Source organism: Castanea sativa, chromosome 3, assembly GCF_040712315.1.
Source record: "Castanea sativa cultivar Marrone di Chiusa Pesio chromosome 3, ASM4071231v1".
Classification (NCBI taxonomy): Eukaryota; Viridiplantae; Streptophyta; class Magnoliopsida; order Fagales; family Fagaceae; genus Castanea; species Castanea sativa.
The window spans coordinates 4,045,372-4,117,460 of NC_134015.1; the positions used below are offsets into that span (position 1 = coordinate 4,045,372).

Genomic DNA, 72,089 nt, shown 5'->3' on the forward strand with positions numbered 1-72,089 from the left:
TCCTGCGTTGTTTGTCTCCCGCAATGATCACGTTGTCAATTTCTTGGAAGTCCACTGATATAGGGTCGTATCCTAGTATCAGGTGGGCAACTCTCACTTGTAGGTCTTCACTGACGAAGACTTCGGAGTGAAGGACACGGTTTAAGTCAGCAACGTTGCAAAGGCTAAGACGTGGGTGTACGTGTTGTTTATCTGTAAAAAGAAACATCCGAGAAGATAAGCATGGTCAGACTAGTGATAAACATCAAGGCAAAAAGCAATAATGTGCAATAAAATTAAAAGCGGTAAAGGCAATGGAATTGAATCATGGGTTAGGAAATCTAACTCCTAAGGAGTCACACCTGGCTCTCCCCATTCGACTAGGCAGTGAGGACTGTCAAACCAGTTTCCTGAGGCGATGAGATAGTCGTCTTTCATGCCTTTATTGGATTTGGGAAGGCAAGAAATCAGCCTAACGATGCTAGGCTTGGACTTGAAGTAATATCCTACATTTTTGAGTTTATGGCACTCGTACATATAGGCAACGTCGTGCCATGTGAGGTTCAGACCCATTTGCTCGTTCAGAGCATCGACACAACCTAAGACTCTAAACACGTTTGGTGTGCATTGGTCTGGGCATAACCTATGGTTGCCAAGGTATTCACTGGTCACGTTTTTCATGGGGAGGGTCATCCCACCTTCTGTGAAGGCGATAATAGGAATGATGACTTCTCCCTCTCTCCTAGCGTCACCTACGGCTTCTAATGGGCAATATCTTAAGCCTACGTCATGAGGAATTTGATATTTGGCCCTGAAACCCTCCATACCAGCGTTAGTATCCACTAAACACTTAAATCTACCCATTTGGTGGGAGCGAAAATGAAAGTTTAAAGAAGGAAAGGGGTTTAAATGGTGGCCGAGGACAGAAGCCGAGAAGGATTGAGTAAAGAAAAGTGAGAACTTACGGGAGTTGGTTATGCGATTCTTCACGAGCTTCTGGAGAGAAAAGATAATGATTGGCACTTAGATGTGATTGATTTCTGAAAGAATGAATGAAGGTACGGGTTCCCAGGCGTTTTGACGTGCGGGAGGTGGCCTCAAAATTAAAATTCTCCCGCTCAAATTTTTAGAGCCAATCTAGGCCGTCGGATGCGTATCCCACTGTTGAACGTGGGGAACAGGATGTAAGTTGCAGTCATAAATGTGCGCGTTCCGGGTTTCGAAGCGTCAGAGATGGTTTAAGGGAACGAAAAGGCCCCTACACGTGCGGCGGTTTGCAAAGCGTGTGGAGGGTGCGCTGTTGGGTTCAAAACTCTATTTCTCTCCTCGGATGGGAGGGAAAAATAAAGTTTTGAGGGGCTATTATGGGGGGTAAAAATGTTCGAACAAACGTTTGGGCTTTGGGCCTGATTGGTCAATACAAGTCGGTTTGGTCAGAGCCCATAGGCCCACAAGTCAGTCCGCACTACAGTGGTCCGAGGAGAAGTATGTCCTCAGACAGGCCCAGTAATGGCCCTGGGACTTGCTAAACGTGTTGGAGGCAGAGTTCTGGAAGAACTGGTGGGTAAAAGTGTGATGCCCTTTAGAAGTAGGAACGTGTGAGAAATATCTGAGGAAAAAGCTGCTACCACCACATTAAAGGCCCTACATCTACCTCCTTGGCCGCATTAATGGGAAAATGACCTCTAAACAGTAGAATTCAGCATTCCTGCTATTATTCGAAGACTTCAAGAAGGTGGTGGATGGGACAAGTATCTAAGGGGACGATTTGTGTGATATGTGGAAAAAACGGGGAATAGGAAGAAGTATATGAGAAGACAAGAGAGGAAAGAAAGGGGGACCGGCTGGTTAGCGGAAAAAGAACTAAGAAATGTAATCTTTGACATAGAAAGAGAAGTATTATACAAATTGTCCTCGGTTTACGTCCAAAGAGGTTCCTTTGTCATATTCATTTGTCATTTGCATAGATTGCGGCATTCTAGTTAGTTAATCAACTTCCAACATCCCAGACCTAGGTTTCAAACCCATACTCTACAAATTTCATTGTATAAGACTCATTGGGCCTAAGCTCATCACTTGTTTTTGGGTCCAAGTACAAATTGTGCACTTACATGTATATAATAGACTAACTGATGTAGGTGTTTTGTAAAAATGAGAGTGTAAAATAGTAAAAATAGGTTTTAAATATGCAAATTTACAAAATTTTTGCATTCACTGATGCGGATGCTCTAACAGCCACAAAAATGCCTATTCACCACACATGGTTCATCCAAATTTTTGTAATAGCTTTTTGCTTATTTGTTGTGGACAAAAATGCTTTTGTACTCATTAAAATTGAGACTTTAATATGAAAACTGTAGGAAGGCAGCCCCTAATTTTATAGTTTAAGATATTAAGCAAAACACGTGTTACAATTAATTTGTGTTATGGGTCGATATTGATCTACAATGAGAAATGTGGACAAGAACACGTAAAATTACCAAAATCTTGTTTATTAATTTAAGGGTAATATGTTACATAAATTTCTCTCCAATATTTTTCTTGTTATTTTCTCTTTTACCATCCGTTTTTCTCTTTCTTCTCCTCCTTTTATATGAGCCATTTTTGTATTTTGTCATAGTCCATCTGGAAAGCTTCTAGCCTTATCAGTAGGGATGGAAATTTAGATCCAACCTGCGGATACCCAGCTCGGCCCAACCCTAATGGGCCAGATTTTACCCGGCCCGATAAAGAATAGGGTCGGGTATGGATTTTTTTTAAAAACCCGAAACAGGTCTAGGTTTTATCAAAAAAATTTGAAACCCAACCCGAAACCCAGCCCGGAACCCAGCCCGGAAATTACCTAGTTATATGAGATTACTAAAACACCCCTTTTATATATATATATATATATCATTGTAAACCCTAACTCACTAACCCAATACCCAGCCGCCTCTCTTCCCATTTCAATTCACTTAATCTCTCTGTCACGCCTCACCCTAACGCACAAGAGCACGCAGCCATGCCTCACTCGCTCACTCTCAAGCCACGCCTCGGCCTCACTCTCAAGCACGCAGCCATTGTTTGGGTTTTCTTCTTCCAATTGCTTGTGGGTATAGTTTGTTTTTGTCAAATGGATTGATGTTTGTTTGTCAAATTAAAATGTTGAGATGTTCATCAATGGATGTTAGGCTTTGAAATTTTTTTATTTATTGAACCAATGGAATGATATGTCTAAATTATTATATTTTAGGTTCATATGGGTCAATATCTGTGTGTGTGTTTCCCAGTTGTTATCAATTAGCTTTGGATACCACAAAATGGAAATGCCTATATTGGGCCCTTCTTTCTTGATTTTTCATCATAAAAAGAAAATTTCTAAGGTCTTTCTTACTGTTCTAGCGTTCACCTGGATAACTTTTGGTCTTATCGGGCTCTTCTATTGTAGGTTTTTCATCATGAATGGAGACTTCTAGGGCTTTTCTTACTTTTCAAGCTTGTCTTTCTACAGTAAATGCAATGATGACAGGTAGGGCTGTCCAACACACCCGGTGACCCGCCAAACCCACCCAACCCGCCCGTACTCGACCCACATTCACCCGATCCGACTGCTCCGGTGGTCGAACTTGTGTCCCCAGCTCCAAAACTCGACGTCAGACTGGTCGGTTTTGAGTCCCCTCCTTCAAAACCCGTGAAACCCGACCCGCCCGACAACATCAATTTCTGGCATATTCTCCAGCGATTCCGATTAGTTTTTAACTTGATTTGGTAGATTTCGGTGACCAAAACAATTAGATCCGGCATAGATACACCAGATCTGGCGATTCTCGGCATGATTTGGGGGAAAAATTGTCGGATTTAACGAAATCTTCACCGGATCTTGGAAATGTTTTCCGTCGATTTTGGCGATTCTTGGTGTTTTTGGTCGATTTCTTTCCTTAGATTTAACGATTTGGGCGATTCTTGATGTTTTCCGCCGATTTCTCTCCGTCGATGTAACGATTTGGGCGATTCTCGGTGTTTTCTAGCAGGTTTCGGCCTCACCCAAAACCGCCACTCACCCAACGGGAAACCGACCCGTAAAACCCGACCCTGACATGGGTTGGTTGCGGGTCCGGCGCGTCCCCACCCAATCTCCGGCGGGTCGGTTGCGGGTTGGGCACAAACTCGACCCGCTCGACCCGTGGACAACCCTAATGACAGGCATGTGACCTTCATTTAATGCAGGGATTGTTGTGGAATTATCTGGAACTCTTAGACAGCTTCCTTGGTGCAGTTGATCTTCTCGAGTACTTACCTTGGTAGTTCGGACATTACCTTGGAACTAGCTAGGTTAGGACTTACCCCAGTAGCTCGGACACTATCTTTGAACTATACTAGGACTTACCTCGGTAGCTCGAACACTACCGTTGAACTAGGCTAGGACTTACCTCGGTAGTTCGGACGCTACCTTGAGGGTTGGCCAAGAAGGGGACTGGACCTTATTAATTGTTCGAGATTTTGTATATATCACCAGGATGGTTCGGTTCATGTTGGATTCGTTTCCTATATTTGGGCTATCGCTTGAAATGGACCCAATATTTATCTTATTAGAGTAAAGCTTAATGTTTACCCCACTACGGAAACAAATAAGCTAAATAAACTCCCAACAAAAACCGAACCAAACACACGTGCACATGATGATTATTGATTAGTGATTATGCACAAGCACAACAACCATGCACAAAGCAATGAAAAATAGGCTTGGTGGCACTGGCAAGGTATTTATGTTTAACTGCCTCAATTAATTGGGGGGGGGGGGGACCAATATGGCTCATTGTGCTTTTCATGAGATGGGTTTTAAAGTTACACGCTGTGGTGAAATTATTTAGTATAAAGGGAGAATCAAGAATCCCCATGTGATCCTCTTGACTAATAATAATAATAATAATAAGACAATTATTGTCAACTTATAATTTAAGGCATGATGTTTATTACAGAGCCTCTTGGTTAAATATTGTAAAAAATAAAGTTTATTTATAATATGGGTACTATTTAAATTTATTTGACAAAATGAGAAGAGAAGTGAATTTTGGCAACACCAATACCAAAATTCTGAGAAAAATTAGGAGAAATGAGAGAGAAATGATGTGACATATGAGGAGAGAGAAAAATAAATTTCGGCAATGATATTGCCAAAAACAAAAAATTGAATTGTGGCAATATCATTGCCGAAATTTTTTGTTTTTAATAATATCATTGCTGAAATTCATTTTTCTCTCTCCCCATCAATCACATCATTCCTCTCTCCTCTCTCCTACTTTTTTTTTTTTTTTTTTTCAAAATTTTGGCATTAGTGTTGCCAGAATTCACTTCTCTCCTCATTTTACCAAATAAATTTAAACAATACCCATATCATAAATAAACTTCATTTTTTACAATATTTAGTCAAAAAACTCGTTTATTATACTCACTCTATTATAGACATTTTGGATCAAACTGTTTCAAGAGATTCACACATTTACTTAAATCCTCAATGTTTACCTATATTGGTTAGGAGAAGCATGTGAATGGTTTAACAAAAGGACTGGACAATTTTTTTCATATTATTCTCACTATTGTTTAATTAAATAAATTTTCACAACATGAGACTGAGAGTCATCCAAGCATTTGTGTTGACTTTCCTAGAGAATGTCTAGTTTTTACTAGAGAATGTCTATTTTATAGTAAAGGTTTAATTTTTCAATAAATATAAAATATATATGATGTAGCACATATAAAATAATTTATTATTTTCTATTTTATGAAATGAGATTTTAAATATTGTGACACTATATATCCATTTAAATTCATAAAAAAAGGAAAGAAAATTAAACATTAAGGTCCCGTTAGGTACATAAGTTTAAAAATTAAAAATTATTGTTTAAAAATATTTATAAAAATACATACAGATAAAAAAATGTGTAAAAATATATTATTTAAAAACTAAAAATTATTTTTTAAAAACACAAACTTAAACCTAACACCGCTAAGTACTCCTTTTCCATTTCAACATCATGGCATTGAGATGGTAAAACTGGATTTAGATGTGAAAGCACAAAAATAGTGCTACAGCATATTTTTTGATGAATGTGCTACAGGCCTACAGCATATTAATAAGCATGGTCTGAGGGAGCCATTAATTGAAGGGGCATGACTTTTGGTAAAATTATTTTGGAACTCGTACATGGTAGATACAACTCCTCACTACCCTACTTTTGATGGAAAAGTAGGGTACAGAGTAGTGCATCATTAATTCATTATGCAGAGGACTGTTGAGCAGGTAGGCCCTACTTTTTTGTACGATATGTAAAGAAACGAGAACAACATTAAAGATAGACCAGACTTTTTATTTTGAAATGCATGTGCTGATTACATAGTTTTATTAACAGTACCTGATTATGCCACAAAATAATTGAGTTAGTCACATTATCGATTGGAAAATGAGGTGTTAGCGTGTTAGCTAAACCTAGATACAGAAACCTAATGAGAAAATTTGCACCTTAAAAAGCAATAAAAATTTAAAATATAGAAAGTTGAATAAATGCTGCTTAATTAATATTTAAGTATAAAAAACACCCCATATAAAATTATGGCCTTAGGTCTCAAACTCTATCCAGCTAGCCCTTGTTCGGAGCTGAACTGAAGGCCCTGACCAAGAATTTCAGTGCTCACTGATTAGGTACACTGTGGTATAGACATATTTACTCAGTACCCGTCTGGATACAGCTGCCGACTGCCTCTTTTTTTCTTTTTCTTTTCTGGTGAAGATTGTTTCACGTGATTATGCACGGTTTAATATGGTCGATGTATTGTTTATAGGATCCACAAATATTTTATTTAGAAAAAAAAAAATTTAAAATTGAGTTTTATTATTTTATTTATATATTTAAAAATTATTTTACTACAATATTTTTAATTTTTAGTAAAATAAATCGTATTTAAATATATCTTAGTCCAACTTTTAAAAGTAGCTCCTCAAATATAGATAAGGTACAGGTAGTGTCTCCCATATTTTTGCATATCAACCGTACAATAGTTTTTCGAATCTTTGACCTCTTAAGATTAATTTTCAACACTGTAACACTGACGGTGTTTTTGATCTTCAGGGAAGAAATAACTTGTGTTGGCCAATAAAAGAGTTATCAGCAGCCTAATACAGGCATTTTGTTTGAAATATTGAAACCAATGACACAAATGAAATGCAAACATTTTGTTTCTATACCAACCTCCAAAATACCCTAATACTTGATGAACAAAAAGGTGATACTCACTTTTAAATAAATCAGCCCCTAGGGAAAAAAAGAAAAAAGGACACTACTACATGTTATCATCAGAAATGGTAATTAGTCATTACTTGTAAAAACAAATAATTGAAATTGTTTCCAAGTGTTAGAAACCTAGAGGTTCCTAATGGGGATGTGTATGAATTGTAGGGGGATTGTTGAGAATTGTAGGGAAATTAACTTAATTCGAGGTAGTCACCCTCCATAGAGAAATAGAGAGATTAAGAGATTAAGATGCACTAATGCACTAAGAAATTGATTTATTCTTCATTTGATATCTAATGTTGAATTACAATTATGTATTTATAGGAGACTAGCTCTAATATCATTGGCCCACATGGCTCAAGATAATTGGCTAGTTAATTCAACATGTGTTATATGAATTAAGTCATGTGTTAAATGAGCTACATATGCTCAAATCCTAACTAACTCATCCTCATCCTAATCCTAATCTCAACCAACTACCTAACTAAAAGGATTACAACAATTATTTCATATTTCTAACACCAAGCCTTACCATTCACGTTCAAGGCATTTTCATATATAGTAGAGTTTGTTACATATTCAAATTTTAAAATACAATACGGCCTTACCTACATCTATACACAATTAGATACACTTCTCCATGCAATTCGGCCTTAACTCTTCTATACAAATCAAATATGCTTCTCCCTTATCACTTGGATACAAAATTGAATAATATTCTATCTTATCCTAATCCTATCTCAGCATAATCCAAGATTTGTGTTTTGAATGCAACAGCTGTGATACTAGCTGCATATGACTTAGCTGCTCTCTTTGAGGACGACAGTTGTATCCTTAACACACCCTTGCAAGCTCAACGATATTGGAGATACATTGAGCTTGGTCCGAAGAAGAGAAAATCTGGAGGAAGACAAAGACTTTGTAAAAATATCAGCAAGCTGATCTCGGGTAGACAGAAACCGAATGAGAAGAGGGCCATCAGCTACTATATCCCGAACAAAGTGAAAATTAATCTCAACATGTTTAGTGCAAGCATGGAAAACAAGATTGGAGGATAAATAGGTTGCACCTATGTTGTCACAGCACAAAATGGGAGAACTAGAGATAGGAATTCCAAGTTCAAATAAAAGGGTACGCAACCATTTAACCTTAACTGAAGCATTGGCAAGGGCCTTGTATTCATCCTCTGTACTAGATCGAGCCACTGTCTGTTGCTTTTTACAACCCCAGGAAATGAGATTATGGCCCAGAAAGACACAGAAACCTCCAGTAGACCGCCGATCATCACGACAACCAGCCCAATCAACATCAAAGAAGGCTTGAAGAGTGTTGAACTTTGAGCAATGCAACTGCAAACCAAAATGAATAGTTTGCTTAAGATAACATAGGAGGCGTTTGACAGACTGCCAATGGATGTTAGTAGGGCGATGCATAAATTGAGAGAGTTTGTTAACTGTGAAAGAGATGTCAGGACGGGTGATGGAGAGATATTGCAAAGCCCCAACAGTGTTTCAATACATAGTGACATCAGAAAAAAGGTCCCCTTCAAAAGCAAATAAACTAGTGGATTGAGCCATAGGAGAGCAGACTGGCTTTGCCTCAAGCATATTAGTCTTCCTTAAAAGATCAATGATGTAACGATTCTGAGACAAGACAAGACCCGACAAGTTTGGCAGAACCTCAATGCCAAGGAAAAAAATTAAGATTACCCATATCCTTAATAGCAAAATTAGTCTTTTGATTACACAGAAGATCATCAATTGCAGAAGGTTTGGAGGCGGTAACAATCAGATCATCCACATACATGAGAAAATATATAGTAACGGTAGCACTATGATGAATAAATAGTGAAGAATCAGACCTCGAACCTCTGAAGCCAAAAGCAAGTAAGTGAGAAGAGAGCTTGGAGAACCAAGCTCGAGGGGACTGCTTCAACCCATAAAGTGCTTTCTTTAACTTGCGCACCTGAGTAGGAAATTGAGGGTGAACAAACCCAATGGGTTGAGACATATAAACATCCTCAAATATATGGCCATGTAAGAAGGCATTTTGAACATCAAATGGGCGAAGAACCCAGCCTCTTGAAACAGCAATAGAGAGAACTGTTCTGACAGTGGTGGGTTTGATGACAGGACTGAAGGTTTTGCCGAAGTCAATTCCAAGCAGTTGATGGAATCCTTTGGCCACCAAGCGAGCTTTATAGCATTCAATGGAACCATCAGCATGACACTTAACCCAAAACACCCATTTGCAGCCAATGACATAGCGAGCAGTATGAAAAGGAACAAGAACCCACGTTTGATTCTTGAGCAAGGCATCGAACTCAGCATTCATGGCAGCATGCCAACTGGAGTCTTTCACAGCATTGATGAAGCATGTAGGTTCAACAATGGAAGTATTACGATCGGCGAGGAGTGCAATGGGAACTGGATATCGCACGATACCGTTGGTGAAGGTTTTGGGTTTGGTGATTGAGTTTTTGGAGCAGGTGATCATGGGATGAGTGGGTTGAGGATCGGTGGTTGGAGGTAAGGATCGGTGGATTGGAGTTGAGTGTCGGTGTGTGTGGGTAGTGGGTTGGTGTGTGTAGGTAGTGAGTCGATGTGTGTGGGTTAAGAGGCAGAGGGTGTGGGTAGAGGTCTGGTGTGTGGAGGTGGAAGGTTTATGGTGTTTGCGGCATGAAGGGAAGGTTGATGGAGAGTTGAGGGAGGCGGAGAGATATCTGAGGGAATGAGGTTAGAAGGAGGTATAGAAGAAGGAGTACGGGTTAGCATGTGTGGGCGGGGAAGAAGTTTAGAATGGGCTTGGTGAGGAACAATTTGGGCTGAAGAAGTTATAGTGGTAGAATTCGGTCCAACTGAGAAAGGAATTGCTGCGTGAAGCCCAGTGGAGGACTGTACCTGAACAAAGTGTAATACAGACTCGGAATTTAGGGAACACGACCTAGCAAAAGGAAAAATATCTTCATTGAAGAGCACATCTCTGGAAAGATAGACATGACCTGAAGAAATATGTAAACATTTATATCCCTTATGAAGTAAGCTGTACCCAAGGAAGACACATTGAGTGGAGTGTGGTTGAAGTTTGTGGGAATTATAAGGACGTAAATTAGGCCAACATGCACAACCAAAAACACGCAAGAAATTATAATCAGGTGTTTGAGCAAACAATTTTTCATAAGGAGATAGATTTTGTAGTGTGGAACAATGGAGTCTATTAATCAGATATCAAGTTGTTTGAAAAGTATCTTCCCAATATTGAAGAGGAATGTGAGCATGATTTAATAAAGCTAAGCCAGTTTCCACAAGATGATGGTGTTTACGCTCAATAACACCATTTTTTTTGAGGCGTGTGAAGACAGGAAACATGATGAGTAATGCCGCTATTTTGGATAAATTTGTTAAGTGAGCGATATTCACCACCCCTAGGAGTGTCCAAATAGAATCGAAACCTGACCCACCCGCCCAAATCGTCCGTTACGACTTGAGAACCGGCTGACCTGACGCTGGTGATGGGTCTGCGGCGGGTTTCTGCCCCTTGAACCCGAAAACGGCGGGCCGGTTGGTAGATTTGAGGCTAAGAAACCGATTTTCAACCGGCCCGACCATATACTGACTAGAAAACGTTGATTTTCTGTTCGATTTGAGGAGATCCGGCCCGAACTCGAAGAGAGCAGGCGAGATAGCGCTGATTTCTGTCCAATCTAAGGAGATTCGACCTGAACTTGAAGAGAGCAGGCGAGATAGTGCTAATTTTCTGTCTGAATCTGAGGAGATCTGGCTTGAACTCGAAGAGATTAGGCAAGATCTCGTCGAGATTCGGCTTGATCTCTTTGAGATATGCCGTGATCTCATCGAGATCCGGCCAGACTCGCCGAGTTCGGCCTGTTCTCTTCGAGTCCACCGAGATCTCGCCCAAAATCCAGTCAGGTCTCGCCAACTTCGACGGCTTTTGGCAAAATCCGACAAAATTTCTCACAACTCGAAACCGATCGAGGACCGATCCGTACCAGATGAAAATCCGACCACCCGAACCGACTCCATTCACCAGTCGGTGGCAGGTCTAGGCATAGAAAACCCAAAGTGATTAGGTCGGTTTTGAGTTGGGCACAAACTCGACCCAGACCGACCCGTGAACCGCCCTAATCACCCCAATAAGATTGAACAACTTTTACTTTGCGATTAAAATAATGCTTAACATATTTTTGTCATTTAATAAAAGTTGGTAGCACATCACTTTTCTTTGTCATGGGATAAAGCCAAGTATTGCGACTGAACGCATCAACAAAAGAGACATAATATTTGAAGACAAATTTTGAGTAAATAGGAGATAGACCCCATACATCAGTGTGTAATAAATCTAAAGGAAAATTTATTTGTGTACAAGATAAAGAAAAAGAAAGTTATTTACTCTTAGAACTGAGACAAGCAGAACAAGGGTGAACAACCTTGCTAGAAATAACAGACAGACTAAGAGAGGGTTTGGATACACGTCTGCGTCTGCGTCCAAACCCTTTCCGCATTTTTTTTTTTTTTTAATAGACCAGCGCTTAGTGCACTGTTCATGGGACATGAACAGTGCACTAAGGCATATGAACAGTAAAAAAGAGTAAACAGTAATTTTTTACACACTTAAAAATTATTTTGCTACAATATTTTCAGTTTTCAGCAATAAATTTTATCTAAACATATCCTAAATTTTGAAAGAACATGATTAACAGTTCGAAAAGCAGGATATCCGAAGGCTTGCCACACATCCCTTGATGTGTTGAATTTGACCACATGAGCCAGAATACGCTCAGAGAGGGAAGATATTATGGCACTAAGGATCATTTGGTCTTGTAAATACTAGTGACCAAAGTCCGGATTTTGGATGACTTGTACGTCTCCATTGACTTCAAAAGTGAGAGATTGAGGTGGAGCAGGAGTGCTTCCTACGAGATATCCATAGAGATGTTGCCGACAATTTGAGCTTTCCAAATTAGGTAGTTGTAACGGGTAAGTTTTATATGGTGATGAGATGGTTATAGCAGTAAGTGAAGAGGGAGAAAGAGAAGTAGTAGAGGTGACAGCAGAAGCTAATGAAGATGAGGAAGCCATTGAAAAAGAAAAGACGTATGTCACAATAGATCTGATACCATGTAAAAACAAATAATTGAAATTGTTTCCAAACCTTACCATTCACGTTCAAGGCATTTTCATATATAGTAGAGTTTGTTACATATTCAAATTTTAAAATACAATTCGGCCTAACCTACATCTATACACAACCAGATACACTTCACCATGCAATTCGGCCTTAACTCTTCTATACAAATCAGATATGCTTCTCCCTTATCACTTAGATACAAAATTGAATAATATTCTATCTTATCCTAAATCCTATCTCAGCACAATCCAAGATTTGTATTTTGAATGCAACACCTGTGATACTAGCTGCATATGTCTTAGCTGCTATCTTTGAGGACCACAGCTGTATCCTTAACATCACTCACTTAAGCTTCATTGGAGACATTAAAGATTCAAAGGGAATTAACTCCCACTGTAAAAATGGCTACCTATTCCAAGACATTGTGAATCATATCAGAGAGAGAGTGAGTAGATGCAATCAAGTGTATAAAAAAAAAAAAAAGCAAGTTTCTCATGGACTATAGGATACTGATGTAGAAGAATTCTCAATATCACAATGTTCTTATCATATCATTTTACAGAAATTACAAAACGATTGTTTAGTTTCATAGAAAGCCTAAATCAAAATTATTTGTAAACAGTTCTTCTTTTAGAATATTCAGGAAATAAAAATAAGAAATAAACATATACCAAACTACGCTTTCCCCTCGTTGCCTGCCAACATCAAGTACTTGTCTTTCCTTGTTAAGTTGGTGCACTCAAATCCTAAGGCTTCAGCTATCTTTGCCTGCACATAGTTGGCTACTTCAAACTTGGACTTACCTCCAACCCCACAAGTAAAATCTTTTGGTAACTTCTCAAGAATCTTGACATCGCAGTTTGTAGTTGGGTTCATAACTATGAATAGGGGATCTAAACATTTTAACCCACTAGCTGTTGTTCCATAGAACATGCTAGACTGAAAGTCTATGGCAACAGGAACTATATCATCAGTTGTCTCTGCAAATAGAGGACTGAAGCGAAGTAGATATGGTTCCCTACAAGTAGTTCCCTCTGGACAAATCACAAGGTTACCTTGGCTTAGCCGCTTCTCTATCATCTTTGCGTCTTCCTCCCTCTTTCTTGCTAATCGAATTGTCTTGATTGGTGAAACCAGCTCAGAAATCTTACTTAAGCTGTATGTGACTGCAGTGACTGGTTTCCTGACAGCCGCTGAGACATAGAGTGGGTCTATAAGAGTTCTGTGGTTGCAAACATAGAGTATGCCCTTTGATATTTCTCCATAAATGATTGGAGTAGGAAGTGAGTTTGGCGATGGTGCAGAACCCCGCATTCCAATACAGCTCAAGACTGGGACGCATATATGGAGAGGAAGTAGCGAGGTAGCAAGGACTCTGAGTATGGCAACCAACAAACCAAATGGAACCCACATTAACAGGACTAAAGTAGCAACTGGAGTTGGCCTAAAAGCCAATCTTCCATCATGGAAGACCAATGGCTTTGGATATTTCTCCCTTGGAAGGATTTGCCAATTCTTCTTCTCAGCCTCACTTACCAAGTAAATTTCCTGGAGCAACACAAATCATGCAAGTGTGTGTTAGTAGTAACACTTGACATCTTTCACATACAAACATAGAGATTGAGAGAGATTGAGAGAGAGAGAGAGAAAAAGAAAATAATTCCAACCTTGCAGTGAGAAAATAGTTGATGGTCAAAAGACACATTGAAGCAACCAATACCTATGACATGAGATCCTTCTTTTTCCTCCTCAAATATCTCTTTCAAAACTACTTTAGCTGACTTCTTTTCCTCCATCAAACCCAAATAATACCCACAAAATACCTTCAACTCTCTTCCCACAACAGCCTCAACCCCCATGTAATCTCTCAGAAAACAATTCACCATCACTTCAGGCAAATTAGTCACTCCTACCTTTTTCCCACATCTCATCACCACATCAAAGCATTCATAGCCAACATCCTCTAGGAAGAACTTGGGCAAGACAGATCTTCCAATCACAAATCTGTCCTTTTTAATCCCCACAAAGCATACGAAAACCATAATCTTTAATCCCACTTCTTCACAAACCAAACAAAGAAAACTTACAAGAGGGTACAAAAGAAGCAGAATAAGAGCTCTTAAGAGCCATCCAGCTTCAAAGGCCACTAGCATGAAGTAAGAAAAGAGTGATGATGATTTCAACAGTGCTCCCTCCACATGAAACAATAAAGTCTGGTTTTGAAGCTCCTCTGATTTATGGGCTAGATAAGAGTACTTCTGAAATTTTAAGTGGGGTGCATGGACATTGCCAAGCCTTCCTGGGATGTTGAGATGGTTCTCTATTTTTCCGAGGAAAGTTTTGAACATGAAGGAAAGAGTTTTCATATTGAAAGGTTTTCCAGCCATATTTTGATTTTTGTTTTGTAACATTGAAGAGCATTTTATAGAGGCCTCATTTGTTAGGAAATGGTGAGGAGAAGAAAACTTTAACACTAGGCTAAATAATAGAAATTACATTATATGCTGCTGTCTATTAGATGGTAATCAATTATCCAAGTCCACATTTAACCATTTCTAAGATATTAACCCATGTCCAGAACACTGCTTTCCTTTGAAATTCTAAAATGCACTAAATTCATCTTAACAAAGTCTTAAATTCCAACTGACACTCATATTGAACATGCTTCCAGCTGAACTTTTCCCCTTTTTTTTTACTTTGGCAAAAAGTGAGGTAATATTCCTTAGATTTTACCCTTAAGTTATTCAATTAAATCCAATCACACGCATACATTGAGCAATGCAGAACAAACGGTATTATATTTCCCAAGGATAATAAATTTAATACAATCACGTGTTTAAATTTAATTGAGAAATTTAAGTAACAATACCTAAAGAATTGTACCTAAATTTTATTGGTTTTACTTTTTGTTTTTGCATGTTATTTGGAGTAAACCCTCTTTCGGGCTGGTTCAAACTTAACACTGATGCATCTGTTACTAATCACAAAGTTGGCGGTGGAGGCCTCATTCGCGACTCCGAGAGGCAGTGAATTCAAGGCTTCGCTAGGCACATTGGCTCCACCTCCGTCCTCATGGCTGAGCTTTGGGCTCTCTGGGATGCATCCATATGGCAAAGAACCTTCATATCCACAATCTTATTATCAATGTGGACTCCACTGAAGCTATTAAGCTCCTTTCTTCCCCATCTAACACTAATAGGCTAACCCAACCTTTGGTCAATGATTGTAGGGACACTCTCCAACTTTTCAATCAGCTCTAGCTCATTCACTGCTACAGGGAAGCCAATAGTGCCGCTGATTCCCTTGCAAAAATTAGATGTGCTCAGGCGGAGTGTTTTGTTTATTTTGTAACCCCTCCCCCTATCTGTTATGGAAGTTTTAAACTTTGATAATGCTCATGTAGCTGCTGGTAGCAGCCCTTTTGTAACTGATACCCGTCTCCTAACGGGCTAATGTTTTGTTAATATAATTACCCTTTTGACCAAAAAAATAAAAGTAAACCCTTTTACCCTTATATGAATGGGCCAAAATAGGTATTTACCCATAATTTGAAAATTATGTAACAAAAGGTTTATGTTTTGAATCTATTTAGCAAAATGTCCTTATTTTTTGAGCTCGATTTTTACAAAATTGAGTTTCATGGAATTCAACATTAGCAATGTGTCGACTCTTGCTAATGTTGAGTTCTATTGAGTTCTATTCATATTTTACCACTTAAATTTTACTCGACATTAATTATGTCAAGTTCTACTTAAAATTACACATAGAACACAATTTTATTAAAAGAAAATTCTAAAATAATAGCATTTTGCTAAATAGTTTGAAAACATTAGCATTTTGTTACATAGTTTTCAAATTATGGATAAATACCAAAATTTTCTCCTATGAATGTGTACTTTTAAGTATTGCAAGTCTTTGGATGGTTTAAGTATTGTAAGTCTTTCCAAAAAAAAAAAAAAAAATATATATATATATATATATATATATATATATGTACTTTTAAGGAAGTAGGGCCCTTGCTATATGTGTACTTTTAAGGAAGTAGGGCCCTTGCTATGATAGATGTGAACAGTATTGTTTATGATTGAGTGATCGTAGATGGAGTATGTGCCCTACCTGCCCAGTGAGACGTAATGACTAAAGGAATTTACTAATTTATTAGTAAATCATTTTTAAAAAAAATTTATAAAAAAATAATTAAAAATTCTGATAATTTTTTTAATTCTTCATAAAAACTTTTTTAAAATAATTAGTGAAAATCTAATTTTCTTTCAAAATAAACACATTTTTAATTGTCTTGTCTCTGTTCCTCTTCTTGCATATTTTTGCTTCCTTCTTTGTTTTTATTCCAGTACTTGCACTGTCTAGAAAATGGATTAAAATCAGATACAATATCTAAGGAATTACAGCATTTTAAAAAAAAATAACTTTCATTCTCAACCCTTCAATTATTGCACCGGACCTGAATCTCTAGAACATTAATGTAATAATCACATCCTCTCTTTCACATTAATTTTTTAAGCCCGTACTTCATCTTGAACCATTAAAGCACTGTCTTCTCGCTGTCAGCTTAACTTTGAAGCATCCTTTGTACAATCTAACTTGACAAGCACCAAGGCCATTTCAACGTACTAAAACTTATCTATATGTGTTTTTCAAGAAAATGATAGTATAATTGTCTTCCAAGAAAATGATACTATAATTGTCTTTTATTGTTATAAATAGCCTTCAACCACTTGTTTACTCAATAAAAATCACAAGCTTGAATTCAAACAAAAAAAGAAAAAGAAAAGAAAGATAACATATCAGTTAACTATGTCTTAAGTTTTTTTTTTGCTGAATTATGTCTTAAGTTATAGTCAATAAAATTGATATGGATATGTAATTTAGAAAAGGTTTGTTTACGCAAAGTATTACAAATTTTACAACATAAAAAATCTTACAAACTAAATAATAAGGTAATTAGGAAATTTTATTATCATGTTGTTGGTGTAAAAATAGTGAGTTGATTCAAGTTTAGAGAACGAAAAAAAAGTAGAGGAAAACCAAAAATAATATTAATAGAAATAGTAAATAATGAAATGTCAATTATGAAAGTAACAGGAAGTATAACTTCGGATAAAATAGGATGGCAAAAAAAGAATATATATGACTGACCTTGACTAATTTTTTAAGAAATCATAATCAACCCCAAAATTTTAGCATCAATGTTTGGTTGTTTTTGTTGTATGTTGTCAATGTGACACAAATCAAGTTGATTGTCTTGTTAATTTGTAAACTTTTAGTAGTATAATTCATATTACTTTTAGTGTTTTCTTTTTGGGAACTCTTGTTTCAAAGATAAAAAAACTTAACTAGCTAATATGTGTCTTACACGTCTTAGCCTAACCATGGATAAACTTTTTTGATGAATAGGATTCGATTTGAAATTTATGGCATCCATTCCTTCATGATTATTTTCTTTAATTACCATTAGGTCAAGACGTTATGGCGTCCACATCTTTATACAACAACAAAAGACTTTACAAATTGAGTTAATTGAAAATCACCACAACCATGGATAAACTTAATTAACAGGCCTCTTAGCCCAACATATTACATATAAAATTACAAATTTTGGAGTTTCATGATTATCATTTTCTAAAAAAAACCTAACTTGGGCAAGGTTCTACCCTATCAATCACTTTCAAATTTGTTCATTCCATGCATGTAACGTACCAATATTATTTTCTGGTAAGGATTATTTGACATCTAAACTTCTAATTATGAGCCTACATTTATATCTTGCTTGCTAAGTAAAAAAAATGGGGACATTTCCTTTTTATTAATTTCAATGGATGTGGATCAGTTGAAGCATTAATGATATTAAATTATTAATGTTAACTTAAACCCCTTTATTTGATTATAGAGAGAGGGAATGCTACAAGGGGAAATAAAGTTACACGCAGCTAAGGTTTTGTCTTAATTTGGTACAATGATTATAGATACCATTTGATTCGATTAATAGAGAGGGGCAATGCTATAAGGGAAAATAAATTTACAGCTAAGGTTTTGTCTCACTTTGGTAAAATAATTATAGATACCAACCTACCCCTAGGTTATATTACCTACAGCATATTGTTCACACGGTTTGCAGTTTTGCACCCTGGTTAGCTACCTCTGTGCAGAGTTAAGGAGATGTCATTATGGCAATAGACCATCGACAAGTTCATAAATTTTTACTCCATTATTATAAACCCCAAGGATGGCACAGTTGCTTAAAAAGCACGTCTTTATATATATGGTGATATATCATACAATTAGAGGAATATATAGCAAAGAGTCTTGTAACTGAATTAATATATTCTTATACACAAAGTGCTTTTATAGAAGAAATAGTTGAAATTACAGAGTTAGTAGCATATTGTACTTATTTCTCAAAAAACAAAAAAGGAGTATGCATCAAACCCACCAACCCAACCCAACCCAACACCATAGATTGGTTTTTGTGGATTGATGGGTTGGAATTCTATTTTGAACCTTGGGTTGGGTAGGGTTTGGGTTAATAATTTTTTAAATCCATCTAACCCAACTTGACTCACCATATACATAAGTTTATTTTATTAACTTATTTGAATTTTTTAGTTTGATTGATTTTGCTATTTAGTTTTGATGAATTTGAAAATTTTCAATATAATTTTAGCATATTATATTAACAGTAAGAATTTTTTTTAAAGTTTAAATTTTGATGAAAACTCAATTTTTTACAATATAAAGAATATATATGAACTATCCATCGACCCGACCCATCTAGGAATTGGGTTAAATTAGATTTTAGTTTTTACACATGAAATTGGTAATTTCTCACGAGTTGAAAATACCTCCCCGACCCATGTACACCACTCCTGCACTGCGTACAATTGTTACGCCAGATATTATATTATGAGGAGGTGGCTCTAAAGAGAGTGGAAATCACTCGTTTAAATATCACTTTCTCTTCTTCCTTTTTGGAGTCATATACTTTATGATAAAAGAATGCATACCCTACGAATTGTTATTGTACCAAATAAATGATTTCGCCTTTTTTATTAATATCTTCTTTTTTTCCCTTAAGCCAAATAGAAAATCGTTTTGTCCCTTTTATCGCAACTAACAAAAAAGTGCTCACCACACTATTAAATACACAAAATTATTGAAGTATTCTACTCTTGGTGAAACTTTGTTATCAAAGTTAATAAAGATGACAGAAATTTGATCTTACCCTATGGTACGTCTTCTATTATATAACTTCAGGTATTTTTAATGAACCTTTTTATTGTTTAATTTTTATGATATTTGCAAATCTTTTATTAATTTTTCATTACATTTGATGATGAGTAATATTATAATCACAAACTATTGTACAATATTTTTACAAACTATTGATATGTCCAACTTTTTTTTAGTTTTCATTTAGGCCCACTATTAACATTACTTCTTTTTTTTAGAGTTTCAACTTACGGCGTCCGCTTCTGATAATTGCTCTTTATTATCAAATTAAGACACCAATCAGTTTTTGATGTAAGCTTGGATTGAACCCCAGATCTCTTATACAACTATCAGAGACTTTACCAGCTGAATTAACTGGAACCCACATTAACATTACTTTTTTCATTTACCAATAACTACTCACCATATTATTAGTTTGTAAATTTTTTGTGACAAATTTTATATCCCTAACAATATTCCTCCTTGAAGATTCATTCGTACATCACAAAAAAATAGTGCTAGTTTTGCATAAAGCAATTACAATGAAAAGTTGTCGGCATATACTTCGGTTGCAGGTCTATGAAGTAAGAGTGAGATCCTCTGCCCCTCGCGAGCTCTTCTAGTACTGCACACTTGTTCTCACCTTATTTGGGTATGAATTGGTGATTGGATTATGTTATTTACATACGAATCCACCACTTAAAGCTCTCCAATCACTAATTGTGACAAAATGTGTGCCCAAATATGTGTTCCTAAACTATTTGATCCCCCTGATCCATTGATGCAATGATTTCACCTAGCTTTTGTTTAAAAGTTCATAAAGGAATGATATGATCGTAAAAGAATAGAAATGAATGAAATATATTTAAGTAAAATAAATGAATGAAAAGAAATTAAGTAATTTTATTTGAAAATTTTAAAGTAAAGAAAATAAGAAGTGGAAAGTATGTAATCTTGTTTGGTAATAACAAAGAGTAAAAATACTTGAATTATTATATAATAATATTACTATCAGATCTCTATTTTAAAATAAAAGGGTTGAAAATATAGGTGTATTTTGAGAGTTTTAGCAAAAATATTCATTAAATCTAATTTTATTTCCTCAAATTATTCTTAATTTTTAGAGAAATGAAAATTTGAGATTTTAAGAGAATAAAAATGAATTAGAGTTCTATCATACCTATTTCATTCCACTCTACTTAAACTCCTAAATAAAAAAATAAAATTTTCATTTCTTTCATTAAAACTCCTAAACATAAGAATGCAAAGAATATTTTTCTCAAAAAATATATATATAATAAATATTTTAAAATTATTCTTTCCATTACTATTACTTTTGTTTTTTAAGTCATTTCCTTGTCTTGACGGTCCACTAGAAAACTATGAAAACAAACTGAGATCAAACAAATAGTAAACAACTTCTATAGGGAAGGGCTCAATTCGCATTTATTAAGTCATTAAATATCCACCACCAAGCACCAGCTCAACAAAAGTCTTTTATTTTACTTCATAATTAAGACATCCTCCTTTTTATTATAAAAAACAGAAACAAGAAACAAGAACCAAAAAAAAAAAAAAAATCAAACGATCGAGGTTACGTATGGTACAGGTATCGTGTGACAGAGGGTAACATTTTGTGCTAAATTCACATATTATGCTAGGTCACATTACATTGCTGTGAGATTGTGGAGGGCAACGGGCCCCATAGCCCAAGCTATACAAGGTGTCCAAGAAATTAAATTATTAAGTACTACATTTGCTAAATTACATCTTTCAAAAAAAATATATATATATATATATATTTCTTATATATTAAATACTAGTCGCTAACCCGTATTATGCATGAGAAAATTCAACATTTTTACTTTTATATATAACATATAAATAAAATGTCAATGAATTTCAACTTAATCATGATATAAATATATAATATTGTTAGGTTCTAAAGTTTAGAACAATTGGCAAATCGCAAGCATAAACTTGTTTAGATATAAATTCCTAGATTTATAGGTTTGATTAGACAATACTCAAGGTGTTACAAGTCAAAATACAATAACATTCAAGCTGCAGAAATGAGAGTTCAAATTCAGTGAAATCCAACCGATCGAAAATTAGATCCGACCGATTGAAAATCGCAGACATGAAATTTTTATAGAATTTTATTTCAACCCAAATTTGGCTTAAACGTTTTGGGTCTCAAGTAAAACACTTATAGTATATAAAGGAAAACTCTAACTACGTTTTTAGAGTTTCTTGAGAGATTTTGGAGGTGCTCTTGTGAGATCTAAAAGGTATTGTGCCTTTCTCTATCAAAGTCACTATCGGAAATCATTCTCATATCATTAGATTCGGTAGATCTAAAGTTGTTGTAACAAGATCAACAACTGTTGATGATCTAAACCTTCAAAAGTCGTCTTGGAGTCACAAACTAGAGAATTTGTGTTGTTAAACTTTTGAGTGAGATCTCAAAGTCACAAGCAAGGGTGCTTGTGTTAGTGTAAATCCAAGAAGAGAAAAAGTCCGTGAATTCGGAGTTTGCACGTGATCGTGTCAATAAATTACTACACGAGGTAGCAATAAATTTAGAGTTAAATCTGATTGTTAAAACTTCAATTCTCTTATAGTTGATTTGCTTTACCTTGAGAATAATTAGATCATATCCTCTCTAGATTTTTACCTTGAGATGGTTCGTTTAATTGGTTTTCCTCAGTCATCATATTGTTGTGTTATTTACTTTTCAGTATATTTGCATGATATGATTTATTTGTGTTTAACCTATATCTAAATAATTAATCTAAGTAATCACTTGGTTAATTAATTAAGTTAAACAATCTGTTTAAGGGGTCTAAACGAACAAACAAATATGATATATGTTATCTTTAGTTTGACACATTGTTGAAATTCACACCACAAATAAATTAAGGGTTGATAGTAACGTGAGTACTCCCAGTAGGTTCATAAAACAATTTCCATGTGAAATTTGCAATAATTTCAACTGAAATTCACATACAAATAAATACAAGAATATTTTGTTTATGTTTTTATGTTTTTATCTTTGTATGGTCACACATTCTGCAAAGAGCTTGTATCTTTGTAAAATGTAGTCTCATTTTTCACCTCAAGACAAAGAAAAGTTAAATTATGGTCTCCTGACAATGTTCTTTCTTTTCCATGGTCCTTAGATACTCCCAAAAGTGTTGCCTCATTTTTCACCTCAAGACAAAGCAAAGTTAAATCAAGGTCCCTTGACAATGCCCTTTCTTTTCCATGGTTCCTTAGATACATCCAAAAGTGCTGCTCACAAACCTTGAAAAATAAAATAACTTCTTATTAACTCCCTAAAGTTACAAAGAACTTCTCCTGAAAATGTCCACATAATAGAATAATAATTATTTAGTTTCAACCATTCAAAGTTGAGTTTAGTAAGAGGTCACATAATAGACAAAAGACTTTAATTTATATGCATCATCTTTTCCACAATGAAAATCTAATGATATGAGTATGTGGCTTGAAAATCATTACTTAAAGCCTAAAGGATTGCCAAGTCCTTTATCTTGTATAAATATAAATAAATAAAATTAAAACATCGGTACTCTATGCATGATATCTGTTGGTTCTAAGCTATGATATTTGATTCTCTACGTAAAACTAATTTTGGTTTGGTTAGTACTAATTTACCAATTTATGTGTTCAATTCATCTTTACTTAGGTTTTGTATATTGGGTGATTCTATTATTAAGTGATATTGCAATAGTTTCTTTGGATAAATCAAGTTCTATTTTTCATACTTTTAAATATATTTTAATTTTATCCTATTCTAATTTTAGATAATGTTTCTTTTATTATTTAATTAACATGTTTATTAGAAGGTATTAATCTAGATATGAAAAATTTTAAGGAAAAAAAAATAGAAAACTTAATTGATTTTTAAAAAGGATCTCTTAATAAATTTGTTACTACAAATTTAGAAGAATACACACGCGCGCCCACACACACATATATAACTGAAATATTGTCCTAATCTTGAATGTTTTCTTAAAAATAATATTTATCTTGATATTAGGGGTTTTGATTTATTTTTATAACTAAAATTATTAAATGAAGTTTTGCTAACGCTCTGTTTGTTTCAACAATGATGTTTTCTAGGAAATGAGTTATTTTCTAAAAAACATTTTCTATAAAACTATCTCATTTTTCAATGTTTGGTAGCAACTTTAAATGAGTTGAAAAATATCTTCCTAACTTCCCTTATTTAGCTTGCTGTGAGATACAGTTGTTTTTCAAAAAAAATTTAATGGAAAACAATCTCCAAAAATAAGCCATTTTTTTTATATTGATCAAAAATAGTTTTCCTTTGTCTCATCTTTTTTTATGCTACCAAACACTGAAAAACAAGGAATACTATCTTTACACAAAATTTTCTATTGAAACAAACGGAGCGTAATAAAAAAAAAATGTTCCAGTTGACATATTAAATATGAAAAGACTATATTTATTTTTTCCCAAATGTATTTTTGGATAAAATAATTTTATTGAAAATAATTGTTACATTTGCTTTGGTAGAAAAAGTGTTTCAAAACATTAAAAATGTTTGATATACTACCTATAATTGACTACGTCATGAGAAAAGTAAGCATTAATCACATTATATATTAAAAGTGAGATGTAAGTAAAACTTGAGTACATAATTTTGATTATTAATTTTGCGTACCAAAATGCAAGAAAAATATATTTTACTATAAACTATAAATTAATAAAATATTATATAATTGAAATTAAATATTTTAGAAAAATTCTCAATTAAAATATTGCCTTAGGTCTCAAACTTTATTCCGTCAACACTAGATGTTGGACAATCATTAACATTATTTTAGCGAAGATTAAAAGAGAATAAATTTAAAAATTTCATTGTATTGAGATTCAACAATTATAAAATAATATCATATTATATTATATATACTATATAATAAAAGTTGAGTCATATAAACCGTAGTTGCGTCAAATGGCACAACATATGTATTACATAGAATATAATGGACTTATGTCTTATCACTCATTAATTACTAAGATAGTTTACTTTAAATGAGCTTTAATATCAATCAAACATGTAACTTATTAATTATTAAGATAATTTACTCTTAAGTTTCAAAAAAAATTAAAATGTTACACCGACCTCTTTTTTTTCTTTTTTTTTTGAGGAAACAAAGGTTACACCAACTAGAACTCTAAAACCAAAAGTTTCAAGAACTTTAGCAAAAAATATTTTATTTATTTTAATTATTGCTTCTTCTTTATCATTATTATTTTTAGTCCAAACTTCAATGGGTGTGTCCTATCCTCTTCCTAACGAGAATTTAGTGACCCTTTTTCCATTAAAAGACGTAATTATATGTGGATCATACTCCACCAATTAGGTGGGTAAATTGTCTATTTTTTAAGGTACATGTCAATCACCAAAAATATACAATGTTAGTTAATTAATCACTTAAAAAATTTAAAACAGACACTTTGTTAGGTGTATTGCCTATTCTTTTTTTTCTTTTCTCTTTTTTAGAATCACGTGTATTGCGGCTATTGCCTACTCTAAATGGTGCATTAAAGGTAAATCATGCAAGACCCAAGTAAAATCACATTAATCATAAGAAAATTACAATCTAAAAATAAAAATTACAAGGAAAGAAAGATAATAAACTCTTCATAGATGAGAAGTGACGTCATCATTTTCCACTAGACTTGATTAGAGATATCATGATTTCAAAAAAAAAAGAAAAAAAAAAAGATTAGATATATCACAATTTTCAGCATTTCAGACTCACCAGTCACCATTGCCACCAACAAAATTAGTTTTCCCCATTTCTTATCAACAGGACCTTGTGAAGTCAGATTTCCATCCATTTCAACTTTCAACTGCTCTTAATTAGAAAGCAGTTGTCATTCTCATTAAAACTTGTTGCTTAATCATAACCACAGACCCACAGCAAGTTATAGTTTTTAACACACATTTATGATGGACTGACCCAAGAAATAGAAAAATCCTGTATTACCATTTTTGAGTCTTGAGTACCTTACTACTACCTTATCATTTTCAAAGAAAATGACTGGAATCATGTTGGATTGAGGGCTTGGCCAGGATTTTCAATAATTTGATTTTGTTTTGCACCATAGCAAATTGCGAGTGCAAATTCAAACTCCAAAGTCTCCAATAACAACTTAGCTCATGCCCTCTAACCACTAGAGGTCACATATCTACAAAACAATTGTATTATCCAAAGAAAATTTAGATAATGTTTGAATCGTAATTGGCTTTTACTTCGTTAACTTGCAGCAAAACCAATACAATAAAGCTATAGTCATAACAGTTTCAGAACATCTTTTAATTTGTGTTTTTGAAGAAAAATTTAGAAATATCACCTCACCCATGGGCCCACCACAATATGGTATTTTAAAAAAAATTTCTTGGCCATGTGTGGGATAGTAGGCAAATTAGTGGTGTTACAAAGTTCTTATAAGGGCACACACTTTGACAAAACTTATACATTAGTTAATTCATAATTGGAATATATCACTTACGGGTCCATTAATGAAAATTAGCGAAAAATAATACAATGACCGTTTGCCCTGTGTTTAAGTTGTGTCAAAGTAAGGTCTTTAAACTTTTTGTTTGTTGTGAGTTGTGACCTTAGAAGGACTCAATCCAATATAATTAAAGGTCTGATTAATGTATGCCTTAACAAATTTATTTTTGTAAAAATTTTATTGAGAATTAAAAAAATTGTCTAAATTTTTTCCAAAAATAGTATATTATAACTTATAAAAAATAATACATTATACATTAGTAAAATACTATAATTAATCATAGGACTAAATACACTTTTGGCCTTTAAAGTTTATGGTAGTTTCTATTTTAGTCCTTTATGTGGGGGGGTAAAAATTTCTGGATAAACATTTAGGCTTTGGGCTTCATTGACGGGTACTAGTTTGTTTTTGATTAAGGCCTCCAGGCCCACAAGTCAGTCTGCACTGTAAAGGTCCGAGGAGTTGTCTGAGGAGGAATGTCTCCTCGGACGGGCCCGGCAATGATCTTGGGACTTGTCAAGAAGGTTAAAGGCAGAATTCTGGAAATAACCGATGGGTAAGAGGGCGATTCAAGCACTTTCTAGACGCAAGGATGTGAGAGAAATATCTAAGGAAAATGCTGTTACCTCCACATAAAAGACCCTGTATCTACCTCCCTGGCCGCATTAATGGGGAAATGACCTCTGAATAGTAGTATTCAGCCTTCCAGCTATTATTTGAAGGCCTCGAGAAGGTGGTAGATGTGACAAGTATCTAGGGGAAAGATTTGTATGACACGTGTATAAACCAGTAAATAAAAAATATATAAGGAAACGAAAGAATAAAAGAGGGGGGACCTCCGCACTTTCCACGGAGAAAAAACAGGAACTAAGAATTGTAAACCTTGACATAAAAAGAGAACATATATACACTTATCGTTTTTGGCTTACGTCCGAAGAGGTCTCTTTGTCATATTTGACTACCATTTATTTAGATTGTGGCACTTTAGTCTGTTAATCGAACTTCCAACATCCTGAACCTAGATTTCCAAACTCATTCTCTATAAATTTTATTGTATAAGGTTCATTGGACCTGAGCCCAACACTTATTTTTAGATCCAGGTGCAATTGTGCACTTATACTTTACATTTCAAAATTTTCATTTTTAACCATTTTTTATTAAATTTTTTCGTTTTCATATTTGTCATGCAGTCAATTTCTGTTAATAATTTACCTGTCCATAATATGTTTTTCTGCATACAATGATGAAATTCTTACATTCTACCATATTTTAGGATTAGTATTTCATGAAATAGTTAACTATGAAAGGCAATTAATTGTCAAATTACTAACATAAATATACCGATACCATTATGAAAACAGTCAACTATGAATTTCAAAAATAAAAATATTGATTAAAAAAAATTAGCCCCAAATTTTAAATACCAAATTGTACTTTACTTTAAGAAAAGGAAGCCTGCAATTGTACTATGATTTGATGGACATCTGAAACCAGATTTGAAAATCAAACCTAAAACTGATCTACTGGGATAGCTTGTCTTTTTTGGCTGTGGGATGGCTTGTCGGTAGATAAAGTAAAGAAGCTGCAAAAGCATTTGGCATTAATGCATTAATGGCTAGCCCATCATTACGTTACCACGCTTGATGATTTTTTCCCCCGAAACAGTGTGGAAGAGCATTCGCATATGCAGTATGGAAAATTGAGCATAAAAGTTTAAAATCTCCCGCATATCATTTGGCATTAATGCATTAAAGGTAGAATTGCACTTTAACTTATTTTTTTTTTAAAATTAATATTTTATTTACTTATTTTATTTTTTTTTTCTCACTCGAATTTTAGATTTTGAATTTTTGTTTTATTTGAATTTTGAGATATATTATTTTATTATGTAAAAATATTATTTTAATATGTTGTATTATAAAATAAAAGTTAAGATGTTGAAAGTATTGTAAAATAGTATAGTATAATTGATAAAGTAGTTCTTTGGAATGGTAAAATAGGATGAGATAGAATTTTGGAATGTGAATGCTCTAACAATAGTGAGATTAAAAAAAAAAAAAAAATTTGCATCACCAAAAACTACAATTCACCCTACACCTTATTTTCTATTTTCTAAAAAATTTATTTAAATGTTATATCACTCTCTATAAGAAATTATCAATTATATCACTTTTTAAATTATTTTATTTATTTTTCATTTCATTCGGAATTAAAGAACCAGAGGAGAATGCTTATAATCACTCTCTATAAGAGATTATCAATTAAAATTCAGTAATATGATACGTGCAAAAAGTGGCATATGTATGAACTCTGAAATATCTCTTGGAGGAAAACCATCACATGTGCTAGCATAACATAAATACATAGTAGATATGGCTCTTATAACAAGTACGGGAGAATGATTCATATTGAGATTTTTCTTCTATGAAATGATTGAGCAATATTTTGCTGTAGGTTGTGAAATACACACAAAATAATAAAATAGTAACCACTACAACACGCAAAACTTAACTTGGTTAGGCTAACTTGAAACCTATCTTCAAATGCAGGGGCGGAGCTCTGCTGTAGCTTGGCCCCCCAAAATTTTGAAAAATTTTAAATTATATATATATAATTTTTTTTTGTATTTTTAAAGTTTAGTTTATAAAAATAAAAGTTGACCTCTCAAATATTTGAATTAGTCCAGTAATGTTCTTAAAAAAAATAATTGGTCTAATAGTTATAAAGATATAACTTTATTTTTTGCAATTCTATTTTTTATTGTAAAATGTGCTCTTACATCTGTTAAATATTTGATAAAGTTTGGAATCAAACTTGTTTGAATTTATCTTTTTTAACCTGTTATGTGGCAATTAATAAGTCATTGACTCATTAAAAAAATCTTGTCAAACTAGACATGAAATGTGTCTTTAGTTGACACGTAATAGGTTAGAACAAGATACCTTTAAATATGTTTGGAGCCTAACTTATTTTAATGTCTTTAGTTGTATGTTTTTTAAATTTTCATTAGTTCAATTGAAAGATTTTTTACTTTAGTATAAAATTTGATAATTTGTATTTAAAATGAAACTTTTTAAGAATTTTACTATGAAAATGGAAAAAATGAATTTTATTTTATAAAGGTCGTCATCAAACATAACTTTGATTGAAAATACTAAGTTTTTTTTTTTTTTGGTTGGGTGAATGTATATATATAACTTATCAAATAAAAAAATGTGTATATATGTGTGTATATATAATAAAAAAGCCTGTGTGTGTGTATATATATCTATACACATATGTATACGAGGGTTGTTTTGATAAATATATTAGTGCCGCAACTTGACCTCCCCAAACAAAAATTCTTAGCTCCGCCCCTGTTCAAATGTAATGCCATACAACAAGGGTGTTCTCACACTATCTCACTAGGCAAATCTAGTCTTTACCTCTCTCACAAGACTTAAACGAATGATACTACTACTTTTATCTAAAGCTCTCCCCATTTACCATTGGACATAGTAGCATGCTTCTTTGACTTTCAAAGAAACGCGTTACTTAATTCTTACCACACCAAGATATCTTTGATTGTGCTTTGCCAAGTGCAGAGTTTATTTAGATCCCTTAAACCACAATTGGATTAACCTAGTTAATAAGCCAAGTTATTACTTAGTCCAAATTCCAGATCTAGGTTAACACAATCATATAATCATATTAATGTAAAGTGCGGAATAAAAAAACACAAAGATATGATAACTTAGGAAAACCAAACCAATAAAAAACCTGGGGAGGATTTAACCTAGCTATCCTCAAGGTAAACCTGAATCCACTATGAAAGAATCGAAGTGTACAATAGTGACTTAGACCACTAACGTCCTATTGCTACCCACTAGTAGAACTTACTGACACGACCACGTGCAAGCTCCGAGACCACGGACTCCTTCTTTCTTGGATTCTCCAGCAAGTACAAGCACCCCCGCTTGTGTATCTTTAAGCTGTTATGGTAGCAATTGAATGATCATCAAGCTTTCGAAGAAATCTCCTTCTTGATAATTCCAAGCTTGTGTGAAGGTAAGCACCTCTCAAATCTCACAAGAGATTCACACAAACAGCAATATGAGCAACCTCAAAAACGTGAGGGTTTGCATTTTATACCTAGGGCAAAACATAAAACCCTACACGTCATATGGGCTTAGGGCTAAGTTGAAAAATCTGCAGAAAAAACAATCTGCACGATTTTCGATCAGTTGAATCTAATTCTCGATCGATCGAGTCAGGCAAAAATGCCCAATAACTTTTGCAGTTAACTCGATTCCAACTTTACATAAATTACATACTTTGAGCAAGTCTAAAACACAACTAGACACCTATTTTGATCATGGTTTGCCAACAATACATATTAGCGTTCTAATACATTAATTCCTAAGTACTTAGAACCTAACAAACTCCCCCTTTGGCAATCCGTGACAAAACACAACTAAAAACTCAAAGTTTACAAAGAAAAACCCTTTACAAAAATATGCCCATTAGAACAAATCCAATCCTAACTACTATCCATCAATTGCAAGTGTAGACAGCAGCTTAATTGAATCAACCTGTATATTTCCTGAAACACTAAAAAAAATGCATAAACGTATGTGTGGAAAATACAAGTAAATAAACATAACAATCTTGATTTCATAAGACACAAAATATAGACAAATAGCAATGATATTAATGAATAACTCATAATCATAAGTCTATAAGCAGTGAAACAAGAAACAATAAAACTCCCCCTATCATGAATACATCAAGAGCCAAAAACAGAAAGAACACAGTGAAGCACTTAGATATAATCTAATCTCCATAGGCTCTCAAAGAACAAAGTCCCAAAAACCAAAACTCCCCTTACGATATACAATCTACTTCCCATTTTTATGACAGAATGCTAAACAACAAATCAAAATCCATCATCAGAAGGAGGCAGCAAAGAGGAATGTTTAAGAAGCGCCAAATTTTGCTCTCAAAGCACAAATCTCGTCCAGAATGTCCACCAAAATCTGACCATGAGCCGCCTGAACGGTCACAACAGACTCCAACGTACGACGAATGTCAAAGTCATCCGAAGTCGATGGCGGAGGAACATCAGCAATAGCATCTCCTACAGGATTAGCAGACTCCTCACCAGAAGGAACACCTGTAGAAGAAGAAGGGGGAACAGTACTAGAAGACTCAACTCGAGGGCGTTTAGAGCGCTCTCTCATCTAAGCAGCCATCTACCTAAGAAAAGTGGCACCTATGGGAGCAATAACATGAACGAGCTCAGACACGGGAAAGTCGGACAAACCTAAAAACAACAAAATCCTATGAATGAAAATAGGATGAAAAAGAGCATGAGCAGTAGATGAACTCCTATACACTTCGTTCAAGGAATGAAGAAACAGATGAGGAAAACTAATAGGAGCATCCGTAACCAGAGCATACAAAAATGCACATCGCTCAAAAGGAATGGTGTAGAGATGCGAAATAGGCCACAGGGAATGACACACTATCCTAAAGATAAGATAGGTAGACTTAGTGAGTTCAGCAGAAGTGATCCAAGGATCAAAACCCCACCGGATAGAAGTATCAGTGATGTAGGACATGATGTCGTCTAGGGGAGGAGACACAGCACAGGGATAAACAGGATGCTGAACAAGAGACACCCCGAGAGCATTAGCCACTACCAAAGGAGTAATGATATACTCATTATCACGAATCCAACACCACACAAGAGTGCCAGAATCATAGGAATGAACAAAGAGGTTCGAATAGAACTCTCTAATCAAGATGGCTGGAGGAGGTGCATCAAAATCCAAAAGAGACAACCAGCCTCGATGCTCAAAGTTTGCCCTAATGGCAGTATCAATCTCATCTAACAGAACCCTACGCTTAGCCCAAATTTTTCTCTTAGTGTTAAGAGTCTCAAAAGTCTCTTGGTGCTTCTCACTTAAGAACCAATCACTCTCAAAGGAAGGAACGGGAGTAGAGGTGGATGTCCTATTGGCTCTAGTCTTCCTAGGCATGGTACTATAGTGATAAACAGAGACACAAGAGAAAGAACAAAAACAAAACACAAACACAAGGGTAGACTGCAAGTTAGCACAACAGAATAATCTATATGATGCATGACCAAATAAGTGGCATGATGCATGCTTTAATGCAGTGACAACAAGTTCTAATTAAAGTTTAGAATCACAAAATTGGCTTGAGCATAGAGTTTAAAACAAACAAAACTCTAAAATTGTCAAAAAGCACTTGTAGAAAATTTTCTCAAGTAACCAATTGATCATCACACAAGATAGAAAACAGTTTATAATGATCAATTACATCAAATCAACAAGCCAATTTCATCAATCCAACCCAAATTGAACAAAAACCCCAATTCGGAACAAAAACAGGCCCTAGAATTTTCAATTCTTCATAAAATTCCAAATTGATCAAATTAAACATTATGGATCATGATTATAGCAATATAGGACAAAAACCCATCAATCAATTTCAGAAAATAAGACTTGAATCATAAAAAATTCCAAAATATGTTTGGTCCGAAAATATCCCTTAAAATGCATGAAGTTATGCATGAAATATAAAATAAAATGCAAAAAGAAGGGTATAAAGGTCTTACTGGCCTTTGGAGAGAAAAACCTCGCAAAAAGAATGGAGGAAAACGACAAAAAATTGGTTGAAAGCCTTGACCGGTTCGTATGGAGAGAGAAAAGTTGAAAAACTTTTTGAAAAGTGGATAAACATTGAAAAAAAAACTTTTTAAAAAAAAGTTTTCATACGATTTTCGATCGATCTAAAAACAATTATATATACTTGTATCACAAATAATTTTTTCAAAAGAAAACTAGTCCAAATGCATTTTTAGTTGCCAAAATTATTATTATTATTTTTTTTGAAAAATCAAACACAAATCAATAAGTCAGTAACACAAAATATTGAAGCTGCTCAATTTTAGAAAATCAAGTACTACACTACTTTTTTTTGGCTCGATAAAATAATATTATACTGAGATCACAACGTTATAGTACAACTGAAAATGCAAAAAATAAATCCCACATTAGAAATTAATAAAAATAAGAAAGCTGAATAACATGAGTCCAAATCTTCTATCTCACTTTTCCTGCTCCACTCTATACTCCACCAATAAAAACTTGCCACATGTTCAAATCTTTAATTAATTATTATCATTATTGACTTATTAAATGCTACTGTTATTAATTAATAGTAGTAATTAATTAAAGATTTGAACACGTGGCAAGTTTTTATTGGTGGAGTATAGAGTAGAGCAAGAAAAGTGAGACAGAAGATTTGAACTCGAATAACATGACCTCCTCCCACTAGATGCTATTTGCTACTATTTTATCACACACAAAACGGTATCGTACTTATGAGGCTCACATGTTAATGAGACGTATGTCTTAAGTACCCAGCTCATACAAAATTTACGAAATCATCTCCAAAATCAATATTATATATTTATATTATGTGATGATATATTGGTAAGACTTTTTTGTTGTTCCCTAGACACATCGTGTCTTGTCTCTATTGGACAGTTACTAGTCTAGGCCTCAAGCCTAACTGTTGCAGGGCGAGTTGGGCTTGGCTCTCCTACAGAATGGGCTTATTTTGCAAGAACCAATCTGCGCACAAACAAAACAACCAAAATCCAAAGAAAACGCAGTCAAATAAATGTAAGCCCACACTTATATATTTATTTATTTATATTATAAATATATACGCATAGGTGCATATGCTTTCTTTTCTCCCAAATGGGTTGGGCAATAAATTTTTCGGCCCCAACTCCTACAGTCTCCCAACTGCTTTTGATTGCAATTAAACTATGATGATGGACTTCTGAAAGACTGAAACCTATTACTGGGATGAGTAATGGGCCTTGACGTTGTCGGCTAATTAAAGAAGCTGAGTAAGCATATATATGGCTAGCCCATTATGTTGCCACGCTTGATGATTTTTCTTTTGGGCTTTGAATGATTCCCTTATTTACAGAAGAAAAAAAAAAAAAAAAAATCCTTTAAGAGTTCTAGGAGCTTACAGAACTTTATTTTCATATGATTAAATCACTTTTAATCAAACAAAAGGTTTTGAAAAAATCCCACACAAAAAAGGGGAAAAAAAAAAAACTATATAGTGTTAAGCAAATAAGCATGAATCTACAAGGCTCATCCAATGTTCCAAATGCACTTTACATATATGCTCTTCCAAAATTACAATCAAGGTTTAACGTATATGTGACCATAGAGCAATGCTAGGGTTAGTATACCTTTTAGAGAGGAAAATATATATTCTCTCGTCTGTTTTACTTTATTTCCTTCACCATTTTTATGATGTTGATTTCATTGTTAATTATCCTATTCAATGTTTAAACGAAAAAAAAAAAAATCTAATTTCATCTACAGAATAATTATTAAATAAATTTAGAATATGGTGATGTGGTGTTTTTCTCTCCCATTCATGATTAATTCTCCTAATTAAATTTATGGAAAGGTTTATTATGAATATTAGAGGAGAGAGCACCAAGTCACTATATACTCCGAAAATACCTAATAATTTTCCTTTCATCAAGGGCCTTCACATGTATTGGTTTCGAACTTCTCATCTAATTACAATCATCCAACTATCATTGACTTCCTTAACCTTTTCCTTTTTTGAGAAATAAAAATGAAAAAGGTTAACATCATCTGGCTTACATTTCTCCCCTCCGGGTAAATCAAAAGAAAGTCACATAATCATCAAGCATACGATCATGCCTCTTACAATCTAGTCGAATATCATCTAGCTTTCCTTTCTTGACAATTCAACATCAGTAAGAGAAAACTGATTCACACATGTTTAATCATTATCATATAAAAAACAGGCAAAAATAATTCATTTTAATTTGTTAAACTATATATCATAAAATGGCAAAAACTTTCTTTGCACGTGTTTTTATAACTTGACTACAAACACCACTTCTTATAAAATTGTATAGCTAGTGTCTATTTCACACACCCAATTACATATATCCATACATACATACTACATGGCAAAATATATAGTAAGAAATAAATAAAGTGGAATTGGTGGAGAATAAGTAGCATGCTACTTTAGAGTGTACTTTGTACTAGTTATTATCTAAATTGTATATGCTTCACGTATTCCTTCTCTTTCTCTTTTTTCTCCTCCATAATGTCTGTTTGCTTTTTAAGTGAGTGCATGGGAAGTTTTGAGGGAAAACAACTGGTAGATGTATATCTTTTCTCTATGGCTCAGATATAATTAACTACATATCCCTCTTATACAAAGGAAATAGTAATAATTATAAATCAAACACTCATTGTTGCATACACTCCTTTGAAATCATGTTTGAAGTTAAAATTGTAAAATCATGTTTTCAAAACAAAAATTTTACAATTTTAAAAACATGATTTCAAATGAGTATATATTGAGTGTTTAATAAGATTTAACCTAAAGGAAATGTGCATGTATCAACATATATTTCTTCCCGTTCATAATATGTGCATCCTTAAGTTATAAACAAATAATAATAATAAAAACTATAAATTTTATTAAATAAACATTATAAATTAATGTTTCACAACTTTTTATAAAAAATAATTCAATGTATATTTATTATGTTGTTAAGATGAAACCAATTATGTTAATTGTCATAACAAATTGTAAATATATTTTTAAAGTGAAATTTGTAATAAGTTTAGCATTTTCTTATAGAAAAGACTCTCAATACTAAAAGTGTCACCAAATTTTGACACATCTTTGTGTTCTTGTTTTGTGGTGAGGCTAGTCAAGCACAATCATAATGTTATATGAATGAGATGTTGAAAAAAAAAAAGGTGAATTTTTATCACTACAAAAAAACTGGCCTACTGCGGCGGGCCAAAACCGCCGCTAAAGCCCCAAAAACCGCCGCTATAGGTCCATTTCACCTATTGCGGCGGGGGCTATTGCGGCGGTTCTACCCGCCAGGCTTGTCGCGACGCAATATCTCTATTGCGGCGGTACAAAAACCCGCCGCTATAGATACGCTTTTTAGCGGCGGTTTTAGTCTATTGCGGCGGACATAAAACCGCCGCTATACAACGTTCAAATTCGTTTCAGACGACTTTGTGTTCACCTTTAGCGGCATGCGCAAAGCGCCGCTATAAGCTTGCAACGAAAACCTTGTAACTGCACCTATAGCGGCGCTTATAGCCCGCCGCTATAGGTTCAAACCTATAGTGGCGGTCAAAAAGCGCCGCTATAGGTCCGCGTTTAATAGATAAAATGTGGACCTATTGCGGCGCTTTTTGACCGCCGCTATAGGTCCACGTTTAATAAATAAAATGTGGACCTATTGCGGCGCTTTTTGACCGCCGCTATAGGTTATTTTTTTTTGTTTCCAGTGAGCTTTGAAACCACTGTTTACATCAAATTTAAGGAACAGCCTGTTTCAAAGAACCTGTTTTGCATCAAATATATTGTTCAAACCTGTTACAAAGAACCTATAGTAGTTTTAGCTCTACTAACACAATACCACAAATATAATTAATTAACAACATCACATCACAAATGTCTCCAAACTAATGTAATATTTGCATAGAAATATATTCTCAAATACATAACATTGTCTATAACCACCAATTTAATTTTTATGTTACCTATCCTATCCCATCCTATCCTATCCTATCAATTAAATTTTTATGTTACCTATCCAAGAGGACAAAAATAATAAAGATTTCTAAGTTTCTTATTGTATTTGAATCGTACAAAACTTAAAAGCACAAATGGGCTCACAGATGATTTCATATTCATTTTTCTCACAAATTAATGATTTCATTTTCAGTTTTCTCACAAATTTTAAAAACGCAAAAAACAAAAACAAATTCAAAGCTAAAGTTTGACTAGATTTTGCTAAGGTTTCTCTCACAATTCAAATCCAATTGGCAATTTTCATTAGCTAAACTACAACTAAATTGTCCATACAAAGCATAAAATAAAAAATAAAAAACCCTAGAAACCAAATTGATCACAAAAATTCGTACCTCATCGGCTTCTCGATCACATCATCAGGGAGGGGGTCGGCGCTAAGAAGAATAGAAAGGAATAAGATGCCCAGTTGAGCTATGGCTCATTGGCAATCAATAGCTAAAAAATTTAAAAGTATCATGAAATTTACCATCCAACAATGACTTCCTTTGGATTCACTTTCTGGTGGGACACTAACATATTGTGATGGTACTCAATATCCAAAGCAACCTGCAATTCCAATAAACAAAACCACATCAGAAATCTGAAACTTGTTGATGTTCAAAAAAAATTAACACTAAATTCCATTCCTAAAAGCTCTTCATATTACGAATTTCAATTCAAACGTTTCGTTATCTCAGATCCCAAACAACGAAAACCCAACCTCCATAATTTTAAGCATATATTCCCTTTTCTACTTTCTATATTTTCTCAGCAACCAAATAGAAACCAATAAATAGCTAAAAATTGAAAAAAAGAAAGACAAAAACCTGATCGGCGGACTCGCTGTGAGGAACAGCATAAGAGTTGCGAATGTCGACGGTGCCATCAGGTAAGATCAAACCGAGGAGCGTATAAAGGGGGTCACATTGAAACCCTTATTTGCATCATAAAGGGGATTGTACTCCATCGATGAATTAGCCAACTGTCATCAATTTGACACTACATGTTTCAATCTTTCTTAACAAAGCAATGGCTAAAACTAAGATATTTAGATAATGATGAGCTAATGAGGCACAAAAGTTGCATTACAATCGTTTAAAAGGCAAGGGTGAGCTAATGAGGAGGCAACAAAGTTGCAATACTATCATTTAAAAGGCAAGGATAACACAAGGGCAAATAGTAATATTTAATACATAAATATCTTATAAATAGTAATATTTATATTTATATTTAATATAGATAGTAATATTTAATATTTTTTTGATTAAATATTAATCATGTGTAAATTAATGAAAATAAAAAAATTATTTAAAAAAAATAAAATTGATAATAAAAACAAAGTAATCTTTTACCCTATTTTTATAAAACAAAGTAACATTTTACTTTAGATTTATATATATATATATATATATATATATATATATATATATATATATATATAAATGACTCACTTTAGGTTTCAATACAAAGAAAAAGAAAAAAGAAAAATAATGACTCACTTTAGGTTTCACTACAAAAACTTGAATTTAAACAATTGATTGATGACTATTAATCTTTGATCACCTTGAAATTTTTTAAGCATGAAAAATATATGAAGATAATGTAATCTAACGGTAGATTTGTCAAAATTCACATTGAATTAAGAAATATATGATTGGATTCAAGTTACGCTTAATATAACTCTAAAAAATGTTACACCAACCAATAAGTTATTGTTTAATTCATATTTTGAAAATCCAACCGTTGGATCACATTTTCTATATGTTTTTAACATGCATGTCAATTTTCATGCCAATCGGATGTAATTTACCATTTGATTCTGAACTCATCTTTTATACGTTATTTTAAATTACAAAAACTTGAATTTAAACAATTGATTGATGACATGACTATTAATCTTTAATCACCTTGAAATTTTTTAAGCATGAAAAATATATGAAGATAATGTAATCTAACGGTAGATTTGTCAAAATTCACATTGAATTAAGAAATATAGAATTGGATTCAAGTTACGCTTAATATAACTCTAAAAAATGTTACACCAACCAATAAGTTATTGTTTAATTCATATTTTGAAAATCCAACCGTTGCATCACATTTTATATATGTTCTTAACATGCATGTCAATTTTCATGCCAATCGGATGTAATTTACCATTTGATTTTGAACTCATCTTTTATACGTTATTTTAAATTACAAAAACTTGAATTTAAACAATTGATTGATGACATGGCTATTAATCTTTGATCACCTTGAAATTTTTTAAGCATGAAAAATATATGAAGATAATGTAATCTAACGGTAGATTTGTCAAAATTCACATTGAATTAAGAAATATATGATTGGATTCAAGTTATGCTTAATATAACTCTAAAAAATGTTACACCAACCAATAAGTTATTGTTTAATTCATATTTTGAAAATCCAACCGTTGGATCACATTTTCTATATGTTCTTAACATGCATGTCAATTTTCATGCCAATCGGATGTAATTTACCATTTGATTTTGAACTCATCTTTTATACGTTATTTTAAATTACAAAAACTTGAATTTAAACAATTGATTGATGACATGGCTATTAATCTTTGATCACCTTGAAATTTTTTAAGCATGAAAAATATATGAAGATAATGTAATCTAACGGTAGATTTGTCAAAATTCACATTGAATTAAGAAATATAGGATTGGATTCAAGTTACGCTTAATATAACTCTAAAAAATGTTACACCAACCAATAAGTTATTGTTTAATTCATATTTTGAAAATCCAACCGTTGGATCACATTTTCTATATGTTCTTAACATGCATGTCAATTTTCATGCCAATCGGATGTAATTTACCATTTGATTTTGAATTCATCTTTTATACGTTATTTTAAATTACAAAAACTTGAATTTAAACAATTGATTGATGACATGGCTATTAATCTTTGATCACCTTGAAATTTTTTAAGCATGAAAAATATATGAAGATAATGTAATCTAACGGTAGATTTGTCAAAATTCACATTGAATTAAGAAATATAGGATTGGATTCAAGTTACACTTAATGTAACTCTAAAAAATGTTACACCAATCAATAAGTTATTGTTTAATTCATATTTTGAAAATCCAACATTTGGATCACATTTTCTCTATGTTCTTAACATGCATGCCAATTTTCATGCTAATTGGATGTAATTTACCATTTGATTTTTGAACTCATCTTTTATACATTATTTTAAATTACAAAAACTTAAATTTAAATAATTGATTGATGACATGGCTATTAATCTTTGATCACCTTGAAATTTTTTAAGCATGAAAAATATATGAAGATAATGTAATCTAACGGTAGATTTGTCAAAATTCACATTGAATTATGAAATATAGGGTTGGGTTCAAGTTACACTTGATGTAACTCTAAAAACTGTTACACCAACCAATAAGTTATTGTTGAATTCATATTTTGAAAATCCAACCGTTGGATCATATTTTCTATATGTCCTTAACGTGCATGCCAATTTTTATGCTAATCGGATGTAATTTAACATTTGATCTTAAAACTCATCTTTTATGCGTTATTTTAAACTATAAAAACTTGAATTTAAACAATTGATTGATGACTATTAATCTTTGATCACCTTGAAATTTTGCAAGCATGAAAAATATATGATGATGATGTAATCTAACGGTAGATTTGTCAAAATTCACATTGAATTAAGAAATATAAGATTGATTCAAGTTACACTTAATGTAACTCTAAAAAATGTTACACCAACCAATAAGTTATTGTTTGATTCATGCCAATCGGATGTAATTTACCATTTGATTTTTGAACTCATCTTTTATACGTTATTTTAAATTACAAAAACTTGAATTTAATCAACTGATTGATGACATGACTATTAATCTTTAATCACCTTGAAATTTTTTAAGCATAGAAAATATATGAAGATAATGTAATCTAACGGTAGATTTGTCAAAATTCACATTGAATTAAGAAATATAGGGTTGGGTTCAAGTTACACTTGATGTAACTCTAAAAACTGTTACACCAACCAATAAGTTATTGTTGAATTCATATTTTGAAAATCCAACCGTTGGATCACATTTTCTATATGTCTTTAACATGCATGCTAATTTTCATGCCAATCGGATGTAATTTACCATTTGATCTTAAAACTCATTTTTTATGCATTATTTTAAACTATAAAAACTTGAATTTAAACAATTGATTTATTACCATTAATCTTTGATCACCTTGAAATTTTTTAAGCATGAAAAATATATGAAGATAATGTAATCTAACGGTAGATTTGTCAAAATTCACATTGAATTAAGAAATATAGGATTGGATTCAAGTTACGCTTAATATAACTCTAAAAAATGTTACACCAACCAATAAGTTATTGTTTAATTCATATTTTGAAAATCCAACCGTTGCATCACATTTTCTATATGTTCTTAACATGCATGTCAATTTTCATGCCAATCGGATGTAATTTACCATTTGATTTTGAATTCATCTTTTATACGTTATTTTAAATTACAAAAACTTGAATTTAAACAATTGATTGATGACATGGCTATTAATCTTTGATCACCTTGAAATTTTTTAAGCATGAAAAATATATGAAGATAATGTAATCTAACGGTAGATTTGTCAAAATTCACATTGAATTAAGAAATATAGGATTGGATTCAAGTTACACTTAATGTAACTCTAAAAAATGTTACACCAATCAATAAGTTATTGTTTAATTCATATTTTGAAAATCCAACCTTTGGATCACATTTTCTCTATGTTCTTAACATGCATGCCAATTTTCATGCTAATTGGATGTAATTTACCATTTGATTTTTGAACTCATCTTTTATACATTATTTTAAATTACAAAAACTTAAATTTAAATAATTGATTGATGACATGGCTATTAATCTTTGATCACCTTGAAATTTTTTAAGCATGAAAAATATATGAAGATAATGTAATCTAACGGTAGATTTGTCAAAATTCACATTGAATTATGAAATATAGGGTTGGGTTCAAGTTACACTTGATGTAACTCTAAAAACTGTTACACCAACCAATAAGTTATTGTTGAATTCATATTTTGAAAATCCAACCGTTGGATCATATTTTCTATATGTCCTTAACGTGCATGCCAATTTTTATGCTAATCGGATGTAATTTAACATTTGATCTTAAAACTCATCTTTTATGCGTTATTTTAAACTATAAAAACTTGAATTTAAACAATTGATTGATGGTATTAATCTTTGATCGCACCTTGAAATTTTGCAAGCATGAAAAATATATGATGATGATGTAATCTAACGGTAGATTTGTCAAAATTCACATTGAATTAAGAAATATAAGATTGATTCAAGTTACACTTAATGTAACTCTAAAAAATGTTACACCAACCAATAAGTTATTGTTTGATTCAAATACGTCGGATGTAATTTACGGAATTTGATTTTTGAACTCATCTTTTATACGTTATTTTTAAATTACAAAAACTTGAATTTAATCAACTGATTGATGACATGACTATTAATCTTTAATCACCTTGAAATTTTTTAAGCATAGAAAATATATGAAGATAATGTAATCTAACGGTAGATTTGTCAAAATTCACATTGAATTAAGAAATATAGGGTTGGGTTCAAGTTACACTTGATGTAACTCTAAAAACTGTTACACCAACCAATAAGTTATTGTTGAATTCATATTTTGAAAATCCAACCGTTGGATCACATTTTCTATATGTCTTTAACATGCATGCTAATTTTCATGCCAATCGGATGTAATTTACCATTTGATCTTAAAACTCATTTTTTATGCATTATTTTAAACTATAAAAACTTGAATTTAAACAATTGATTTATTACCATTAATCTTTGATCACCTTGAAATTTTTTAAGCATGAAAAATATATGAAGATAATGTAATCTAACGGTAGATTTGTCAAAATTCACATTGAATTAAGAAATATAGGATTGGATTCAAGTTACACTTAATATAACTTTAAAAAATGTTACACCAACGAATAAATTATTGTTTAATTTATATTTTGAAAATCCAACCGTTGGATCACATTTTCTATATGTTCTTAACATGCATGCCAATTTTCATGCCAATCGGATGTAATTGACCATTTGATCTTTAAACTCATCTTTTATGCGTTATTGTAAACTACAAAAACTTGATTTTATACAAAAGCCTTACCTATAGCGGCGGTCACAAAAAACGCCGCAATAGATCTCATCTACAGCGGCGGGCAAAAAACGCGCCGCAATAGGCGATATATAGCGGCAGTTTTTGCACCCGCCGCAATAGGCCCGCTGCAATTTCAGGGTCTATTGCGGCGGGTCAATGACCCGCCGCTATATCTAAGCCAAAGGCCGCTAAAGTAGGTCTATTACGGCGGGTCACTGGCCCGCCGCAATAGTACGCCGCAATAGATCTCATGTATAGCGGTGGGCCAAAAAAGCGCCGCAATAGGCGACCTATAGCGGCAGTTTTCGCACCCGCCGCAATAGGCCCGCCGCAATAGGCCCGCCGCAATAGGCCAGTTTTCTTGTAGTGTATGTATCCATATCAAAACTGTCGGCATACTTTCTATTAAAGAATACAATAGATATAATTTATATGATTGTAAGGAATATGAACCCATCACTATCTTTAATTTTTCATCTATCAACCATGACTTTTTTTTTTTTTTTTAATACAATATAGAAATTCTACTTTAATATATATATATATATATATATATATATATATGTGTGTGTGTGTGTGTGAAGCCTCTCTAGAGACTTAAACCTCTAACATTTTTTCCACACAATTCATAAGCATTTATATTTGTGGAGCACTTATACTTGTGAAGTGACCACCACATCAAAGGTGTGCGCCTGTGCGGTGGTTCTATCAACCATGACTTACCACTTGAGTAACCCCTGAAAAATTGTATGAACTAATTACACCACTAAAGACCTGGTTTAAGTCTTCCTTCCTTGACTAACTCTGCTGATAACATGGAGGACACTTAAACCCAAACTTTCGTGATCATTTCCGACCAATCCTAATGCTATGGCCAACTCTATCCCAAACTTTAGCCTACATCCACAGACACACCAAAAATTTCTTTATTCTCCAATTGGCCTTGCCATAAATTGGTCTCCACATGACTTGGCATCATCTAAAAAGCTAGTTTCTTCTTCCCTCTATAAAACCCACCAAGCCAACACGCTTCGTATCTCATTCTTCGTTCAACATCATAACATTACTACAGTCCACATATATACTGATATTGCTTCTGAAACATAGAGATTTAAAAAAAATGAATAGGTTTAGATTTTACGTGTGGATTATACTGATCATACTTCTTTTGTCTTTTAGGTCCCAAGCTCGCCCTCTCAATCCAAACATGGAGGGGAACCATGAGATGAGTGGTGGTGATCTGAGGATTCATGGTGGTGAAGTTGTTGTTCCACTTAAGAGAGGTCCAGTGCCACCTTCAGCCCCTTCTTCATGCACCATTGGTGGGAATCATAAGATGAGCAGTGGAAAATGTCCAGTTGGTGCATAAAACTTCTTGTCTGTTTCACGTCCACAATTTACGTATGGTATGAAAGTTTGTAATAAATGTGAAAAAAATCAAAGCCCTAAAAATACGTACCTCTCAATATATCACCTGTAAATGTTTCTTAAGACTAAACAAGAATGAGCGATCTCTAGTATCTTTCAACTAGCATGAGCTTCAACAATAAAATAAAAGTGAGAATCAAGTTCAACAACAATGGACATAAGTGCTTTGCAAAAGCATATATATATATATATATATATATATATATATATATATATATATATATATAGGTGTTACTAAGGGTCATCAAATAGCCCACGACCCACAGCTTGACCCAGAAACCCGACGGCCCACTGGGCTAATGGGCATCTCGGCCCGTTGTTATTGAGGCCCATGAGTAGCCCACTAGCCCAGTGAGTTAGGCCGTGGGCTAGTTTTTATGTCATGGGTACCCAGTGGGCTAGCCCAGTAACCCAACCCGTTGGCCTAACCCGTTGGCCCAGCACAATAACTCATAATTCATAACAAAAATATATAGGAAGTGTATGAAGGATTGATCTTAAGATATTACAAATGAATGTCTTAAGAGAACTCCCTCAACCACTAAGATACTCAAAATAATTGTGCTAAATTTAGTTTATTAAATATATATTTTTTTAGTAGTCTAGCAAATTTGAATTAACCATTTGACATTTTTTTTTAATTAAAGATAAAAATAAAAAACTATTTAAAGCCTTAATAAAAAAAATTAAATAGGTTTCTATCAACAAAACAAAAAATTAAATAGATTTGACTGTAAAAAAATTTGTAATTAAGTATTAAATTCTTTAATTCTTTTCTTTAAAAAAATAGATTGATTATTCCCTTATAAAAAATTGATTCTTTCTTTATAAAAATAATATGCTAACATAAGCCTATGGGTAACCCATTAGACCCAACCCGATAGCCTAGCTCGCTAAAGACAAAATGGGCATTGCCCATGGGCAGGGTCATGGGCTGAGGTTTTCTCTTTCGGCCCAACTCGACCTGACCCGTTAACTAGTTAATAGCCCATTATATCCAGCCTATTGTGTCCATGGGCTAAGTAAAAATGGGTCGGGCTGGCCTAACCCGGCCCATTGACGACCCTTAGGTGTTACAAGCTCATTGTTTACTCAGTATCTTTTAATTAATAATTTGATAGCATGACAGAAAGCAAGCCATTGTGTTCATCTTCAACTTTTGTACTTTTCTTGAAAATATGTGGTTGAGCAAGAACGGTTACAATTTAAAAAAAAAATTTTTTTTTCTATCTTTTGTTAAAAAGATTGAGGTTAGACTAGAGTTAAACCCTAGAACATATGTGGGACAAAACGTACGTTCTTCCAAATATTGACGTGGACTATGTTACGTTTGACAAAATCACCTAGTGGTAATTATTTTATATCTAAGACTAGGAGCTCATTTTTTTCTTGGTTATTTTATTCATTATTTGATATATAGCAACACCGAAAGCAAGTCATGTTCATCTTCAACTATTGTGTTTTCCTTTTTCTTTTTGGATGCCATCTTTTTTGTTGAAAAGATTGATGTTAAAGTTAAACCCTAGTTATATTATTTGAAGAACACGTGTTGTTCCAAATAGTACTGAAGCTTAAGAGTCACGCGGACTATGATAATAAATTTGACAAAATCAAATTAGTGGTGATTAGGTTAAGAATGGAAGATGTTCAGCAAGGCGACCTCGTTTAAATCCAAAACAATGGAAAGTCACAAATCAATTAAGCTGATATATATATAAGTTTGACAATGATAAACTTTTTCCTTGAGAGATTAAAATTTTCATATAAATAATTGTTGAGAAGGCCACAATTCGACTCTCTACAATCATTTTAAAAATAGGCTAGATGGGTATGATGTCAAATGTCATAAAAGATTTGAGTATGTTTTTCTCATTATTAATTGATTTTAAGGTGGAATAACAAAACTCACGGTCTGACAAATGATACTAGAGCCAAGGTCATGAGTTCCAGCCGCAGGAATGTCATCATGAGAGAGGGATTGTTGAGAGGATCACAATTCGACTCCCAACAACCACTCTAAAAACGGGCTTGCGGGATATAATGTCAAATACCATAAAAGATTTGAATGCATCTTCTTCATCACTAATTAGTTTTGAGATTATCAAGAAAAAAATTCCCTATAAATATTGAGTAAATATACTTATGAAAGATCTACATATTGATGCATATAAGCATATCCTAAACTCCAAGCAGTTGTCACTTGTCACAATGGCCAGCCATCCCAGTGGTGGACAAAGAAAAACTACTTGGAAAAAAATTCTACAGACTCTGGAAAGTGCACTTCTAATATATATGTTTGGATGGACTTATTCTCATCTATATATTTTATTTTTATTTTACATATATAATATTATATATTTATTTGTAAAAATAAACAAAAGGTTGGATTGAGGTCGATCGGCCAAAAGCTTTTATTGACCAGGATTGTCAATAATTTCACTGTATTATTAATGTCCCCATAACAAATTGCAACTCCAATAACAACTTGGCGCATGGCCTCTAACCAAAGATAACATTATCTACAAAACAATACATATTATCTAATGAAAACCTAGATGGTTTTTAATCGTAATTGATTTTTCAAAACAAACTTAGAGCAAAAATAATGCAATAAGGCTACAGATATAATAAAAATCTTCCTATTTGTCTTTCACTTTACACTTTGACCCATCACAATATGCCATTTAAATTTTCTGTTTAATGGCCTATATATGTGTGTGTCTATATATATATATATATATATATATATATATATATATATATATGCGTGAGTAGGATAGCAATTAATAAGCAAATTTAGGAGTATTGTGAAGTTTTGTTGTAATCCTAGAAGGATTCAAACTGATATAATTAATGATAAAAGTAAAGTACACTTATAGTTCTTAGAATTTAGGGTTGTTTTCATTTTGACTATTTACATTTCAAAATTTTCACTTTAAACCTTTGTGTTTGATTCTATTTTCATATTAATCCTACAACCTAATTTCGTTAGTAACCTAATCATCTATAACATGATTAATTTTGTACCCAGAATGATAAAATTCCTACATTCCACCATATTTTAGAGCTAATATTTTATGAAATAGTTAAATATAAAGGAACTTATAAGTCAAATTACTTACAAAAATGACCGGCGTGACCATTATGACGTAATCATACATAAACGGTTAAAATGAAAATCGCTCCAAACTTTAAAAACAAGAAGTGTCCTTTACTATAATCATAATATATAACAGAAAAAATGGAAAAAAAGAAAAAAGAAAAAAAGAAGAGATTGACATATGATATTATGTTATGTAATACCCTACTGCCTGCACTGCAAGTTGGAATGCCCGATGCAATTGAACTATCATGCTGGACCTTTGAAACCAGATTCAAAAAGCAACCTTATGTCTAGCCCATTACGTTGCCACGCTTGATGATTTTCGTTTTTTCTTAACAGTACAATAACAGGAGTAGCTCTATGACAAATTATCTATACTACTATTTAAGTGGTTGCCCCTGTTTGGACCAAATTTTTTTTTGTTCCAAAATATCCCTATACCCCTAGGTTGAAGTAGAGACAAAACTAAAGGATAGTATGGTAAAAATACGTGTCTAATTTGCATTAAAATATTACCTACAAAATAGGAACACTCTTCCACTAACCCACTTCTTCAAAGCAACTATATGTTTATTGTTTTTTTTTTTAAATAGAAAAATAAGTTAAACACCTCACGTTTATCCAAAAACGAATCTAAATATATATATATATATATATATATATATATATATATATATATATATATATATATATATATATAAACTAAAGGAAAATTCCGATTTTTTTTTCTAGAATACCTTTATATTCTTATGTTTAAGTAGAGACAAAACTAAAAGACAATCCGGTAAAAATACAACCTTAACTTCCACTAAAACATTGCCTAAAAAATAGGGTCACTTTCCTATTGATTTTCAAATTTATTTATTCATTTATAAATTAAATTCTCAAAATAAAAATTATATATAATAAAAAATATAGATTTTTTTTTTGTTACTACCACTAAAAAAAAGAGAGCCTCATCTCACGCGGGAAGCACATGTGATGAGGCTAGTTAATTAATAATTAAAATGCAGTAATATGACACATACAAAAAGTGGCATAAATACGAACTTTGAAACATCTCATAGAAAAAAAAAAGAGAAACTCTCACATGTGCCAGCGCAACATAAATGGAAATTCTCTTAAAACATGTACAGTAGCAGGGTTCAAATTCAAATTTCCTTTTATGCAAGGACTAGAAAATGAGAGTTATTTTTATTTTTGGTTTTTGGATAATTAAACTAGAGTATTGGACGGGACATGAAGTTGTGAATGCTGAAAGTGTCTATTGAAAATATCATAAAGCATTTAGTAAACTAAAGCCTAGCAATTTCGAAAATCCAAATAGTAAAATTGGATAGGTTGATGATTTTGAGTATTGGTTGATGGAATTTTTTTTTTTTTGGACTGAAAATTGAATGACTCTTCTCACATATACTTTTCAAAAAAAGAAAAACATATATACCTTTCATTCATCAATTTAACTTTATCGATATTTGATTCTGCCTTCACCATGTTTATGATATATGTTCATTTCATTGTTATCCAATTCAAACGGTAAAGGTCCAATGTCATCCGTCGTCCAGTTTTTTCATACATATTCTGTAACTTTTTTTTATTTTTAATAAAAAAGAAAGGTGGGTAAAGCTTAATTTTTGTGTTTTTCGGTAAATGAAAAGAAAGTCATATTATGGTCTTGCATACAATCTGATCTGATATCATCTAGCTTTCCTTCTTACTGTCCCCCGTAAGTTAGAAAAAGCTGTTCCATGCAGCCCTCCTTCTAATTAGTTAATATATGCTATAAAATTACATAAGATTCACACACCCCTTCTTTTTTCTCCTTGTCCTCTATTAATGTCTGGTTACTACTTTTTAAATGAGCGCATGAGAGGTTTTAAGGGCCGCCTCGCACTCATCTCACATTTACGCATCTTTCTCTTTAATGAATCTATTATACTTCTTACATTTAGAATATGTATGAAAAAAGAGGACGACGGATGCTAAGAGAGAAAGAGACAACCATATACGTTAACGAAATGATCATAGAATATACATGTGCTTAGGATGAGATAAGACGAAATCAGACAAATAAGACAAGATAGGTCAAATGGGGATGGAAAATTTTTTACGGTCCGTATATGTATTTTTTTTTCCCTACAAATCCTATATAATTATAGAATTTTTGTTCTTTGGTAAAGACATATAAGTTTTTAGAAGAATCAGTAATTTAATATAGTATCAGAGCAAAATGTTCTATGTTCAATCATTGTCTCCTCTCTTCTATCTCTTATTTAAATTCTCACGCGTTGAGCTTACCTATTAAAAGATAATAAGATTAAATTTGCTACATCTCAATAGTTTACACTTATTTAAATTTACCATTTTTGGGTCTTTGACTACCTTACTACTACTATATCATTTTCTACAAAAATGACAGGAATTAGGTTGAATTAAAGGCTTGGCTAGGATTTTCAGTAATTTCATTTTGTTATGCACCATAACAAATTGCAAGTGCAACTCCAATAACAACCCCCCAACCAGAGGTCACATATCTACAAAACAATCGTATTATCTAATGAAAATCTGAATAAAGTTTTAATCGTAACTGACTTTTACTTTATTAACTTGAAGCAAAACTAATATAATAAAGCTACGATCACAACAATTTTACAATATCTTTCAATTTATTTTTTGAAGAAAAATTTAGAAATATCACCTTACACTCGAGCCCACCACAATATGGCGTTTTAAATTTATTTTTTCATGAACCACGTGTGGGATAGTAAGCAAATTTAGTTCTTCTATGGACACACAGTCTGACAAAACTTACACATTGATTAATTTATGATGGGATTATATCAAATATTGGATCTATTATTGAAAATTAGCAAAAAATAATACAATGATCATTTGCCACATGTCTAAGTTGTGTCAAAGTATGTGGGTAAGTGTAAAGTCTTAGATTCTTTGTTTGTTGATCATGCATTCCATCTCTATTAGTAATTTACTTGTCCATGATATGTTATTCTACATACAATGATGAAATTCCTACATTCTATTGTATTTTAAAGTTAGTATTTCACAATGGCGGCGCCACATTTAGTCTAGGATGTTCCTAGGAACACCCTGACCTAAAAATATATATAATAATAATAATTAAATTTTTTTATTTGTTTACTCTTAAAAAAAAATAGGAACACCCTCAAGCAAAATTAGGAACACCCTCAAATAAAAAAAATTATTTGTTCTACTTTCAAGCAAAAAAAAAAAAAAAAAAGCCCAAAAAAAATTTTGAACTAAAATTTGAAAAAAAAAAAAAAATTGTGATAGAGCAAGCCCATAAAAAAGCCCAACATCAATCCTAAACAACAGATGGTAAAGCAAACCCAATCTAAAGAAAAAAAAACCCAACAAATGGTAAACAGGGAAAGCAAACCCATGGATTCTCAAAAAAAAAAAAAAAACTCAATATACGCGTTTGTCGATTCATCAAATGGTAAAGCTAAAGCAAAATCTCAAATCTCAAATCATGAAATCCAAAACCTAACCTAAAGACAAAAACCTTATTAGTCAATAGAGCAACGCTGCAACACAACAGCCAACAGACGAATCGGGCATCGGAGATCGGTCAGCCAACACAACTCGATAGGATCGGAGATCGCTCACTGGATCAGATCGGAGATCGCCGATTAGTCACGCTCGTCACTCGCTCCGTCGCTTAGCTTGGTGGCTTGACCTCAATTCCTTTGGCGCCACCCCTCAGAGGCTCAGCCTCAGGCCTCCCTGCTCCCTCAACCTCAAGGTATTTCATCTTTACTAACTTCTTCTTCTTCTTCTTCTTCTTCTTTTTTTCTCTCTCTCTTACATATACGGGTTATTGGGTTTCTCTCAGTCTCAGTCTCTCTCTCTCTCTCTTTATTTGAAGAATGAAAGTGAAATAATTCAAATGAAATGAGAGTCTCACTCTTTTTAAGACTTTTAGAATTTATCTGATTCTTTTGAACTGTGATTGGCTGATCTTAGCTTTACTTTATAACTTTAGTCTTTATTAATATTTGGCCCCTGTTTTTGGCTTTATTCGTTGGTGTTGGTGAGATACAGTTAATTGTCTTTTAGTGTGTTGTGATTGTGAATTTTTTTGATTGGCTCTTGTGATTGGGGGCCATGAGGATGGGGCTTGTCTGTTGAGTGGGGTGGGGGGTAGATGGGCACATGGGGCCGGGGTGGGATATTTGAATTGGGGGAAGTAAATGCACATGGATGTGTCCTAGTGCAACTAATAAACAATAATTTAATTAACCAATAATTAATTGGGGGAAGCAACTAGTAAACAATAATCAATAATGTAATTAACCAATACATTATAAAAGACAAACAAATTAAATTATGTTGAGCTAATTAACAATTAATAATTTTATAATTAATGAAACAACAATATAACAAATTATAGTTTATAAAAGACAAACAAATTAATGAAACAGCTAAACAACAATAATTAATAACTTTATTAATATTTCAAATGAACTTAGAGTTTATTGTTTATTCTTTTGCTAGAATTATGGACAAATATTTGATAAGAAAATCATTTACCTAAGATTCATCTCCTGTGCAAGATTCATCCTTATCTGCTAAGATAATTCGTGTTGACTTTAGCTTAGAAAATCTTCCTTCAGATCCTCGGCTGCGAGAAAAGATATCATCTTATCATCCTAATAATCATGATGAAATAAGAAGATATTATTTACAAAAAGGCCATTGTCAACCTGTTTTTTGGAACCATGATGATTACCCTCTATCATATTTTTCTAGAAAGTCTCGTCGATTTATATTCGAATGGTATGTAAATAGAAAGTGGTTAAAATATAGTATAGGCAATGATGCACTATTTTGTTTATATTGCTACCTATTTGGGGAAGATGTTGGTAAACAAGGAGGAGGTGAAACTTTTGTAATGAAGGGATTTAAACTTTGGAATCAAAAAGAAAAGTTAAATTCTCATGTTGTAGGAGTTAATAGTGCTCATAACCAAGCTGTCAAGAAGAGTGAAGATCTAATGAAGGAAAAACAACACATTCAAAGTGTTTTGGTTAAACAATCAAATCAAGATAAAATTGAATATTGGGTTCAATTAAATGCAATAGTTGATCAGATAAGATTCCTTTTATGCTAGGGATTAGCTTTTCGTGGTCACAATGAATCTCAAGGTTCAAGTGATAAAGGAAATTTCCTTGAGCTTCTATAATTTTTAGGGGATTACAATGAATCTATCAATGAAGTGTTTCAAAAAGCTCTGAAAAATTGCAAGCTTACCTATCATGAAATTCAAAAAGACATTATGAATGCAATTGTACGTGAAACATCCAAAGCCATCATCAAGGATCTTGACAATGAGTTCTTTTCAATATTAGTTGATGAGTCGCGTGATATCTCAGTGAAAGAGCAAATGACTCTCGTTCTTCGTTATGTGAACAAAAAAGGAATTATTATAGAGCGGGTCCTTAGTATTGTATATGTAGCAAGTACTACCACTTTGTCACTCAAATATGCTATTGAATATTTGCTTTGTGAAAATAATTTAAGTTTATTTAAACTACGTGGACAAGGTTATGACGGGGCTAGTAATATGCAAGGTGATATCAATGGTCTCAAAACTTTAATTTTGAAAGAGAATAAGTCAGCATTTTATGTCCACTGTTTTGCTCATCAACTTCAATTGACACTTGTTGCCGTTGCTAAAAATCACATTAACATTGCTGAAATTTTTTTTTTTTTAATGTGGTTAGTAATTTAGTACCTGTTGTTGGAGGCTCTTGTAAGAGACGAGATGCTCTTCAATATGCACAATTTTCCAAAATCAAAGAAGAATTAGAGAATGGTGTACGTAGAAGTGGGTAAGGTTTGAATCAAGAGACAAATCTTAAACGTCCTGGTGATACACGTTGGGATCATATTATGGGACTATTCTCAACTTGATTTTGATGTTCTTTGTTGTTGTTGATGTACTTGAGATTATTGAAGAGGATGACCCCTCCAACCAAAAAGTTGAAGCTTGATCTGTTATGAGGTCAATTCTATCTTTTGAATTTGTCTTTGGTCTACACTTGATGAAAAACATTTTAGGGATCACAAACGAGTTGTCAATAGCATTGCAAAAAAAAAAAAAAAATTCAAGATATAGTAAATGCTATGGATCTTGTTAAAGTGTCTAAGTAACGATTGCAAGTGATGAGAGATAATAAATGAATATCTTTATTGACTGAAGTGTCTTCATTTTGTACCACACATGATATTCCTATCTTGAATATGGATGAAATATTTGTAGTTAGTAGGAGGCCACGACGCAACACCCAACGAAATATAAATTTACATCATTATCATGTTGAGCTATTCTACACAGTCATAGATATGCAGCTTCAAGAGCTTAACAACCGTTTTTCAGAGGCGAATATCGATTTGCTACTTTGTATGGCTTGCTTGAATCCAAGTAATTCATTTGTGGCTTCTAATAAGAAAAAGTTGATACGTCTAGCAAAGTTCTATCCATCTGATTTTCTTGGGACAGATATCTTAGCACTTGACTTTCAATTTCAAAATTACATTTTTGATATGCGCAGCAATGACTTGTTTTTAGAGCTTCAAGGAGTTAGTGAACTTGGAAGTATGAGATTTATCAATTAGTCTATTTGCTTGTGAAGTTAGTTTTGACCATTCCTGTCGCTACTTCAATAGTAGAAAGAAGTTTTATAGCAATGAAATATATAAAGAATGAACTGTGCAATCGAATTGGAGATCAGTGGATGAATGATTGCTTAGTTGTGTATATTGAAAGAGATGTAGCTTGTAGCATTGATAATGAGACTATTATGCAACGATTTCAAAATATGAAAACTCGTAGAAGGCAATTGTAAATTTTATGTATTTGCGTGTTTTTTTATTGTTGTTGTTGTTGTCAATATCTGAATTTCTCTTTTTATTAGGTTGTGTAATTTATGTTTCTTAAGAAACACCTTGAGAAAAATTTCAAGAGCCGTTATTGATATTTCATAAAATAGTTAACTATGAAAGGCAATTAACCGTCAATTACCAACATAAATAGATGGCCACTATAAAAACAGTCAAACATGAATTACCAAAATAAAAATATTGATTCAAAATAAAAAAATTTCTATAACCGCTACTGATATTTCATAAAATAGTTAACTATTAAATGCAATTAAGCGTCAAATTACCAACATAAATAGATGGCCACTATAAAAATAGTCAAACATGAGTTACCAAAATAAAAATATTGATTCAAAATAAAAAATAGCACCAAATTCTATAGGCCAAAGTGAACTTTAAAAAAGGGGGCAGCAATTGTACTCTGAAGATGGACCTCTGAAACAAGATCTGTAAAGCAAGCCTAGCTATTACTGATTTAGTGGGATAGTAATGGGCCCTGTCGATAATTAAAGAAGTTACAAAAGCATATAGCTAGCCCATTATGTTTCCACGCTTGATGATTTCTTTTTCCCCGAAACAGTGTGATAACAAGAGTGAGATTCCCCCCCCCCCCCCCCCCCCCCCCCAAAAAAAGAAGGTATTTTTGCATCATCAAAAACTACTTATTTTTAATTTTATTTATTATTTATTTTATGTAACTACTTTCATCTCAAGCTCTCTCACAAGACTTAAAGGAATGGTACCCGCTATTACTTTAATCTCAAGCTCTTCTCATTCATATACTAATATACTTCTTTAACTTTCAATAAATGTGTTACTTAATTCATACTGCACCAAGATATCTTTGACGGTTCTTTGTCAAAGAAAAATTATTTATCCCATAAAAGAGACCCATCTCAAACTTTATATTTGTCACCGCCAAAAACTCGAACCAATTGCTTTGATACTAATTGTTGTGTAATAATAAAAACTCTAACATCCATTAATGTGATTTGAGACAAATTTACATGAACAAAAAAAAAAAAAAAAATTCATTCATATTAGTCAAAGATATTTAACATTGTATAACTTCTATTGAAAATATCATGAAATGTCAAGTAACTTACAAGATTTTTGATTGGACAATAATATTTAATACTTCAATTAACAATTTAAAAGTAAGCATGTGTGTGTATTGGTGCATTTATGTCACTAAAGCTTTTTGTAAGTTGTAACACTATATATATATATATGTGTGTGTGTGTGTGTGTGAAGATTGTATAGAAATCTATTGCTGAATATTTAGTTATTTACTATTTAGTCTAATGGCATCACATGGGTGTTACGTCCAAACTTGTAACTGTAAGTGCACAATTGCACCTGGCCCCAAGAACAGTTATGGGCTCAGGCCCAATGAGCCTTAAACAATATAAATTTGTAGAGTGTGGGCTTGAAACCCAGGTTAGAAGTGTGTGAGGATTAAATGACAAACTAAAGATTGCAAGTACTTGGAAACAACAAGGAATATTGTAAATCAGTTTCCTCGGATGTAAGCCGAGAGTTGTTCTTATAGTATATCTTTCTCTTTGTTTCTTTTTCCTTTTAGGTTACAAAAAGTCCGTCCCCTTTTCTCTTTCAGGTTCCTCCTTAAATACTCCTCTTTTTAATACTTTGTACACGTGTTGCCCCAACTCCCCCTTAGCCTAGATATTTCTTTTCTTAGTGCCTTTGAATAGTAACCAGAAGTTTCCCTTCCACTGTTTAAGTGTCACTTTCCCATTAATGCGGCCAGGGTGGTAGGTGCAGGGTCTTTAATGCGGAGGCAGCAGCCTTTATCTTTGACATTTTTCCAACATCGGTGCTTCTAGGACATTCAAGGGTTCACCCTCTTTAACCATTGGTTTTGTCCGTATCCTTCCCTAACCTTTACCATGAAGTCCCGGGTTCTTCGGTGTCAGTCCGAAGGGAAAAATCATCCTCGGCTGGATCCTCGGACCCTCGGCGTATGGGCCAACCCGTAGTACTAAGAAGTCCTAAACCCAAGAGCAGGTCGGCCTTCCTTAGTATGACCCAACGGCCCATATTCCCATCAAGGTCTTTTTACTCCCCACAGTAACTATTTGTTTTTTATGTGACTAGAGGATATATATATATATATATATATATATATATATATATATATATATATATATATATATATATATATATATAGATAGATAGATAGATAGTAGTCATAGACTCATTGGTATTGATTGAGTCCAAAAAAAAAAAAAAAATCCATTCACTTAGGGGGAAAAAAAATCGAGGTTGATGACTTTGACTACTATTGGTTGATGGAAGTTTTGTTTTGGACTAAAATTGAATGATTCTTCTCTGGAAATTTTGAGCTCTTTTGAGCTCTTTTGGGTGTTTGTAGGAGAAGAAGACTCAAAATTTAAGTTTCGTTAGGGTGGGTAAAGGTTTTTATTTTTATTTATATATATAGAAAAAATCATTAGAGTTCTAGGACCTTACAGAGCTTTATTTTTATATGATAAAGTATTTCTTTTAATCACACCAAAAGGTTTTGAAAAAATCTCACAATAAAAATTGCAAAAGAAAAAATAAAATTGGAGGGGAGCTGCCAGGCAGACAGCTGATTAACACTTTGACAAAAATATTACCCATTTTTTAGTTTCTTTTTTTCTTCCAAATTTTGTTCCAAACTTTTTTGTATTTTTAAGAGATAAATCTATGGCTTTTTATTATGTTGAACTCTTTTTTCTTTTTTTCTTTTTTTAAATTTGGTAGGTTGATTCACCTTTCCAAATTAATGAGACGTAAAAAATTTATAATTTATAAATTCTACAATTATCTTGTAAAGTTCGTGTGATTTCATATAATATAATGATAATTGTCTTTCATTTTTATTTAAAAGGGGAAATTTTATAGATGTAAAAAAAAAAAATTGAAAACAAATTTCACACTTGTTAATGTGGTAGATTAATGGTGATACATAAAAAAAAGATGATGTCTGTGTGGGGCAAAAGGATCCTGGTGGGAATGTGGGCCTTTTGGGCCTTGTTAAAGAAGGCCGACCTGACCCTGGGGTTAGAGATTGTTGGTGCTATGGGTCGGCCTATACGCCGAGGATCCTAGGATCCGACGTAGGATGGTTTTCCCTCGGAGCGGCATCAAAGAACCTGAGACTTCATGGTAAAGATTAGGGAATGATACGGTCAAGACCAACGGTTAAAGGGAGAGAACCCTTGAATGTCCTAGAAGCGCCGATGTTGGAAGAATATCAAAGGTAAAGGCTGCTACCTCCACATTAAAGACCCTGCACCTACCACACGGCCGCATTAATGAGGAAGTGACACTTAAACGGTGGAAGGGAAACTTCTAGTTGCTTGTTCAAAGGCACTAAGAAAAGAAATATCTAGGCTAAGGGAGGAATTGGGGGGCAACACGTGGATAAAGTATTAAAAAGAGGAGTATTTAAGGAGGGACCGGGAACGAAACGGGACGGAACTTTTTGTAACCTAAAAAGAAGAAGGAAAAAGAGAGAGATATAATATAAGAACGGCTTTCGGCTTACGTCGAGGAGGTCTATTTACATTACTCCTTTTTGTCTCTAAGTACTTGGAATCTTTAGTTTGTCATTTCATCCTCATACACTTCTAACTGGGTTTCAAGCCCACACTCTACAAATTCTTATTGTTTAAGGCTCATTGGGTACGAGCCCATAACTATTCTTGGGTCCGGGTGCAATTGTGCACTTACAATTGGCGCCGTACGTGGGAATCTAGTCTAGAAGTAGTAGGGATATTATGGCGAGGCTTAGGCTCTCATCATGCGAGTCACAAGGGTCACAACTTTGAAGATCATTTCGAACGTCTTGAACAACGTAAGGATCGTGAGGGAAGCGTCCATACAGAATATCCGGGGGCTAGCCATACTCATGGAGGGGGTAGCACTACCCACGATGAGGGCTCTAAATCCATGCGAAGGAAATCAATCGTTTGAAGAGGAAGTTACGCCGTGCTAAACGTAAGGTTTCCCCGTCCTCATCTAGTTCTTCCTCGGAGAAGGATGGGGGGACATGGCTACGGTTCAAGGTCATATTCCCACCGGTGCAACATCCTGCGGTGAGGAGAACGACCGGCCAATCCGCGGACGTAGGCTTCGTCCTAGGGGTTTAGGCAACGATACCATGAGTAGGGCGTTGCACCAACTCTCTAAATCTTCGTTTTCACGAAGGATTGAGAGGGGAGGCTCCCCGGGAGGTTCACCCGGCCCACGTTTACCATCTATAATGGCCGGACTGATCCGGTGGAGCACGTGAGTCCACTTCAACCAAGGATGGCGGTGCACTCTCATAACGAGACTTTGATGTGTAAAGTCTTCCCCTCTAGCTTGGGACACTGTGGCTATGAGATGGTTCAACGGTCTCAAGTCGGGGTCTGTAGGCTCGTTTGGGGAACTAACTAGGGCGTTTGCTTCTCGGTTCATTACTTGTAGCTTGAGTCCCTCGGCCTTGGACTCATTGCTATCCATGGTCATGAAGGAAGGGGAGACAGAAAGCATACTCCGACAGATATTGGGAGATGTTTAATGAAATAGACGGCGACTTTGATGAGGTGGCGCTAAATACCCTTTAAGGTAGGCCTCCCTACGATCACGACCTAAGAAAGTCTTTGACGAAAAAGCCCGTCCGCGGCGTACGTCGTCTTATGGATCGTATTGATGAATATAAAAGGGTAGAGGAAGACCGGTAACGAGGGAAAAGGAAAGGAGAAGGTTATCCCGCGGGAGAGAAGGGATTTCGGGTCGGACGGATATCACAACAACAAGCCGAGGAGGGATTACTTCGGACAATCCGGCTCGGCGGCACCCCAGGCTGCAAATGCGTGTTCGAGAACCGGTGCATCGGTTATTAGAAAAAGTTCGTAAGAGCCCTTCTTCGGGTGGCCCGGCAAAATGGCGGGTGACCTGCGAGAAGAAATCAAAACCTTTTACTGTCGGTACCATCGGGATGTGGGCCACACTGCGAGAAGCTGTGTCGAACCTGTGGAACCATCTAGAGCGGCTCGTCGGTGAGGGAAAGTTAAAGCGGCACTTGTGTCGGCCCTTTGGGCAAGTCGGTCAAGTTGGTTCAAACAACCAGCGGAATAGTTCATCTCGGCCGGCATTGGGGACGATTAATGTTATCTTCGCTGCGCACAGTAGGACAGGAGGCTCGGGTCCTACTAGGGTTATGGCGGTTTCCCATTCGCGAGTAGAGGATGTGGGTAGCGAGCCGAAGAGATTAAAGAGCACTTTACTGTCTTGGGTTTCTCCAGGAGGATAAAGTAGGGACTATCCGGCCCATGACGATGCTCTTGTGGTTACCCTCGAGAATAGGTAATTATGACGTGAAGAGGGTAATGATAGATCGAAGCGTGATGCGGATATCATGTACCACGATCTATTTAAGGGGTTAAGGTTGGAGTTGGAAGATTTAACTCCTTATGACTCACCTCTTATTAGCTTTGAAGGGAGAGCCGTTGTGCCAAAAGGACGGATCCGTTTACCCGTTCAATCCGGCACGAAACGGTTGAAGTAGATTTCATTGTGGTTGACGCGTACTCTCCATATACGGCCATCCTCGCCGAGCCATGGCTGCACGCCACAGGAGCCGTTTCCTCTACCTTGCACGTTAAGGTTAAATTCCCCTCGGGGGAACATGTTGAGAAATCCTCGGCGGTCGGGTAGTGGCCGAGCAATGCATCTCCGGCTGCGGTACTTCGTCGGTCGAAGTCGAGTTATCAACCTTGCCCATCCGGGAGTCATAGCAATTAACGGCTCCGGAGGCACACTGGAGCGATGACGAGAAGATGAGGCTGTTTGCGAGGAGTTAGAGAAGTTTGTAATAACCGACGATCCGAGGAGAGGTTCTTTCAAGTTGGCATACGATTGCCACACCGAAAAGATGGAGTTGTTGAAATTTCGAAGGATAATCTAGATGTCTTTGCATGGGACCCCTATGAGGCTCCGGGTGTGGATCCGAACTTTATTTGTCATCATCTAAACGTCAATCCGGCCATTGTTCCGAGGAGGCAGACACCTCGGAGATCTTCCCTAGAACTGTCTGAGGCTGTGAAGTAAGAGGTTCTTAAACTGAAAAGGGCGGGGGCTATCAAAGAAGTTTTCTACCCGAATGGTTGGCTCATCTTGTTGTCGTTAAGAAGAAGAACGGCAAGTGGAGAGTATGTGTAGACTTTGCGATACGAACAAGGCTGTCCTAAAGATTCATTCCCGATGCCACGGATTGATCAGCTTGGTAGATGCTACTGTCGGACATCCTCGGATGAGTTTCCCTGGACGCCTTTCGGGGTTACCACCAAATCCCCTTTGGCATTAGAGGATCGGGAAAAAGCGCTTTCATTACTCCAACGGAACTATCATTATAAAGTCATGCCATTTGGGTTAAAAAATGCGGGGCTACTTATCAAAGAATGACGACCGAATGTTTGAACGACAACTCGGGGAAAACCATAGAAGTATACGTGGATGACATGGTGGTAAAAGTAAGACGGTACCTTCGCACATTACGATTTGACGACACCTTCCAAATGCGAGGAAGTATAAGTTGCGCCTTAACGCCTCCAAGTGTTCTTTTGGAGTGGGATCCGGAAAGTTCTTAGGATATATGATCACTCATAGGGGCATAGAGGTGAACCCGGTGCGGAGTTAGGGCTATTCAAAATTTGCAGCCGCCTCGGAACCCAAAGGAGATTCGAAGTGTCGGAATGATTGTTGCGTTGAACGGATTTATTTCTCGGTCGGGCGACCAGGTGCCGTCCTTTCTTTCGGTTGTTGAACAAGTGGAAAGGGTTTCGATGGACCGAGGATTGTGAGTCGGCTTTCCAACGGCTTAAGCAATATCTATCTCGGCCACCCATTTTATCTCGCCTCGAGGTGGACGAGGTTTTATTCGCTTATCTTGCCGTGGCTATTCATGCGGTGAGTCTAGTCCTTATAAGGAATGAAGATGGAGTGCGAGAGGCCGATCTACTATGTTAGTAAGTCCTTGAATGAAGCCGAGGTGCGCTATTTGCCCTTGGAAAAAGCACTTCGTGTAGTCCACGCCACGCGCAAACTTCCTCATTATTTCCAATCTCATCTTGTGGTTGTTTTGACCCGAGTTGCCGCTCGAAATTTGTGTTGCGTAGTGCTGATTATTCGGCGAGTGGCAAAATGGGGAACCATTTTGGGAAGCCTTTGATGTTAAGTACAAGCCTCGCACCTCGGTGAAAGGTCGGAGTCCTCGCGGATTTGGTGGCGAGTTTGTGAGCCATTGTTAGAAGAAACTTCAAAGGTAGCGCACATGGGTGAAAAATCGGTTGGTGTGATCACGGCCGTATCGCCCTCGGCTTGGAAAGTTTATGTGGATGGGCTAATCATAAAGGGTCCTGGCGTTGGACTTGTTCTAATGTCCCTGAAGGAATTGTCTTTGAAAAATCTTTGAGATTGGCTTTCTCGGCTACTAATAATGAGGCCGAGTATGAAGCGATCTTGGTAGGCATGCGAATGGTACATAAGATGGGTGGCAAGGAAATCCATGTGTTCTCGGACTCTCAATTAGTGGTCGGCCAAGTCATGGGGACCATGGAGGCTAGAGATTCCGGAATGCGGGAATATTTGGCCCGGGTCGAGCGTCAACAGCCGAATTCGACTCCTTTGCCTTAGTTCATGTCTCTAGGAGTGGAAATACTCATGCGAGATTCTTTGGCTACGTTGGCAACATCCTCGGCTCAAGGTCTACCAAGGGTTATTCTCGTTGAGGATTTGGTAGAACCTTCTCTTATAAGTTGCTAACGCACCTCGCGTCCATCTAATAAGGCTTGGTCCTAGTTGGATGGATTCGATCATATCTTTTCTCAAAAATGACATCCTTCCCGAAGACAAAGTTGAAGCGGAAAAGGTACGTCGAAAGGCGCCGCGTTTACGGTTGTCGAGGACCGAAGCTATACAAACGATCCTTTTCGGGGTATTTGTTGTGTGTACACCTTTGAATCAACGGAATCATTCTTTGGAGGAATTGCATGAAGGAATTTGTGGGAGTCACCTTTGGGGGAAGGTCCTTAGCTCATAGAGCCCTTACTCGGGGTTATTGGTGGCCCAATATGCAGAGGGAGGCTCGGGACTATGCCAGTGTGATCAATGTCGAGGTTCGCTCTAATATCCACCAACCTTTGGAGGGGTTCTTAACCCTCCGTCTAGCCCTTGGCCTTTCGCACAATGGGGCCTGGACATTGTCGGGCCATTTCCAGGAAATTTCTTGGCAACAAAAGATGGTTGCTCGTGGGAACGAGACTATTTCACTAAATGGGTTGAAGTGAGCCATTAGCCAATATCCGAGATGTTGATTCCAAGAAATTTATATGGAAAAACATTGTTACTAGATTTGGTATACCGCACACTCTTGTCTCGGACAACGGCGTTCAATTTGACGGCAACGCCTTTAGGCAATATTGTGGTGACATGGGTATCATAAATAGATATTCTACCCCGGCTTATCCTCGAGGGAATGGGCGGGCCGAGGCCGTTAACAAAGTCATAGTCAATGGGCTCAAGAAGAGGTTGGATGATGCGAAAGCGGATGGGTAGAAGAGCTCCCTCATGTTCGTGGACATATCGGACCACACCACGCGAGGTCCTGGAGAGACACCATTTTCTATGACTTATGGAGCCGAGGCGGTGATACCACTAGAATCTGGTTTTCCTACTCTAAAGACAAGTTCTTTTAGCCCGAGAATAACCAGGGACTTTTGGAGAAAGATCTTGATTTACTTGAGGAACGGCGTGAAGGCGACTAGGGTCCAATTGGCTTATTATCGGCAAAAGCTAAAACGAGGATATGATGCCCACGTGAAGCTAAGGCCACTTGCACACAGTGATCTTGTATTAAGGAAAGTTGTAGGCACTTCTAAGAACCCAATGGGGTAAACTAGGACCTTTGGAAGGCCCCTATCGCATTGTTTCAATAGCGAGGCATAGGGTCGTATATAGGCTAGTTGACCTAGATGAACGAGTTGTACCACGTCCATGGAATGTAAATAACCTTAGAAGGTATTATTATTAATCAAATAAGCTTTTGTCAATTAATATTTTAAAGTTATGGCTAGCTCTTATATTTGGAGTTACAATTATTAAGAATCAAACGAAACTTGGTTAAGTATAGTCCTCGGACCACAAACCTTCTGGAAATTGATGTCTTGTCATTTGATAAAACGAACCTTAGTTATGCCGGGTCTTCGGACCTCACACTTTGGGAAAATTAACATTTGAAGTTACAATTTTTGAGAATCAACAGAAACTTGGTTAAGTGTAGTCCTCGGACCACAAACCTTGTGGAAATTGATGTCTTGTCATTTGTTAAACGAGAACCTTAGTTATGCCGGGTCTTCGGACCTCCTACTTTGGGAAAATTAACATTTGAAGTTACAATTTTTGAGAATCAAACGAAACTTGGTTAAGTGTAGTCCTCGGACCACAAACCTTGTGGAAATTGATGTCTTGTCATTTGTTAAACGAACCTTAGTTATGCCGGGTCTTCGGACCTCCTACTTTGGGAAAATTAACATTTGAAGTTACAATTTTTGAGAATCAAACGAAACTTGGTTAAGTGTAGTCCTCGGACCACAAACCTTATGGAAATTGATGTCTTGTCATTTGTTGAACGAGAACCTTAGTTATGCGGGTCTTCGGACCTCCTACTTTGGGAAAATTAACATTTTGAAGTTACAATTTTTGAGAATCAAACAGAAACTTGGTTAAGTGTAGTCCTCGGACCACAAACCTTGTGGAAATTGATGTCTTGTCATTTGTTAAACGGAACCTTAGTTATGCCGGGTCTTCGGACCTCCTACTTTGGGAAAATTAACATTTGAAGTTACAATTTTTGAGAATCAAACGAAACTTGGTTAAGTGTAGTCCTCGGACCACAAACCTTGAGGAAATTGATGTCTTACCATTTACGGTTACAATTTTGAAGAATTAAACGAAAGATTGCTTAAGATTTATCTTCGGACTATGACTTTGATTAAACTTAACTTCGATTATGCCCTGGATGTTAATACCTTACGTTTATTAACTCGGATCTTACAACCTACTAAAAACGAGTGTTATGCATTATAAGGGCTTAATTGTTATATGAAGTCCTCTTTCCTTTTTAATCGAGGTATTATTCAAAGGAATTAACCATGTCACCTTGTATTAAATCTTTAATAATATACGCATGATTATGTGAAAGTTATGACTATGCAATCCTTGGAGTTAGATTTTTATGCTACGAGAAACTTCGATATGACTTAATGGGAAAACTTTTGTAATAAGTACATAAAGAATAAAGAAAAAAGCGAGACACAATCCAAGTGAAAAGCAAACGAAATTGTTCTTCATTAATCAAGGTGAATATACATTACAATATATAATTCAAAAACAAAAAAAAAATGGAAAAAAAGAAGCCCTAAGCTAAGTCCTAAGCTGTTGGAGGAGGATCTTGCTGAGAAGTACTAGTGCCCTCGGTCTTTCTCAACTCCAGCTCAAAAGGAGTCATAACCTGCTTTCCTTTATCCGCTGTCTTTGGTGGAAGGACGTTGGGTTCCACTATACGGTTCAAGTCCCTCTGCATCCACCCCTCCTTCCTTTTCTTTATTGGAACCGAAGGTTGTAGGATCGGGAATTTCTTTGTGGGACCATCGGAGGTAGGACAGGAAGAGTTGTCTCGGGGGTAGGAGTAGCGGCGGGGAGCCTCTTCCAATCTCCTGTATTTCTAGGGGAAGCCAAACGTTCTCGGACTTCCTCAAATCCGAAGAGCGGGAACTCTGCTACGTTTCAAGCTTCCCCCATACTTTTTGACAGTATTCGCGGCATAAAGCCGCGAACTCCTCTGTCATTTGCTCCTCGGTAGTGGCTACCCCTTCATCAAAACTTGCACCTTCGCGGCTTGAAGAGAGAGTTGGAAGGAGCTGGCTTCTTCTTTCATCGGCGCCAGCGCTTCTTCGGATCAGAGGCATTCCTTTTGAGCTTGGGAGAGCTCTTCATCTCTTGCATGAAGGAGCTTGCGCTGTCCTTCTATACGGGGACTTCATTGTCTTCAAGTTTGACTCGACCCCATTCTTCTCTCTCCTCGGCTCTGCTACCTCCGAGGTCGGCTTTTCGTTCTCGGCAAAGGGCGTACCCAAGGACTTCTCGGTCTCCACCCTAATTTCGAGCTCGGCCACAGCTGCTTTCCGAGCGTCTTCAATAAACTTTTCAGCTACAAAGACCTCCTGAATAGCACAGTAAAAAGCATGATGGAGTTAGGAATAACAAAAACTAATTTACTTATAAATATTGTTAAAAGGAGAAACACTTACCGGTGCTAAGTCTCTTTTTAGAGAGAGGAATAGTTGTGGTTGGCCCATCTTTTCCAAGGTCTCCATGTCCTTGGGCGGCGAAGGGCGTTCTAGGACCTCGGCCGGGTGGTGGGCGTGGCCTTGTTGAACTGCCCTTATGCGGAGTGACGGGGAGATAGGAGCGGCCGTCCGGCCTTAGATCGGGGGACCAAGTGGCCGGTGCTCGGTGCCTTACGGCCTCGTCACGATTTCCCCAAGTTCGGTGAACGGGCTCTACCCTTGCCTTTGTCCAGCCTGCCGCTGGGCCGGTGGGAGTTGTTGGCGTGGTTTCTTGGGGTCTTTAGTAATCGTCCCCTCATTATCTCCCTTCCTCTTCTTCTTGGGATCCTCGGGCGGTAGTTTTGGCTCGGCTAGAGGAGGAGGAGGAGGTAAGGGCCGGGGGAACTTGGGACGTCCCGTTTTCTTCTTCTGCAACTTTGGCGGCCACATTAGTGAGAAGACCCTCCATTCGTCCCATGCCTTCTACGGATTCGTCCTCGGGAAGGGCAACTACAAACCCCTGGCGATTCCGGAGGCCTCGGTGGCTTCTTCCTCCTCGTCGGAAAGTACCACGAAGCTGGTTTCCGCGAGGTCTCTCGGTGTCTTCAAGATGGAATTGGTCTATCTCGTCGTCAAGAGTGTGTGAAGAAGACACCTCCTCTTGGAACGACGAGTTGTTTGTGAGTGTATGGCGAGGGGCTGCTATCGGCCGGTTGTACAAAATAGTGTCGGGGAGCGTCGGGAGGTCACGGTCGTCCAAAAAATGGGGCCGAGCTACGTTTATCCTCTTCGTCTTCGGAGCCGGCAATAATGGCGTCCTCTATCTCTGAAAGTCTTTGGAAAGGGGGTGTATCCTAGAATGAGATGAGCAGCCCGGAGTTGTAGGTACGCACTAACGAATACCTCGGAGCGAAGTACTCGGTTTAGATCGGCAACGTTACGGTGACTTAGACGAGGACGCACGTGTTGCTTATCTGCAAAAGACATCAAACAAACAAACACTGGTCGATTCACACAAATATTTAACGAATTTAAGTAAATACAAATACGCATTTATGTGTGTGTGTTAGGAGAAGTTGTGTTGTTGGGAGAGTAATCCTATGGTGTCGCACCTGGATCCCCCCCCGAACCGGGGCGGTGGAGGCCGTCGTGCCGGTTCCCGGACACGATCGAGTAGTCGTCCTTCATGCCTTTGTTTGATTTGGGCAGACAGGAGATTAGCCTAACGGTGCTAGACCGAGATTTCATATAGTAGCCTACCTTAGAGAGTTTGTGGGACTCATATAGGAACACGACATCGTGCCATGTGAGGTTTAAACTCATCTGCTCGTTTAGAGCATCTACACTACCTAAAACTCTAAAAACATTTGGAAGGCATTGGTCGGGGCACAACGGTGGTTGCGAAGATACTCCCTCATTACGGGTTTCATTGGTAGGGTCATCCCACCCTCTATGAAGGCTATCATAGGAATGATAACCTCTCCCTCTTTCCTAGAACCGGCCATGGGCATTCTTGCGGGCGATATTCTAACCCTACGTCGGCAGAATATGGTATTTGGCTCTAAAGCCTTCCATCCCGGCGGCGGTATCAACTAGACACTTGAATCTTCCCATTACGGAGAGACGATAGACTAAACTTTAAAAGGGAGAGTGATTGTATTGGTAGCCGAGGATTGTATCCGAGGAGAAAAGGTCGAGACTAGAGAGAGCAAGAACTTACAAGGTTGAAGGTACGGGTTTCCACGTTTTTTGCGAGTGAAGAATGATTGTTGTTGTTTTGATGGGATTGATCACGATGACTTAAATGAAGGCGCGAGGTTCCCGAAGCGTCACGACGTGCGAAAAGGCGGCCTCGAAAATTATGTACATCCCGCCTAAAATTTCGTGGAGTGAGGAGAAGTTGGATGCCCATCTCACCGTTGAGCGTGGGAGGCGAAGAGTAACTTACAGTAATAAATGCGCGCGTTTTCGAAAATGAAACCGCCAAGTGTCATCTTCTGGGACGCGAAACGATTTCCACACGTGTCGTCACTTATAAAGTGTGTAGAAGCGAGGTTCTCGTCGGATCAAAACCCTATTTTTCTCCTCGGATGTCGAAAATTAGAGTTTTGAGGGGCTATTGTGTGGGGCAAAAGGATCCTGGTGGGAATGTGGGCCTTTTGGGCCTTGTTAGGAAAGGCCGACCTGACCCTGGGGTTAGAGATTGTTGGTGCTATGGGTCGGCCTATACGCCGAGGATCCGAGGATCCAGCCGAGGATCAGTTTTCCCCTCGGACTGACATCAAAGAACCGAGACTTCATGGTAAAGATTAGGGAATGATACGGTCAAGACCAATGGTTAAAGGGAGAGAACCCTTGAATGTCCTAGAAGCGCCGATGTTGGAAGAATATCAAAGGTAAAGGCTGCTACCTCCACATTAAAGACCCTGTACCTACCACCCTGGCCGCATTAATGAGGAAGTGACACTTAAACAGTGGAAGGGAAACTTCTAGTTACTGTTCAAAGGCACTAAGAAAAGAAATATCTAGGCTAAGGGAGGAATTGGGGGGCAACACGTGGATAAAGTATTAAAAAGAGGAGTATTTAAGGAGGGACCGGGAACAGAAACAGGACGGAACTTTTTGTAACCTAAAAAGAAGAAGGAAAAAGAGAGAGATATAATATAAGAACAGCTTTCGGCTTACGTCCGAGGAGGTCTATTTACATTACTCCTTTTTGTCTCTAAGTACTTGGAATCTTTAGTTTGTCATTTCATCCTCATACACTTCTAACCTGGGTTTCAAGCCCACACTCTACAAATTCTTATTGTTTAAGGCTCATTGGGTCTGAGCCCATAACTATTCTTGGGTCCAGGTGCAATTGTGCACTTACAATGTCAATATTAAGTTTAAATAAAAACTATTAAAAATTTATCAACTTAATTGTTGTGAAAAATATTATGTATTTTTTTTTTTGGTTTAAATAGCATTCTCATCCATAAGCATAAAGATTTTAATTGAGTTTTCATAATCCCAAAATGGGCTGACTCTTTTTGTTTGGCTTGGGAGCCCAAACCTATCTCTTCTAGTCCTTCTTGCCCATGTTGAAGGGATAATGGGCTGGTTCCTTTTTATTTTTCTTCATAAAATTATCATTACTTATCACCCGAGAATAAAAAAAGAGTTTTCCTAATCTTTTTTAAAGGACCATTTAAAATCATAAACATTAATTACTTTGTTTATGAGGAAGTGATACGAGGAATTTTTCACAAATCTGTCTACATACATTGATTTTTTTATATTTCTTTTATTTAATACATGAGATAGAATATCCAAATTTTATTCCCTAATTCCAATTTGCTTAAACTCACTTTCGCATTCGCACATCCACCATGTCAATACGTTTGACCCCCCAAAAAAAAAAAACATTTTTTTACTTTTAAAATTTATTTTACCGATGGCACACTTTGAAAAAAATAATAACAATAAAATTCTCTTTTCTTTTTATAGTACTTTAAACAAATAATTATGAACTTCAAGAAGACTCTACAGTATCTACATATATGTTCTTTCCAAACATATACCTTTTGTAAAGGAAAAACATATATTCCCTCATATCATATGTTTTAATTTTGTTTTATGAATTGCCTTCACCCCACATCCCCCCCCCCCCCCCACACATATATAGGGTTTTATCTAAATTCTGGAAGTTTTATCAAACTGAGGCAAAAGTAATATCATGCAAATGTCTTGTGCAATAAAATCTGGAGTTTCCTCCATCCACATAACATAGTCATCTACATATCTTGCATATTGAGTTGGTCTATGAATCTACCTTCACCATGTGTTATGATGTTGATTTGATTGTTATTCTATTCAGACAGTAAAAATCCAATTTCAACATGATCCTTTGCTTCTATTGGTTTCCAATTGTCGTAGTCTTTCCTTTTTGGTGAAAACAAAAAGGGTTAACCTCATCTAGTATATATATTTTCCTTGATGAGATGGCAAAATTTGAGTCTAAGAATTAGCCTTTCCAAACGAAGTTAGGGTTAAAGTTAACTATCATGACTTCTATCAAATCTCGCAAAACTAGATGCAAATGTTTTTTTAAATCAAAAGAAAGTTATCTTAGAATGAAGCATTCAATCGCATGACTTTTACAATTTGGTCAAATATGTCATCTCATCTAGCTTTCCTCTTTTTAACAATTCCACATCAGTTAAAGATAGAAGATTCGCACACATTGTTCACTTTAATTTGTTAATATATTTTAGAAAATTATATATGATTTCCATATCACTTCTTTTTCTCTTCCCATTAATGTCTGTTTATTTATTTTTTAAAATTGAGCACATGGAAGGTTTTGAGGGACCCCACTAGCTCTCTCTCTCTCTCTCTCTCTCTCTCTCTCTCTCTCTCTCTCTCTCTCTCTCTCTCTCTCTCTCTCTCTCTCTCTCTCTCTCTCTCTCTCTCTCTCTCTCTCTCTCTCTCTCTCTCTCAATTATATCTTCATTCCACCATAATCGGTTTATGGAATTTTCAAGATATTTCATGAACATAGAGTGCTATATATTAAAAAAGAAATGTATATCTTTTCACTCTATGTCTCTTATATAACTATATATTGCTCTTACATAAAGTGAACATGCATCTATAGATGTATATTTCTTCCAATAATATGTGCATCCTACAATTATAGATAAATATATAATGCTAAATATATATATATATATATATATATATATATATATATATATATATATATATATTATGAATTGCATTATATAAACGTTACAAATTTATGTGTCACAAATTATTTTAAAAATTAATATTTATTTATTTGTAATAGTTTTAACAGTTTCTTATGAGAAAAGTCTCTTAGCACCAAAGGTTTCACCAATTTTTTCACACTAAAGGCTATGTTTTTGTGTTGTGGTGGGTATAGACAACCATTATCTCAAAATTTTCAAAATAGTCTCACTTGCATTGAAGATTAAAAAAAAATTAATAAAAACATGAACTTTAAACTGAAAATTACTCAACTTCTTATAAAATGGAATCGACTATGTTATAAAACTCAAACTTCATGAGTGCACAAATACACTTCTTAACATGACCCTTTTTACAACTAGCTAAAAGGATAAGTTATGATTGTAAGTGAAAGCTCAAATATGTGTAAAAACACAAGAGCTGTTTAGACCCCCAAATTATAAAAAACGGCTCGATTGATTTTACTTTAACTTAAACTAAGTGTGGAATAGAGAAAATGCGAGCGAACAAATAGTACAACTACTCTAAGCCATATTTATTAAAACATAGCAGTAAAATGAAAGCTAAAAGAGTAGGGAAGAAGAATGCAAACACAAGATAACACGTCGATGTGTTATCGAAGAGGAAACCAAAGAACTCGGCGAAAAACCTCTCCGCCGCCCTCTAAGCGGTAAATCAATCCATTAGAAAATAATTTGGAGTACACGAATAACAAAAGACCCTCTAAGCCTAGTCTACCCCATGTACCCGAGCCCTCCAAGCTCCTGCTTCCAATTGACTTCGCTAAGCCTTGTCTTCTCTAGCTCTCCGGATCACGCAATTCAGCCCGATTGCATCTGCCAAACATATGGCTTCTTCCAATGCTTCCCAGTAGCACCAAAACCTCACTTTACACTCAGTATGGGTGTGGTAAGTGTTTGGGCTATCAACCTCTCAAGGATTTGGATATGGAGAGGTAGGAGTTGAGGAAAACCACAATGAATTGTGTAGAGGATTGTGGATATGACAACCTCTAACTCTCAAGGGTTTGTGGCTAGGGTTTTCTCTCTAAAAAGTACTCATTTCAATATGTGTGTAATAATGGTATATATAGTGTGTGTGAGGATGTAGTGGAGCAGATATGACAAAATAGCAAAACAGATTATTTCGCGGGTATCTCGCGAGAAGGCCTAACCCGCAAGACACTTGTGAAAATCAGCTGTTACCATCTGTCCTGACTCTTCGCATTCCAGTCATGTGCTGAGTACACCTTCTCTTCGCCGACGATTGTCTGCTCTTTTGTGAAGCCAAGCTTGAAGAAGGTCGCTATTTGCTTAACTTGCTCACCCAATACGAAGCCGCTTCTAGACAGGCTATCAATCGCCAGAAAACCACTTTGTTCTTTAGCCGGAACACTAGCTGTGTGGTC

General features: G+C 35.2%; 2 protein-coding genes and 1 long non-coding RNA gene across 6 annotated transcripts; 1 reads left to right on the forward strand and 2 right to left on the reverse strand.

Annotated features, from left to right (window-relative positions):
* Nucleotides 1–12,429: 12,429 nt before the first annotated feature.
* Nucleotides 12,430–14,862, reverse strand: LOC142627203 (putative glycerol-3-phosphate acyltransferase 2). 2 transcript variants are annotated; one of them, XM_075801010.1, is made up of 3 exons: nucleotides 14,063–14,861; nucleotides 13,067–13,943; nucleotides 12,430–12,804 (listed from the first exon to the last, which is right to left on the reverse strand). In XM_075801010.1, the coding sequence occupies exons 1-2, from the start codon at nucleotides 14,804–14,806 to the stop codon at nucleotides 13,071–13,073; spliced, it is 1,617 nt and encodes a 538-aa protein (XP_075657125.1). In that variant the 5' UTR covers nucleotides 14,807–14,861; the 3' UTR covers nucleotides 12,430–12,804; nucleotides 13,067–13,070. The 2 variants fall into 2 exon arrangements, with proteins under 2 accessions (XP_075657125.1, XP_075657124.1); XM_075801009.1 differs by lacking the exon at nucleotides 12,430–12,804 and having other exon boundaries at nucleotides 12,869–13,943; nucleotides 14,063–14,862.
* A 21,722-nt stretch (nucleotides 14,863–36,584) lies between these two features.
* On the reverse strand, nucleotides 36,585–37,873 carry LOC142630011 (uncharacterized). 3 transcript variants are annotated; one of them, XR_012843185.1, is made up of 4 exons: nucleotides 37,715–37,873; nucleotides 37,375–37,454; nucleotides 37,241–37,282; nucleotides 36,585–36,700 (listed from the first exon to the last, which is right to left on the reverse strand). It is a non-coding gene; the product is annotated as an uncharacterized LOC142630011 (long non-coding RNA). The 3 variants fall into 3 exon arrangements; XR_012843184.1 differs by having other exon boundaries at nucleotides 36,587–36,686; XR_012843183.1 differs by lacking the exon at nucleotides 36,585–36,700 and having other exon boundaries at nucleotides 37,147–37,282; nucleotides 37,715–37,852.
* A 6,427-nt stretch (nucleotides 37,874–44,300) lies between these two features.
* On the forward strand, nucleotides 44,301–54,284 carry LOC142628358 (uncharacterized). The gene is made up of 3 exons (XM_075802472.1): nucleotides 44,301–44,454; nucleotides 52,856–53,236; nucleotides 53,929–54,284. The coding sequence occupies exons 1-3, from the start codon at nucleotides 44,301–44,303 to the stop codon at nucleotides 54,282–54,284; spliced, it is 891 nt and encodes a 296-aa protein (XP_075658587.1).
* Nucleotides 54,285–72,089: the final 17,805 nt, after the last annotated feature.

Bases quoted from the DNA above. Each gene is read 5' to 3' on its own strand.
- LOC142627203 (XM_075801010.1), bottom strand. From the start codon at position 14,806: ATGTTACAAAACAAAAATCAAAATATGGCTGGAAAACCTTTCAATATG. The intron at 13,944-14,062 runs GTTGGAATTATT...GTGTTGCTCCAG, and splicing joins AACTATTTTCTCACTGCAAG to GAAATTTACTTGGTAAGTGA.
- LOC142628358 (XM_075802472.1), top strand. From the start codon at position 44,301: ATGGAGGGGAACCATGAGATGAGTGGTGGTGATCTGAGGATTCATGGT. The intron at 44,455-52,855 runs GTGCATAAAACT...TATAATTTTTAG, and splicing joins CAGTGGAAAATGTCCAGTTG to GGGATTACAATGAATCTATC. The intron at 53,237-53,928 runs GTGATATCAATG...AAATATTTGTAG, and splicing joins CGGGGCTAGTAATATGCAAG to TTAGTAGGAGGCCACGACGC.